Source organism: Plecotus auritus, assembly GCF_963455305.1.
Source record: "Plecotus auritus genome assembly, chromosome: 1".
NCBI lineage: Eukaryota > Metazoa > Chordata > Mammalia > Chiroptera > Vespertilionidae > Plecotus > Plecotus auritus.
This window is the reverse complement of record NC_137770.1, coordinates 105106860-105178948: the sequence shown is the minus strand read 5'-3', so window position 1 is coordinate 105178948 and position 72089 is coordinate 105106860. Positions and strand designations below refer to the sequence as shown.

The following is a 72089-nucleotide window of genomic DNA, read 5'->3' as shown; positions in this document are numbered from 1 at the left end:
TGATGATAACAACTGTCATTAAGTTGAAAGGCTAAACTAGTATTTCAAAATTCTCCTCAATGTGTGATTTGGTATGCTTTTGATGGTCTTGGAAAACAAATACTCAACACTTCCCAGTGTAATGAACTGTTTTCAAAAAAAGCAACAGATTTAATTACACAGAATTTAAAAACAGACTGTAGCTTATGTAACTAAATTTAATGACCTAAAATATTTTCTCCTAAATCATGCTGCACATATTTTATGAATCTGTTAAGGTTTATTCCAGGATGGTACTGTACGTATTTATATGTACATAATCATAGTCAAATCTTTCATCATCTAGAAGATCAAATATAGCTAATATTGCTTGAAAAATAGGTACTACAAAGGGTTTTAGAATTAAGAAACATTTAAACCACATTTAAATTCAAAGATTGCCACAGTCTTTTCACAGCAAGGGTTCAGAAATCTGGAGAAGGGGCTGCGACATAAATGGACACACTAGACAAGAAATGTAAATTTGGAAGGCATTGGGAGAGCCAGACGGATACCTACTCTCTAGTGGAGTGGTTCTCTGAATGTCTGGACCCTCGGCTTTTTATTTACACACTAGAGGCCCGATGCACGAAGATTCGTGCAAGAATAGGCCTTTCTTCTCCTGGCTGCTGGCACCAGTTTCCCTCTGGCACCCAGGACCCAGGCCTTTACTCTGGCCACTGCCTCCCACCTTCACTCCCAGGCGGGGAGCTGCCTCCCGCCTTTGCCCGGGGCCCACTGTCGCCATCTTTGTCACGTTAATTTGCATATTCCCTCCTCATTGGCTGTGGGCACCATCTTTGTCATGAAGTGATGGTCAATTTGCATATTCCATCTTTATTACATAGGCTTTTGCCCTTTAGCAAAGCAAACACACATATCAAAGGTAAGGTTTGGTAAACAATAAAGGATTATCAGGTTAGGGGAATTGCCTTCAGCTGTTCAGCCAGCAGCAGGTAATAATATGCAGATTTTCAGCCCTGCTGAATATCAAAGTCCATCAGCCTTCTGACGGACTTCTCGAATTTATTATGCTAACTACTGTTGGTCTTTGCCTCAGGCAAAAGATTACTTAACAGAACTTTCATCTTGAAGCATCAAGAAGTTTGGAGTAAAAAAAAAAGTACTGTCTCTGTTCAGAGCAATCAATATAATATCAAATAATTTCAGTTTTCAAACATGATTTTATTAAATATTTAAAGGCTTGAATTAAAGTCCTTGGCAATATAGTGATGCTAGAATATTTGTAGCAAATTATAAATACAAGTTGAAAACTCAAAATAATGACAGCTATTTTTAATTGCTTCTTCTCTGTTACATAAACAAATATAGAATGACTACACAGCTGAAAAACTATAAATATGAAACAAACATTAGAGAAATAACTGACTCATAAGATAGAAACACCCAAATTATTTCACTGGTGTAAAAATGAACTAAAATTTTATGTAGTGGGTCCCCTGGGAAGGCACATGACATTAATTATTGTCAGCTAAACCCAAGGTGACAGGCAAAGCCGTGTCTTGGATACACATTTACCAAAAAGGCAGATGTGTTATCAGCACTGACTCTTACCTTTGCCCAGGTGCCGGGTAGTGGGTTTTTGATGTGTAAATCCAGTCAAGCACCAGGAATGCTCGGGCCTACTCAAGAATGCAAATAATCTCCTTTGTCTTGACTTTTGGCGAAACTTCCTGGTATGTGGAGGTATAAAATAAACTCGCTGGATTGGCTCTGGGTCCCTGTCCCTCCATCAGAAAAGGACAGTGGTCCCACCCGGTCCCAGCTTTTTCCTTCCATTTTGTGTCTTGTCTCTTTCTTTCTTTTATTTCTCAATCCCCAGTCCTCTACTCAGGAACTGGACCCGCTCTCTAGCTGCGCTGGATGTGGAAAAGAGAGAAAATAGTTACATCTGGCACCTAACGTGGTCCCACTGAGTACAGAGGCAAGAAGCAAGGGGGTCGCTCCAAGAAGTGTGCGTACCACAGATTAAAGAAGTAAGGTAAGGAGCGGATTGTTGCAAGTTGTATTAGCTGGTTGTAAAGTATGGGTAACTCAGGGTCTCAGGAAAGAGATCTCTACTCTCAAATGCTTAAAACTATGCTCAAAGCTCCAGGATGTTCTGTTAAGCATAGTCAGATTCTTGATTTCTTACGTTTTTTTTTTTGTTTTTTTTTAAAAATATATTTTATTGATATTTTACAGAGAGGAAGGGAGAAGGATAGAGAGCTAGAAACATCGATGAGAGAGAAACATCGATCAGCTGCCTCCTGCACACCTCCCACTGGGGATGTGCCCGCAACCAAGGTACATGCCCTTGACCGGAATCGAACCCGGGACCCTTCAGTCCGCAGGCCAACGCTCTATCCACTGAGCCAAACCGGTTTTGGCTCTTACGTTTTATTAATGAAACGTGCCCCTGGTTTCCCGAAGAGGGAACCGTCGACATTCAAATGTGGGAAAAGATCAGAAAGCAGTTGCATGACCGATACACAGCAGAAGGTCCAGAGAAGATTCCTATTCCTACTTTAATTCATGATGGCCTTGATCCAGCACAGGAGAGTTTAAGAATGTCTAAGTGGGATGTGGCCACGGCGTTACAGCCTACAGTGGAGGGGTGCGATCTCTAATAACACCTCCCCACTCTGCGCCTCCTCCGCCTCCACGTGTCGCTCCTGCGACCACAGTCAAAAGCCCACCTGATAAAGATTTATCTCGTAATTATGAGCAGAAGCTAGAGTTTGAGGCAGAGCGAGACAAACATCACTGTGAGTGGGATAAGAAAGGTTTTGCTCGCAGCTGCCCAGCCTTTATGGCTGGATGCAGGCGCTTGGCCGAAAGTGACTTCATATTTCATTTTTTTGGAGGCTCAAACTCCTTGTGTTAGGCTGAACCAAGTAGAAAGGATTAAAGGAATTTCTCAGCAACTGCCAATGATTCTTTATCTTAAAAAATCTTTTTCTTTTCTTAAAAAATAAAAATAAAATTAAAATAAAATAAAAATAGTAGATGCCAGACCATTACTATATTTTCCCCCAAACCAAGAAGGAGGTGGGGGAATGGAGACACGTGGCAATCCAATATGGACACCACTCCCTGAAAAAGCCATTTTAAAAGGTCTCATCTTCACCATGCCTTTCTCCGGCTAGTGACTTAAAACTTTTACAAATTCATAAATGCATCAGGGATTTCTGTGCACGTGTAAAGGGAAAAGCCAGTTTAAAAACAAATGCGCGCAACTGTCCAATATTTGGACATTTTAGATAGAGTTTTTGAGCTGAGCTTAACTCTTTGCTATGTACAGAATAAAAACCCAAGACTGTTTTTAGCCTAAGAAAAATGGTGGATATGACCCGGAAAAAATACAGGCTGGCTTCCCAAGGCAATCTCTAAAGGAAAAAAAGTGGCTCTTTTAAAAGTTAGCGGCTGTGCCAGGCCTATCGGCTGGAAATCTAAAAAACTTTGAAGTTTACTAAATCAAATGATAAAAACATATCTAAATATACTGAAATGATATAATACTGAAATGTTGATCTGAGTATGCCTGGTATGAAGTCTAGAGGACAGAATTTAATATATTAATTGAATATGCCTTGTATTTTATTTGAAATGTATCCTTAAAAATGTAAACGTATTATTGATTTGAGAAATGCTAAGTATTTAATTTGCTACCTAAAATTTGAAGCTCTGAAAGTTTAAGGTTCAGATTGCATTGGGAGAAATTATATAATTGTGGTAACTAAATGTCTAGAGCAGGGGTGGGCAAACTTTTTGACTCAAGGGCCACAATGGGTTCTTAAACTGGACCGGAGGGCCGGAACAAAAGCATGGATGGAGTGTTTGTGTGAACTAATATAAATTCAAAGTAAAGGAGCGGAGGGGAGAGCAAGAGAACCCTCCGCTCTTTCGGCTCCGCGGGCTGGATAGAACAGCCGAACAGGCCAGATCCGGCCCGCGGGCCGTAGTTTGCCCACGGCTGGTCTAGAGCATAGCAATTTATTTTGAGAAAATAATTTTTGTGTTTTCTCTGATAATTAGGAATTCAAAATATGTTACTTATTGGTCTGATTTTAAAAAGAGGATTAATTCTGTGAACCAGTTTAAATTTAATTGATATTCTTTAAGATAATTTAAGTTTATAATCTTTAAATTTTATATATATATATATATATATATATATATATATATATATATATATATATATTTGATCTTTCCAAGTATATTTCAAGACTTTGTGAATAACTTTCGGACATTTCATGGGCCCTGAAATGTTTTCAAAAGCCTGTTCTTTCTTAAATATTTTTTAATTAAACTGATTGATACTTGAAATCACATGGAAAGCTTTATCAAATAAAAATTAATCAATATATTTTACTTTTATACATATATTAAATATTATGAAGGTTTTGGCCTCTAAGGAGGGCAAAATATTTCTTAAAATCCAGTAGCAAAATTTTAAGATGGAATTTAAAGTAACAAAAAGCCCATAGCAGCCTGCATTTTATTTTATTTATTTATTTTTTTAAATATATTTTATTGATATTTCACAGAGAGGAAGGGAGAGGGATAGAGAGCTAGAAACATTGATGAGAGAGAAACATCGATCAGCTGCCTCCTGCACGCCTCCCACTGGAGATGTGCCCGCAACCAAGGTACATGACCTTGACCGGAATCGAACCCGGGACCTTTCAGTCCGCAGGCCGACGCTCTATCCACTGAGCCAAACCGGTTTCGGCAGCAGCCTGCATTTTAAATAGCTTGGTTGTGGGGCAGCGTTTGTGCTTTGTGAATCAGACCTATAAGTTTACTAAATTTGCTTGCTTTGCTTTTTTAATTAAAGATACCTACTTAAATTACTTTATAAATTAGCTTTTTAAAATATAATCAAGGTCTCATATAAATTAAGTTACATTAGAAGCCAAAGTTTTTATAAGTAATTGAATCCAAATAAAATCTAAGAACAGTTTAGACAGCCACCATTTACTGCCTGATATGGCAGCCGCCATGTTGGCCACATGGCTTGCTGCTCCCATGGGGGGCGCCATCTTGAAATAACAAAGGCCAACCCCATTCCTTTGAATAAGCCCATGTCTTTGTAAGCAATTTAAATAAGTCTTCTAAGAAAGTTACTGAGACCTCCCATGGTCCCTCTATATGCAAATAAGCCAAAGGGGATACTTTTAAGAATATAATTATAAATTTAACAAAAGGGAGAAATTTTAAAATTTTGAAATCTCTTCCACTAATATTTACAATGTAAACTGAAGATTGTTAAAGTATTAAATCTGACAGTAAAATAGTAGTCAACCTTAATGTAAAGTTACTTGTAATATAGCTAGCTACTCGGCTGTAGGCTTGAGCTCCAAGCTGCAGCCCTATAAGCTGTTTGTTGTAAAGTAAGACAAAGTTGCCAAAACCGGTTTGGCTCAGTGGATAGAGCGCCGGCCTGCGGACTGGAGGGTCCCGGGTTCGATTCCGGTCAAGGGCATGTGCCTTAGTTGCGGGCACATCCCCAGTGGTGGGTATGCAGGAGGCAGCTGATCGATGTTTCTCTCTCATCGATGCTTCTAGCTCTCTATCCCTCTTCCTTCCTCTCTGTAAAATATCAATAAAATATATTAAAAAAATAAATAAATAAAATAAAGTAAGACAAAGTTTTTTAAATAAAACACTCTATAGCCTGAAAATTACTATGGAAGGAAATAAAAGAGGTTTCCTTCAAGTGTCGTAAGGATTGTAATTGAAAGTTTATATATTTGGCCTCTTAAAGTAAATAATTTGTGTTATTTGCTTCTCTGACAAAATTATGTTAAGTTAAAGATTAATAGCAGAAGTTTAATTATTGTCACTTACTGTTCATAACCTAGGACAAATAAAGTTAGAGTAACAAATAAATTAACCTTATTTCAGACTAACTTAAATTGGCTAATTGAAATAAGTGAATATTCATAAAAACTTAATTGTACTGGACAAAAACTGTTCCTGAAGTATTAACAAAAATTTTTATTGATGGTTCATCTCATAGTAAAATTGCTAAACATGCTATGAATCCAAAGCAGTCATATTTCTGTGCAAAAATTAAAAATAAAACGTTATCAAGACTGCATTAAAAATTTTACAAAGGCCTCATAATAATAAAATTAAAAAAGGGAGTTAGTAAAATAATATCCTGTAAGTAAATTACATCAAGAAAATTTTTTCCTTTAAAAATTGTTTTTCATTTATAATGCTGATAACAAGACACCCATAAAATCTTATGGTGTCAAAATAAGCCAAAGGAAAATCGTTTGGACAAAAATCAAAAGGATCCCAAGTCTAATTTATAGAAAAGATTTCTTTATTAACCTTTGGTCGAGAAGATGTATATTTCCAGAAAATCCCATGTGGATTCCTGAAACAACAGATCCCAGAGAGGAATTGATAGGACTGCTCCAGCCACAGAAAAAGCAGTGGCCCCCAAGAACAGAGGTGAAATAGTACAGAAATAAAGGTGGTGAAGACACCTTGCCATACTAGCAGTCAGCAGCTGTGCATTGCTGCAGATTGCCCAGGACCAAGGGCAAAGAAGGTCGGTGCGCGCACTTCCAGACAATGTGTGCGCACCCTTCTGCATAAGTCAAAATGTTTGATGTTTTGTGTTCTACCAGGACCCCTGACTTGGGGGGCTTGCCTTATTTCTAACACAGGGAATGGTATTAGCTGCCACATTAAAAGAGATGTTATACCTCAGGCATTAACCATTTTTACAGTTGGATCCAGTTCTGGAAAGGCTGGATCTACTGCAGCAGGGGAGAAAAGGTCCTTCAACCCCCTTATATTCAGTAGAAATACAAGCTCTTATTTATGCCTTAACAGATTTTGCTACAGAGCCCATCAACCTATAGTGAGAGTGCTTATGTGGTAAGTATGGCCAAAATTATTGAAACAGCTACTATAGGGCACACTAATTCAGAGGAACTTTTTCAATTATTTTTCAGCTTTCAAAATGTTATTTGAGAATGACAATTTCCATGTTTTATTAGAAGCAATGTCTTTAGTGTGTTATCCACCTCTCTGTGTCAACTTTAGGGGTAAATCCCCCAGGACTTAAACCTAATCAAATCTGGCAAATGGATGTCACTCAATAGTGGAGAGAGCCAATCGCATTCTTAAAATGCAATTACTAAAACAAAAAGGGGGAGACGGATCTTATGTGTCACCACAAAACAAACTCAGTCATGCTCTTTGTACTTTAAAATTTTTGAATTGTGATGCAGAGGGTTGTACAGCAGCCGAAAGCCATCGGGCCTCCTGTACAATAGTCTCCACTGAGTTAGCTAGGTGGAAGGAAGCACAAACCAGACAAGAGTTTTATCAGATTCAGTAATAATGTGGGGAAGAGTTTGTGTTTTATATCTTTCCAAAAGGAGCAGTGCAGCCAATTTGGGTGCCAGAACGTTACATACGTCACAACAATGGACCCAGAGAAGCTCCTGTGTTCCTTCACCCAAAAGGACTGAGAGTTGCCCCGATGACAGCAAAGTGGAAGAAGAAGAAAACTGAAAGCTATGCAAGGGACTGAGGTGCCAACATGGGATCATCTGAAGAAGTTAACAACTGAAGCACAGCAGATAGTGGAAAAGCAAGAAGTGGATGCTACTTCTTCAACCATGTTCCTGCTTATGCTAGCATCTGTTAGCTGCCAGTCTTCTGCACAGTCTTGCACAGCCAAGTCTGAAGACTCTGAGTAAATATAAACCAGCAGCAAAAGAAACATGTTAACATGTCTGTAGTTTTGATTTCTCTCTTATTGCATTGTTGCATTGTGTTGCATTGGCATTGTTTTGTTATTATTTAATAGCCAGAGTTTTGCTCTTGATGTTCAAGTTTTAAAATGATAACATGTATGTAGTTTGGTTTTTGCATTGGCATTGTTTGCAATTGTTTTAATATTAGAGTTTTGTTCTTGATGTTTAAATTTTACTTTTATTATAGTAGCTTAAAAACAAAAAAAGGGTGAGATGTAGAGGGCCCCCTGGGAAGGCACATGGGCATTTCTTTAATTATTGTCAGCTGAACCCAAGGTGACAGGCAAAGCCGTGTCTTGGATACACATTTACCAAAAAGGCAGATGTGTTATCAGCACTGACTCTTACCTTTGCCCAGGTGCCGGGTAGTGGGTTTTTGATGTGTAAATCCAGTCAAGCACCAGGAATGCTCGGGCCTACTCAAGAATGCAAATAATCTCCTTTGTCTTGACTTTTGGCGAAACTTCCTGGTATGTGGGGGTATAAAATAAACTCACTGGATTGGCTCTGGGTCCCTGTCCCTCCATCAGAAGAGGACAGTGGTCCCACCCAGTCCAGCTTTTTCCTTCCATTTTGTGTCTTGTCTCTTTCTTTCTTTTATTTCTCAATCCCCAGTCCTCTACTCAGGAACTGGACCTGCTCTCTAGCCGCGCTGGACACGGAAAAGAGAGAAAATAGTTACAATTTTATTCATGGATAAGATATCCTGATAATAACATAGGCTTAAAGTTCAAAAGATAATTTCTATACATTCTCTTATAAATCCCTTATAAAATTTTCAAGATGCTTTTTGGCCTAAAATGCTTGATTCTTATCTAGGCCAGATAAATATTTTGGGAAACTGGGAGAAAAATTGTATTTCATGTTTGTTTGAGGTATCTCAATACAGTTGGAAAAAGAAAATATTTTCCTCATTCTTATTTGGGCATTTGTATTAATTCACACATGGCATCAATTTAAACTTTGAATTGGCATGTATAAAATCCTCTATGAGGGAATCACAGTCCAGAAATAAATGCTGGCACCTTTTTATTTCTGAGGCAGAGCACAAAAAATTTGCAGTACCCTGTTTCCTTAGGGGCGAAATAGGCACTGATTCCAGTTCGGTGTTTGCACTTTTACTCAAAGCCCAACTCAACACATGTTGACAAGTGTTGTCAATAGCATTTGAAAGCTCTTGACAAGAAAGCAAACTAAATGCATAATATACATAATTCCTATAAAGTTAAAGCCCTAACTGGTTTGGCTCAGTGGATAGAGGATCAGCCTGCAGACTGAAAGGTCCCAGGTTCGATTCTGGTCAAGGGCATGTACCTTGGTTGCGGGCACATTCCCAGTAGGAGGTGTGCAGGAGGCAGCCGATCCATGTTTCTCTCTCATCGATATTTCTAACTATCTTTCTCCCTTCCTCTCTGTAAAAAATCAATGAAATATATACATTTTTAAAAAGTTAAAAATATATATGAGGATCAGAAAGCTAGAATCACAAAGAACTCAATTATTTCCAGTAATGACAAACTGATTAATACACACCAACTCTCTCACTGAAAACTAGAAAAGCTAGGCAAAACAAAAACCTGAATGCTAACCAGGCAGTAAAAAATTACAGGACTGTGGAGAAGTAAACTTACACAGGTAATTCTAGCATTTGGGGTGCTTTTCCCAGAGGATCATCTGCTGATGAGGCAATTCCAAAATTCAGACTTGAGCAGAGCTTTCAAAAGAATCACAAGAAAGGGAACCAAAGCTGGAGTCAGGAGTTCAGGGCCTACGAAGGAGAAAGGTCCTGGCTTTGGATGGGTCACACCCTGAATAAAGGTGAACCAGAATCTGGAACTGAATGCAACTGCAAAATCTCAAGGCCTTTCTAGATCCAAGCAATCCAGGATCATGAGTACTCCTACTTGCCTTCCCCAAGCAAAACCAAATCATCCTCCCTGAAATAATCTCAATTTTTCACATACAATGCCAACATATAAAATAACAACTAGGTGTACTAGGAAAGAAATCAACATAATGAAACTGAGGAACCAGATAATCCAGTTGTCAAAGACTTTAAAATAAATATATTTTACACAAGAAAATCAGACAACATTGAGAATTTTGTCAGAAACTTAGAAAAAAGGGAATCAAGAAAAATAGCGGCCAATTGGGAGACCTGTCATGCACCTGGCCCCAGGGCCAGACTGGAAATACAACTAAATTGGAGAACATTCATCTAGAATTACCAACTTAGGTCCAGCTGAGGAGAAGATTTATATCGAGGAAGGACAGAAAACAACTGAAGACTGGTAGGAAGGGCAAGGTCACAAGAGGAGCTGACTCAACTTCCAGGGGTGACAGGCTGAGAGTGAGGAGGGAGCTCCAGATACAGGCAGGACTGTTCCCTCAGAAAATAGAGGCCCAGAACCCAGGTTGGGCTCCACAGCCTGAAGCACCAGAGCTGAGACTCGTGGCCCACATAACATCCAACCATGAAAGGAATCAGGGCTGCTGGCTACAGCAGAGTCTGGAGACTAGACTGGAGGCGGTTGGAGAGAAAGCTGCAATTTCATTTTTTGTGTTAGTTTGTTTAAATCCAGAGCATGGGAGTTTTCATTTGCAGCTACTCATCACAGGCTTTGGTGCAGGGATGGAGGCAAGGACTTGAGGTGCCTAAGGAGGGGATGGAGTGGGGAGCATTGTGGGAACAGGTAGAAAAGCAGCAGCCAGGAGTATTAGGTCTTGGCCCCAAATCAAAAGGGCCATTTTTACTGAGAGGAGCTAGTTGCTCCCAGCAGCCAGAGGGCAGGTAAAGGAAAAAAACACACCCTAGGTCCGTGGTCGGCAAACTGCGGCTCGCGAGCCACATGCGGCTCTTTGGCCCCTTGAGTGTGGCTCTTCCACAAAATACCACGGCCTGGGCGAATCTATTTTGAAGAAGTGGCATTAGAAGTTTAAGTTTAAAAAATTAGGCTCTTAAAAGAAATTTCAATCGTACTATTGATATTTGGCTCTGTTGACTAATGAGTTTGCCAACCACTGCCCTAGTTGATACAGCCTGCCTCACCCACAGGTTCCCTGCATGCCACACCTTGCATTTTGAGCTTTTCAGAGGAAACAAAAGCATAGGTCAAGCTTAAGGGTTTGAAGGGTCTCAAGGAAACCTCAGTGACTGGATTGGGGGATAGGATATCCGCCACAATATCCTGGGAACCAGACTGATATTTTGCCTGCACAGGAGAACTGATAAAAACTTCAGGTTTCCAGCCCACCCCACTGGTCTCAAAACAAGGATCTCTGTCCAGCCAAGAGCAGAATAGCTATGGGACAGGGAATCACACCCACCATATTCTCTGAAGCCTATACAGCACCCTCCCACACACCTAAAGCTCATTCAGAAACAGACTATTGAGTGATTAAGATAGACAGCTGGCTACCAGGCAAAGGCAGACAGAGGTAGAGCCTGGGGAACCAGGGAAAGATTCCTGACCCAGCCCTGGGCACCATGCTGCTAACAAACCTACTTTAGAGGGCAGATTGGCCACTCCTGCTTGCAGCCAAGGCCTGTGGAGACAGACACAAGCAGTGGATCAGTGAATTGCTTGAAGCATCACACAGGTTGTCAAAACCCAAAAGACAGTGCTTGACAGTGGTTAGCACCTAAGCACCAAACAGAAAGCCAGAATTGGCAGATAGAACAATCAAACACATGGAGGCTAAATAGCATGCTATTAAACAAAAAATGGGTTACCAAAGAGATCAAAGAAGAAAAAAAAAACACCCTGGCAACAAATGAAAACAAACACATAACAATGCAAAATCTCTTGGACCAGCAAAAGCAGTCCCGAGAGGGAAGTTCATAGTACTACAAGCCTACATCAAAAGACCAAGAAAAATTAATAATAAACTATTTAACCCCACAACTTAAATAATTAGAAAGAGAACAACAAGAAAAGCTCAGAGTAAGTAGAAGGAAGGAAATAAAGATCAGAGTGGAAATAAATGACATAAAGACTGAAAAAAAAAAACAATACAAAAGATCAATAAAACCAAGAGCCGGTTCTTTGAAAACATAAACAAGATTGATGAACCTCTAGCCAGAATCGTCAAGAAGCAAATAGAGAAGACCCAAGTAAACAAAATCAGAAATGAAAGAGGTGAAGTAAGAAGTGACCCCACAGAAATACAAAGGTCCATAAAAAAATACTATGAACAACTATATTCCAAAAAACCGGACAACCTGGATTAAAAGCACATACTCCTAGAAAAATACAATCTTTCAAAACTCAGTCAGGGAGAATCAGAAAACCTGAATAGGCTGATAACTACTGATGAAATTAAAGCGGTAATAATAAAAAAATACCAGCAAATAAAAGCCTTGGTCTGGATGTCTTCACAGGCGAGTTTTACCAAACACATTCAAAGAAGAACTAATACCTATCCTTCTCAAACTATTGCAAAAAATTCAAGAGGAAGGCATACTTCCAAGCTCTTTCTATGAAGCCAGTATTACCCTAATCACAAAACCAGATAAAGACACTACAAAGAAAGAGAATTACAGGCCAATATCCATAGTGAACATAGATGCTAAAATCCTCAATGAAATATTAGCAAATTGGATCCAGCACTACATTAAGAAGATCATACACCATGACCAAGTGGGATTTATTCCAAGGAAGCAAGGCTGGTACAATATTTGCAAATCAACAAATGTGATACATCACATAAACAAATTGAATGACAAGTCATATGATCATCTCAATTGATGCAGAAAAAGCACTCAACAAAATCTAACAACCTTTTTCAAGAAAAACTCTCAGCAAAATGGGATCATACCTCAACATAATAAAAGGCATCCAAATTGCAAAAGAGGAAGTAAAACTGTCATTATTAGGAGATGACATGATATTGTACATAGAAAACCCTAAAGACTCAATCAAAAAACTACTAGATTTACTACATGAATTCAGCAATGTAAGAGGATACAGAATTTACACCCCAAAATTGATGGTATTTTTATACACCAATAATGAACTCTGAGAAAGAGAAACTAAACAAATAATCCCATTTACCACTGCAACAAAAAAATTAAGATACTTAGCAATAAACTTAACCAAGGAGGTAAAAGACTTGTACTCAGAAAACTACAGGATGCTGAAAAAAGTGATAGAGGAAGATATAAACAAGTGGAAGAATATACCATGTTTATGGATTGGTATAATCAACATCATTAAAATGTCCATACTACCCAAAGCAATCTATAGATTCAATGCATTGGTATTAAAATACTAATGGCATATTTCACAGATCTAGAATAAACACTCTAAAAATTCATATGGAACAAAAAAGACCCCATATAGCCACAGCAATCTTGAGAAAGAAGAACAAAGTTGGAGAAATCACAATACTAGATAACAAGTTATACTACAAAGCAAGTGTACTCAAAACAGCCTGGTACTGCAATAAGAACAGGTCTATGGGTCAATGGAACAGAACAGAGAACCCAGAAATAGACCCAAATTTGACAAAGGAGGCAAGAGAGTACAATAGGGTAAAGATAGTCTCTTCAATAAATGGTGTTGGGGAAAAAAAAAATTGAAACTAGACCACCAACTTACAGCATACACAAAAATAAACTCAAAATGGATAAAATACTTAAATGTAAGTCGTGAAAGCATTAAAATCTTAGAATAAGTCATAGGCAGCAAAATTTAAGATATATCTCACAGTAATATGTTTACCAATACTCTTTGTCAGCTAAGCTCTTTATTTCACCTTCAGTTTTGAATGATAACCATGCTGGATAGAGTAGTCTTGTGTTCAGTCCCTTGGTTTTCATTACCTTGTATACTTTATTCCATTCCCTTTTGGCCTGAAGTGTTTCTATTGAGAAGTCAGCTGACAGTGTAATGGAAGCTCCCTTTTAGGTAACTTTCTGTCTCTCTCTTGCAGCCTTTAAGATTCTTTCCTTGTCTTTAATGTTTGAAATTTTAATTAATAAGTGCCTAGGTGTGGGTATTTTGGGTTTCATCTTGGTTGGTACTCTATGTGTTTCCTGTACTTCAATGACTTTTTCCTTCACCAGGTTAGGGAAAATATTTGCCATAATTTCTCCAAATTTTTTATTCCTTGCTTGGATTCTTCTTCTTCTGGTACCCCTATAATCCAAATGTTGTTATATTTCATGTTGTTCCAAAGCTCCCTTAGATTCTCCTCCTGCTTCTTATTTATTTTTTACCATTTACTGCTCTGCATGACTTTTTTTCTCCCTGGTCTTTTAATTTGCTGTTTGGTCCTCATCTTCTTCTAGTCTACTGTTGAATGCTTCTAGTGTATTCTTTATTTCAGCTATGTAATTCATTTCCAATTGATTTTTATTTATTTTCAATCTCTTTTCATGTTGGTATAGCCCTATTTGAGGCCCTTATAATTCTCATGAAGTTGCTTGTAATTCTGATTTGAGCACCCTTATTGCAATTACTCAGAATTCTTTATCTCACAAATTGCTTGCTTCCATTTTATTTAGTTCCTTTTTTGGCAGTTCCTCCTTTTCTTTCATTTGGGGGTTCTTTGTCTCCCCATTTTTGCTTTCCCTTTGTTTTTGTTTCTATGTATTAGATCAATCTGCTATACCTCTCAGAATTTTTGGGTGGTTTTATGTAGTCGGTGTTTTTTGAGACCCAGTGGTGCAGTGTGTTAGATCTCCTGCACTGGATGCTCTAGGAGAGCCCCTTACTTGAGTTATTTGTGTTCACCTGTTATAGTTGGTTATGGTAGATGGAATCTCCTCTCAGGCCAGCTGATTATGTGGCTCACCCCTGACCACACTGTGCGAACTATTGTGGAGGTGCTGACTGAACAGAACAAAATACAACACAACACAACACAAAACAAAAGAAACAAAACAAAAACATACACAAGACCCCCACAGCACCAACAAAAGGAACCACCAGAGAAGAAAAAATTAGGAAAGAGGAAAAAGAGCAAGAATGATAAAGAAAAAGAATGAAAGAAAAAATATGAGGATAAAATAAAACAAACAAACCAATACAAAAACACAAACAAACAAAAAAGGCAGGGATGGAGAAAAAGGAATACATAGGTGCAATGCAGAAATAAGGAAAATAAGGATGAAGAATTAGGGAAATAGGGGAAGAAAAATGGTTTAAAATAAAGAAAGAAGAAAAGAAAAACACTTTGAAAAGGAAAATAGAGAAACCAGATAGATCAAAAATAAGAAAATAAAAGAGCCCTAACCAGTGTGGCTCAGTGGATAGAGCATCGACCTGCAGACTCAAGGGTCCTAGGTTCGATTCCAGTCAAGGGCATGTACCTTGGTTGCAGGCACATCCCCAGTAGGGGGTGTAGAGGAGGCAGCTGATTGATGTTTCTCTCATCGATGTTTCTAACTCTCTCTCCCTCTCCCTTCCTCTCTGTAAAAAATCAATAAAATATATTTTTTTAAAAAGAAAATCAAAAGAATATGGGAAAGCAGGAGAAAAGAAAAAGAGTGAAAGAAAAAAAAGATTGAGTAGGAAAAGGGAAGGGGAAGATTTGATAAATGAACAAAACATTAGAGACTAGAACCAATAAAGCAATTAGATTAAGAAGATAAATAAAAAAAGAAAAACAATAAAAAATGAAGAGGAAAAAGAAAGAAAAAGGTGTTATATTGGTATATGCTGCCTTCAGCATATTACTAAATTCACACATATATCTTGAATATATTTCTAGACTGTTTTATTGGTCCTCCTCAAACCAGTAGCATTAAATTACTTATCTTATATTTAAATGGTATTTACTAAAATTAATTTTTTTTTCTCCTAGCTATTCTTAATCTTCCAGATATACTTCTGGTGACTTTCAAATTTCTTCTAAAAATGCTTATAGGATTTTGACTGCATCAATTCATAAATATATGTAGGCAGAACTATTACTATTATACTAAGCCTTTTTATTCAATAATAAAAATGAGTTTTCTAGCAATTCAAACCTTTCTCTTGATTTATGGTATCTATTACATGTAGTAAGCATGGGTATATGTTTACTGAATAAATGACTCCGCTGCACCAGTCTTTGGAATTAAGTATCATATTAGAGAAGTCTGAAAATTTTATGTCAGTGGAGTAGCCCTGGCCAATGTGGCTCAGTTGGCTGGGCGTCATCCTATGTACTGAAAGGATGCTGGTTTGATTCCCAGGCATGTACGGGCTTGATCCCTGGTAGGGGGCATGCAGGTGAACAATCCCATACTTTGATTCTCTTTCTCTCCCCTTTCTCTCTAAAACAATCAAACAAACAAACAAACAAATAAATAAATAAAGTAATCCCACTTCTAGGAATATAGCCCAAGAAATCAGAAACACCAATCAGAAAGGATATATGCATCTCTATGTTCACAGCAGCACAATTTACAATAGCTAAGATCTGGAAACAGCCCTAGTGCCCATCTAGTAGGTGACTGGATAAAAAAGCCATGGTACATTTACGCCATGGAATACTATGCAGGAGTAAAAAAGAAGAATCTCTTACCCTTTGAGACAGCATGGAGGGACCTGGAGAGTATGCTAAGTGAAATAAGTCAGTCAGAGAAAGACAAGTATCACATGATCTCACTCATATGTGGAATCTAATTAACAAAATAAACTGATGAACAGAATGGATCCAGAGACACGGAAGCATGGAACAGAATGCAGAATCTTGGAGGGAAGGTGGGAGAGGGTGGGTGGGTGAGAGGTAATCAACCAAAGACCTTGTATGCATATATGCATAAACCATGGACACAAACAATAGAGCACTAAAGGCCTGGAGCAGGGGTGGGGATGGACTGGAGGGGATCAATGGGGGAAGGAGGGAGACATATGTAACACTTTTATTTATTTATTTTTTTAATATATTTTATTGATATTTTACAGAGAGGAAGGGAGAGGGATAGAGAGCTAGAAACATCGATGAGAGAGAAACACTGATCAGCTGCCTCCTGCACACCTCCTACTGGGGATGTGCCCGCAACCAAGGTACATGCCCTTGACCGGAATCGAACCCGGGACCCTTCAGTCCGCAGGCCGACGCTCTATCCACGGAGCCAAACCGGTTTCGGCGACATTTGTAACACTTTTAACAATAAAGATTTAAAAAAATAAAAACAGGAGACCCACAAAAAATATATTTGGAATGTGACACAATGAACTTATGAGAAAACATTAAATTTGGTTGTAGTCCATATTCACTAGAATTAAAACTTGGTATTAAAAGAACATTAAAATCTTAAAATTTATCATAATTAAATTTGATTTTGAAAAGTAATGTAGACCTATATTATCAAAATAGTCTAAAAATTACAAAAAAGAAAATGCTGGGAGAAACCAAGATGGCGGCATAGGTAAACACCTGCACTTGCTGCCTCGACAACCACTTCAAAACTACATCTGAAAGACAAAACGGACATCATCAAGAACCACAGTAAGGCTGGCTGAGTGGAAAATCTACAACTAGAAGGAAAGAGAAAAGCACACTGAGACTCAGAGGAGGTGTGGAAGTAAAGGCAGAGGTACGGAGGCGTACGCGCAGTGAGGGCTGGCAACTGAGTACGCGGCTGTCTTTTTCCTTTTTAAAAAAATATATTTTTATTGATTTTTTACAAAGAGGAAGGGAAAGGGATAGAGAGTCAGAAACATCGATGGGAGAGAAACATCGATCAGCTGCCTCCTGCACACCTCCTACTGGGAATGTGCCTGCAACCAAGTTACATGCCTTTGATTAGAATCGAACCTGGGACCTTTCAGTCTGCAGGCCGATGCTCCAACCACTGAGCCAAACCTGTTAGGGCGCGGCTGTCTTTTTCAAGCGGGAGGGAGACAAAAGCTCCCTACTGCTTATAACTCCAGTTCAAGGTGAGACTCTGGGGACCCAGACTCATACAGGGAGAAACTGGACTGTCTGGCAGCAGGCAGAACTCGAGGGCGGCTTTCTCTCACAGGTGCTTGCAGTGACTACCAAGGGACACTGAGAACCGGGGGCCTCTTAGGACAGGGCTGACGGGAAGCCATTGCTGTTTGATCCGTCCTGAGACTCCGCTCCACCCGACCTGTGCACAGAGGCTTTTGCATATGAATGGCCTGGTCCTTTGAATCTAAACTTACCTAACAAACTGCAGCTGAGTTAGTGAGACCCAGAACATCCAAAAAAAGGCCCAAGGCCCCACAGCAGCTTGCATTGCTTCACAGCTGGGTCTCATCTGGGCACCTCCAAAACCCAAACAAAGAAGAGGAATCTGCAGATCTCTCCATAGCTCCTGCTGGGTGGCCTCAGGCAGAGGCTAAATTAGCATCTCCTTGGAGATCCAAGAGCCAGTGTACACAGGGGTCACAGTAGGACCATCCAGATTACAACTCCTTAGATCCATAAGGGACGCACTCAGGGGGCAGACTCAGTGAGCACCAAAGCACCACTGAAGCAAGTCTTGCCTCATAAGGGTGTCTCCGGCACAGAAGTTCTCCCATCGTAGACACAGCTTATCCTCACAGCCAATTGGCCTGGAGGTCAATTCCTCCCAGTGATGCCAACAACAATCAAGGCTTAACTACAATAAGACTGTGCACACAGCCCACAAAGGGGTGCACCAAGAGTGTCCACCTAGGGTAACTGGGGAGGCTGAGCCACTGGGCCCTAAAGGACACCTAGCACACAAAGCCACTCTTGGTGTGGTCCTCTTTGGATTCCTATCAACTCAGGGAAGCAGCCAAAATGTGGAGACAAAGAAACAGGTCACAAATGAAAGAAATGGAGGAAAGCAAACTACGGGATATAGACTTCAAAAGCATGGTTATAAGGTTTTTCAAGAATTTTCTAGAAAAGGCCAATAAATTTAGTGAGACCCTCGAGGATATGAAAAAGGACCAACTAGAAATTAAGCATACACTGACTGAAATAAAAAATAATATACAGAGATCCAACAGCAGACTAGAGGATCACAAGAATCAAGTTAAAGAGTTGAAATACAAAGAAGCAAAAAACACCCAACCGGAAAAGCAAAAAGAAAAAAGAATCCAAAAAAATGAAGATAGTGTAAGGAGCCTCGGGGACAACTTCAAGCATACCAACATCTGAATTATGGGGGTGCCAAAAGAGAGCGAGCAAGATATTGAAAACCTATTTGAAGAAATAATGACAGAAAACTTCCCCCACCTGGTGAAAGAAATAGACTTACAAGTCCAGGAAGCGCACAGAACCCCAAACAAAAGGAATCCAAAGAGGACCACACCAAGACACATCATAATTAAAATGCCAAGAGCAAAAGACAAAGAGAGAATCTTAAAAGCAGCAAGAGGAAAACAGTTAATTACCTACAAGGGAGTACCCATACGATTGTCAGCTGATTTCTCAACAGAAACTATGCAGGCCAGACGGGAGTGGCAAGAAATTTTCAAAGTGATGAATAGCAAGAACCTACAACCAAGATTACTCTACCCAGCAAAGCTATCATTCAGAATTGAAGGTCAGATAAAGAGCTTCACAGACAAGAAAAAGCTAAAGGAGTTCATCACCGCCAAACCAGTATTATATGAAATGCTGAAAGGTATTCTTTAAGAAGAGGAAGAAGAAAAAGGTAAAGATAAAATTTATGAACAACAAATACATATCTATCAAGTGAATCTAAAAATCAAGTGAATAAAAAAATCTGATGAACAGATTAATCTGGTGAATATAATAGAATCAGGGGCATAGAAAGGGAGTGGACTGACAATCCTTGGGGGGAAAGGGGTATGGGGGTGTGGGAAGAGACTAGACAAAAATCATACACCTATGGATCAGGACAGTGGGGTGGGGAGTAAGTGCATGGGGTGGGCTGGGAACCAGGTGGAGGGGAGCTATGGGGGGAAAAAAGAGGAACAACTGTAATCTGAACAATAAAGATTTTTTTAAAATAAAATTAAATGTATCTAATCAGAAAAAAAAAGAATTTTGCAACTGTCCCAATAAAATGATAGTCAAGGAAAAAAAAAGAAAAGAAAATGCTAACACATATACACACTTTATGTACTTACTAGAGGCCCGCTGCATGAAAATTCATGCTCTGGAGGGGAGGTCCCTCAGCCCAGCCTGCCCCTTCTCACAGTCTGGGAGCCCTCAGGGGAGTGAGGTGACCCGGTGATCAGGGGAAGGTGATGCCCCATCACACCTCTGCTGCTGCCACTGCCGGCAGTGCAAGCTTCGGCCAGCCCTGGTTACCTGAGCCTCAGGTGGTCCTGGGTGGCTGGCCAGGCGCCATTTGAGGCTTGCTTGTGCCTCGAGCTGGCCCTGGGTGGCTGAGGGGACTGGGGAACTCTGGAGGCAGGTGTGCGGAGCTGAGAGGACTGGGCACTGCCATCTTGTGGCTGTGGGCACCGCCATCTTTGAGGGTGTGGCAGTCAATTAGCATATTCCCTCCTTATTTGCTGTGGGCGCCACCATATTTGAGGGTGAGGCAGTCAATTAGCATATTCCATCCTTCTTGGCTGTGGGCGCCGCCATCTTTACAATGGTGTGAGGGTTACTTAGCATATTCCCTTTATTAGATAGGATATAATGATGTTAGACATAATACCAATCCAAAGAGACAATGTCCAAATAATGAACAAAAATTCATCTCATTTAGAAACTCTTATTAAATATTTATGCTTTTAAAAATTTAATTCTTAATACAGATTTCTAGCCCAACAAAATAAACCTAATTAAAGACAAATGAAAAATGGCTTTTAAAGACACCATTTCTATAAAAGAATACTAATACTTATTTGTTGTTTCAGATGTTGGCTATGCACAGAACTTACTTGCTTCATAACAATTCTGTTGGAGTTTCCCAAAATATCCCAAGCAGAGCTCATTATAGTTTCTGACTGAAAATTTACAAGGGAAACTAATTTGAAAACTACACACTCTAAATCTGAATTTTGAATAGCCAAGAATAGTCACATACCACGAACACAAAAAGAAATGGCTAAAGAACCCAGTACTACATGCCAGACTCTTGATGTAACACTATGTAACTCATCCAATCTTCACAAGCTGTAAGGTAGGCACCATTAGCATCACCATCCTATATAATAAAACCCTAATATGCAAATCGACTGAATGGCAGAACAACCGGTCGCTATGACGTGCCATGACCACCAGGGGCAGATGCTCAATGAAGGAGCTGCCCCCTAGTGGTCAGAGCACTCCTACAGGGGGAGTGCTGTTCAGCCAGAAGCCGGGCTCACGGCTGACGAGTGCAGCAGTGGTGGCAGGAGCCTCTCCTGCCTCCGCAGCAGCACTAAGGACCCTGAGAGGGATGTCCGCCTACTGGCTTAGGCCCGCTCCCTGCGAGAGGGCGCAGGCTGGGCTGAGGGACCACCCTTTCCCCCCCAGTGCATGAATGTCGTGCACCAGGCCTCTAGTTTACAGATGAAACTGGGGGCCCAGAGAGACTGAGTAATTTACCAGGAAGCCAGTCTAGCTCAAGTCCATGTTTTCAAGCACTACACTTTTTACTTCTTAAAATGAAAGTTACTCCACAGGAAATGTAATGGAATTATATTTTAATACACATCTATTTCCTAAAGGAAGAAAGAGTTCTCAAAAGAGAACTGAAGAAATACTACAAGTATTATATATTAACAGAAACAGGGTTTTCTTTTTTTAAAATAGGAAAAGTAACTAAATATTTAAAATACAATGTACTGATATGGCATAGAATACCCTGAACATAGTGACTGAAGTGTCTGTATCCATCTTTTAAAAACATGAACATTTTTCAAAATCATTACCAACCTGTTTTAATTTATATAAGAGCACTTTGCTTAAAGAATACAAAAGTATATATTAAGGAGTACTACCAAAATTTGAAGCTTTATTTCACACATTGAATGTATATGTACATACCAGGGACTGCCATGGATATAAACAATGGTATGATTCTAAAACTAATTATTACCATTCGCTCTGTACAATTCATCTATTAAAGTACATTCCAATCTTCTTTCAGCTGCTCCTCCTTGTGGCTGCTGTTTTAATAAACTGCCACTGTGTAGCAGCTTGAAAATGTCCCAGAACTTCAGACCAGGGAAAGGGCCCAGCAAGAAGATGGAAGATCAAGAAGAGACACCACATGAAAGTTGAGCTCTATGAAAATTCCACACCAGTTCTCCCAGGCAGTCCAAAGATCATTTTATAGAATAAAACCAGTTTGTGAAGCAAAGCAGTACCCATTATGCCTGTGTACTAACTGTTCTTTTCCCATTGGTGTTTGTGGAATTTTCTGGACTGCCTTTTATGGATTCCAACAAGTTTTTAATTCTCTCACTTGGAGGCTTCTTCCTTTTCTTCTTGTCATGAGACATACTCTTTGTTATGGAAGGTAGCAGCAAGGCTGCCAGCCCCCATGGCTGATTACTTGATGGGGAAGGGTGATCTTTATCTTCCTGATGTAAAATCCAGGCACTTTCTCTGGCCAGATCTACAAATTTTTGCAGCTGGCTTTGACTTACATTTTTACTGATGTTGAGAGAAGTTTCAAAAGGATTCTGAATGTGCAATGGAGAAGGTTCAGGTTTGTTCTGTTCCCTTCCCTATAGATTATTACAAGGAAGAAAAAAATATATACATACATGAAGGGCTCAGATATAAGAACAGTCTGGTTTAATAAAAATGTCAAAAAAAGGTAAACCCTGGCCGGTGTGGCTCACTTGATTAGAGTGTCGACCCATACACCAAAAGATTGCAGGTTTGATTCCCAGTCAGGGCACATACCCAGGTTGTGGGTTCCATTCCCAGTCAGGGGTCATGGGGGAGGCAACCCTGATTGATGTTACTCTCTTTTTTTAAAAATATATTTTTATTGATTTCAGAGAGGACAGGAGAGGGAGAGAGATAGAAACATCAATGATGAGAAAGAATCATTGATCAGCTGCCTCCTGCACACCCCCTACTGGGGATCAAGCCTGCAACCCAGGCATGTGCCCTTGACCGGAATTGAACCTGAGACCCTTCAGTCCACAGGCCGACGCTCTATCTACTGAGCCAAACCAGCTAGGGCCTCCGTTCCTCTCTTAAAATCAATAATAAAAATAAAAAAACATGTAAAATACCAGAATTAACTTTAAAGAGTAAACGATTTCTTTCCTAAGAGGATTAGGTATACATGTATGTTATGCATTTGAGTATATGTGTGTGTGTGTATTTCTAAATGATTTCTTTTCCATTGTAGTTTTATGAGTGTTCTTTAGAGGAAAATTAATTGGCTGATGAGCTATGGATGACGCTGCTCAGGTGACAATATCTGAACTAAGTCAATCAATAATAAGTATTTTTAAAATAACAAATCTTTTACTTAACAGGACAGATCTGAGGAGGAAAAAGAATGAAAAAGAAAAATGGCAGAATATAAGGTAAAGATACATTTATGTTTGAAAGAGTTGCTAAAAACATATCCATTATATTGAGAACAGAACACACAAAATTAGAAACCTTAAATTAAATTAGTAATTAATGTTTCCTGTATATAAAGTCAGAAAGGAAGAAAAGTAACGAAAGATTATTAATTATTCATTTCAAAACATTGTAAGTTTCCTATTTCATCATTCCTAAAGAGTCGACAAAATATGACATCTCATAGAAAGAAGAAAAAAAAAAAGCTGAAGCTATGACTCAGAAACATTAGCTGATATTATCTTCTTCTCTTTCAAATGATATCACACATTACTTAAAAATTACAAAACAAATGATCTAGAGCAGCCGGGGGCAAACTACGGCCCGCGGGCCGGATCCGGCTGTTCTATCCGGTTCTCTTGCTCTCCCCTCCGCTCCTTTACTTTGAATTTATATTAGTTCACACAAACACTCCATCCATGCTTTTGTTCCGGCCCTCTGGTCCAGTTTAAGAACCCATTGTGGCCCTCGAGTCAAAAAGTTTGCCCACCCCTGGTCTAGAGTCTCCAATGTGAGCGAGCACCTGTTTATTCCCTAACTTTTCTCATGTCACTGCTCAACAGGGCTCCTGCCTGTCCATCATCACTGAGCCCTAGAGGTAAGAGCACAAAAAGGATAAAGAATTTCATCTGTTCAGTAACCTTTTTCTAATCTGAAATCTAATAACAAATCAGATCCCCACCCTTTTTAAAAACAAAATTTCCATCAGCAAGACAAAGGTTAGGGAAGAATGAACAAAGTTGAGCTGAAGAAACAGCAAATAAAAGATATCCGAGTATGTGTTTTATGAAACCACTTTAACAAGGGTTGTAACCAAATGTCCAAAATGATATACAGAATAAACCCAAACAGAGAACTATCTCAAGTTCCCCTACCATTTTATAAACAAATTTTGCCTAGGGGTCTACTCTAATTTTCTTTTTTCAGAAAAGTGTTTATCATTCCAACTATTCAGATGAACCAAAATCATAAATTCACTTGCCAAAATAAATTATATCCTAAAGGCTCAAATTGAGGGAATCACTAAAATCTATCTTTAAGATCAGATATCCAATTTGTTCTCTAGGAACACAAATCCAGTTTTAAAATAACTGTATATAAAATGCTTTCCAGAAAACTTTTCAGAATTATATTACACATTGTGAAAGATACAGTATTAGATATTGAAAGAGCTGGCTACTGCTCTTCCAAAAAAACTAGACGACTGATCTTAGTCAAGTTATGTAGCTCCTCCAGGCACCAATTTCCTTATTAATATTTATTACTATAGAGTTGAAATGTAATATAAGATTTGTTAGTATGCTTTGAAAACTAAATTAACTAATTGAATATTAGTATAGTAAGAGACCAGATACCTAATCAAATATTGAAATATTATTTACCTGTCGAATATTTATGGAATTTTTATTGAAAGCGAAATTTCCAAAAAATTCAAAAAATTCCTTCAGTAGTAATTCTGCAAGAAAAGAAAATAAGAGAAAAGTCTGTTTCAATTCAAAATAGCACACAGACAAAAAAAAAAAGAAAAAGAAAACACTTACCTAATGTTTCTGTGTTTTTTGAAGGTTTAATTCTATTCAAGTCACAAATAAATGTACAGTTGTGGCCTTCTATTATACATTTATCTTCTGCATCTTACATAAATAAAAACAAAAAATGTTTCACATTATATTTCAAAGATATTTTCTACTTCAGAAAATAAATCTGTAATTAAATAAAAGTTATAGATGAATGTTTCCTATTATTACTCAGTGTTATATACATTTACAGTTAATGGGATTTAAAAGATTTAGACTTCTACTGCAGTGAAAAAAACATTAGATTTACATATCCTATTAGAATTGCCTATCAACAACCAAGAATTCTTAATCTATCTTTTGAAATAATCAGTTTTCTAGTTATAAATGAAAATCTAGACAGTGCCCATCTTTCACTAACTCAAATTTTGGCACTATCTTTGATCAATAATATTTCATTTTTATCTCCATTTCAATTCTTATCACCTTTCTATGCATTGTTTTCAACAATACATCCACGACACAACTGATACTCTAAGAGTTTTGAAAAACAAACAAGTAATTTCTACAATGCAATACTTTAAAAGAGATTGGAATTTAGTACAACAAATTTAACAGCACACTGCATGTAAACATTCCCCTTTTCTAAAAGTATATATACCTTTACAGGTAATCATTTCCCTAATTATAAATAAACTAAAAGCCTGGTGCACGAAATTTGTGCACAGGGATGTGTGTCCCTCAGCCCAGCCTGCACCCTCTCCAATCTGGGACCCTTGGGGAATGTCTGACTGCCCATTTAGGCCCGATCCTGGTAGGGCCTAAATGGGAAGTCGGACATCCCTCTCACAATCCAGGACTGCTGGCTCCCAACTGCTCACCTGCCTGCCTTCCTGATTGCCCCTAACCGCTTCTGTCTGCCAGCCTGATCACACCCTAACCACTCCCCTGCCAGCCTGATTAATGGCTAACTGCTCCCCTGCCAGCCTGTTTGCCCCTAACTGCCCTCCCCTGCAGGCCTGGTCACCACTAATTGCCCTCCCCTGCAGGGCTGGTCACCCCTAACTGCCCTCCCCTGCAGGGCTGGTCACCCCTAACTGCCCTCTCCTGCAGGCCTGGTCCCCCCGAACTGCTCTCCCCGGCAGGCCTGAGTACCCCTCAACTGCCTTTCCCTGCAGGCCCAGTTGCCCCCAACTTCCCTCCTCTGCCAGCCTGGTCACCCCTAACTGCCCTCCCCTGCAGGCTTGATTGCCCCCAACTGCCCTCCCTTGCAGGCCTGGTCCCTCAACTGCCCTCCCCTGCTGGCCATCTTGTGGAGGCCATCTTTGTCCACATGGGGGCATCCATCTTTGACCACATGGGGGCAGACATCTTATGTGTTGAAGTGATGGTCAATTTGCATATTACTCTTTTATTAGATAGGATAGAGGCCTGCTGCACGGGTGGGGGGCCAGCTGGTTTGCCCTGAAGGGTGTCCTGGATCAAGGTGGGGGTTCCCTTGGGGCATGGGGCGGCCTGGGCGAAAGGCCTGTGGTAGTTTGCAGGCCGGCCACGCTCCCCAGCAACCCAAGCGGAGGCCCTGGTATCTGGGATTTATTTATCTTCTATAATTGAAACTTTGTAGTCTTGAGTGGAGGCCTAGGCCGGCCAGGGTGTACAGAAAGCTTGGTTTCCTCCGTTGCCGGGGAAACCCAAGCCTCCTGCTCGCTCCATGGCTGCATCCATCTTGGTTAGGTTAATTTGCATACTTGCTCCTGATTGGCTGGTGGGCGTGGCTTGTGGATGTAGCGGAGAGATGGTTAATTTGCATATTACTCTTTTATTAGATAGGTTATACAACTACCAAAAAATCCCTCACGATTCTAATCTACCTTCCTTCCAGTGTACAATATTATAGGAAAACTCCCAATTTTCAAAAATCAAATCAACGTCCACCTAACCTGAAAACATTTCTTAACTCCAAGGTTGGTGCTCCAACCTTTTGTCCCTTTAGCACTTATCTGACTGTATTTTGATTGTATATATACTGTCTACTCCCCTATATCAGTCTGGGACTACAAAGGCCACTGTCCTGTCCATGATTGCCTCTCCATCCAGTCTAATCCACAAAAAGTGTCTAACATATAGCAGGCACATAACCAATAAACTGAATGATCACTGATGTTTGATTTTGAATGCTTATCTATAATTGTCAGAGAAATTAGAAAGGGATACGATAAATCAACAGAAAAGGTAAAGTCCTATGTGCTCCACCCACAACGCCCTATGTTCCAATAACACTAATCCTCTCTGGAAGGCAGCCTATATATTAGTTAAAAGCACAGGCTAAAGATGGTGAAACAAACAAAAGAATCGACCTTTCTCCTCCTAAAACATCACTAAAATGAGAGTAAAATGATATATAAAATCTTAAAGATAGAGAACAGAAGAGATAAGAGTAATAAAAAAAATTTTAAATTGAAGGACAGAGGGATAAGTAGTAATGACTTAGGAGATCTGAAAATACTGAATCCTCAACCAGCAGTAAAGAAAGCCAAGAAGAAAACCAAATATACACAAGGCAGAGCCCCTGACAGCTCAGGGATTGGAGGACCAGTTTTGACTGGAAGTTTGATGGTTAAAGAAGTACTGAAGTCTTCCCCAGATCTCTTTTTCCCAAACAAAAATTTCAGTATGCTAATAGCCAGGCCTATTCTTCCAGGAAAAAAAAAAAAAAAAGGTTAAGAGTCATTTCTGGGGAATATGAATAGCTCAGAAGAAATGACCCAGAGACAGTAACATGTAAAGATCCCCAACATGAAACAGTCCAGCCAAACGGCCCTACAATGAACATTAATCACAGTCAACAAACCCCACCTAAGCTCAAAGATTGAAATTAACTTTCTGGTTTCTAACTCCAACATGAGCAGAAATTCAAAGATTATCAGACATCTGAGGAAGGACTCTTAACATGAGACTAAACAAAATAAAATGAAAAGCTATTTAGAAAAAAGAGGTTAGGCAAAGCAGAATAGAATATTTGCTTCTTCTAACTAATTTGAGAAAAGATTTATTTGGACAACTAGTAGGAAGTTAGAGAGCCAATTACTATTAAGTACATAAAAACTAAGCAAAAAAAAAAAAAAAAAAAAAACACAAACCAACAAGAAATTAAGTAGTATTAAGAACTATTAACTCTAAAAAAATATAAACAGTTGGGCAGGAAAGGAAATTAATTTTAGTTTACTCCATGGATCAGATATGAATAATGTTTACAAAGTCATAATAGTGTAAAGTGCATACCAAAATTATGCTATAGCTACACTCAAAATATTGGGGGGGTGTGGTGGGGGGTACAGGAGGAAAGAGTTAATTCCTCTTCTTATATAAAAGGAAGTCATAGATGGTACCTAAACCTAAAAGTCAAGAATTTTATTTTAGCAGTATCTATGATTTAAAACATCAAACAGATCAGCTTTTTGAGTTAAAAGTGATTGCCCACAGGGAGAGGCAAAGAAGCAGGAGGAGTAATAGGCTGAGAGGCTGAGTTATTGTGATGTGATGAAGTTTGCAGAACATTTTTACTCTTTATCTATGTGCATGTGTAACTTTGATAGAACTGAACTTTAAAAGCCACAGTTGTTTTCATCAGACAACATTAAGAGAGTGGAAAGGGAACCATGGTATATATATATATATATATATATATATATATATATATATACACACACACACACACATACATACAGAATATGTGACAAAGGACGCATGCAAAATATATAAAGAATTCCTACAAATAGAAAAATGACAGATAATCCAATAAAAAATAAGGCAAAAGACTTACAGAAACCTCACAAAAGATACACAAATGTCTAATAAATATATGAAAAGGTGTTCAATTTCCTTAGTCATTGGGGAAAAGAAAATCAAAGCACACCATGAACCACTACACATGCATTAAAAATAAGCTAACATAAGAAAAAAATACCAGGTATTGCAAAGATGTACAGCAATTAGAACTTGTATCTAATACATGTAGGAGTTTATACTTTAGAAAACTGTTTGGCAATGTCTCTAAAGCTGAACATACCCAAATTCTAAGTTTTAGAAATTCCACTACTATAAACAGGGGGAATACTTAGTAACATATACGATATGATTGTCTAATTGATATGCTGTACACCTGAAACTAATACAAAATAATATGAATGTAAACTGTAATTGAAAAAACAAAAATAAAGTTCTGATTTTAAAAAGAAGAGAAAAAAAGAAATTCTACTCCTAGTATATATTTGACAGAAATAAGCATCCTGTTCACAAAAAGAAATGTGCTAGAATCATCACACTAACACTACCTATAATAGTCCCAAACTTCAAATTACTCAAATGCCTAACAAAAATAGAATTTAAAAAAATTTTTGTATATTCACATAACAGAATACTACATAAGCAATGGAAACGAATACACTAATGATATGAATGAATCTCCTAAAAATAATGTTGAAGAGTAACCAACGGATGCAAAAAATTGGGGGGTGAGGCATGTATGGGAGCGGGGTGGGGGGGGGCAATGGTAAGATATGTACACATATAATACCTTAATATAAAAAAAAATTTAAAAAAAATAAAATAAATAAAAATAATGTTGAGAGGGAAAACATCATATACAAACTAACATTCTATTCTATGCCTTTTACATGAGAATAACAGATCAAATTATTCTATGCTATGAAAAGAGAAGGATGGAACACACAAGAAAATTAGAGACATATGGGGGAAAGTAATGGAGATTTAAGAAAACAGAAATTCCAGAGTAACCAAAAATAAAAGATGCCATCACGCTCATTACAAACAGCTTTTAACTTTAAATGTTCAGCCACACATTTGAAATCTCTTTACTGAACTTCTACGATGGACCCAATAGTATGTCAGGAACAAAGGTGCAGAGATGAGTCAGACAGCCTGCCCTAGAAAAGCTTGGCCCAGGCCAGCTGATAAAAGAACTACAATAATCTAACTGTTGTTACAATATAGGTGTGCACAGGGTGCTTAGAAGACACCAGAGCACTGCCTTCTGCGAGGAAGGAAGGAAAGTCTGAACAAATGATACCTTGGACTGGGTTTCCTTCTCGCTTCCCTGGCTGAATCCTGAAGAGGTTCTCCACCATTGCAGGCAAAGGGACAGAGATGTGAAAAAGAACAAATATCTGAGGACCAGCAAGGTGTTTAGAGAGCTGAAGCTCCTGATTTGCACACCAGAATGAATGCAGAAGAGCAGAAAAAAAGAAGCTAACAAGGGGCCCTAAATAAAACACTATAAACTTTGGACTTTAACTTACTTTAGGTTCTAAACAGTGGTTAACAAAGTTCCAGAAGTGCTGGAAGGTATTCTAGACATTTAAACTGCCCTCTATTAAAAACAAACAAGCAAGCAAACAAAACATATTTTTTTCCTTTTAAAAAAATACAAATAGCCTCTATCTGAATATCAAATATAAAAATTCTTTTATAGAAAATTCAACATATTACTAGGATTTCAAAAACTAAATATCTTTGCATTTATTGGCAATGTGCTAGGTACAGAGAAGCAACTGCAGAAAATAGCCTGAAAATTTCTCTTACCATGTTTAAAAATGTGAAAAACTTTAAACAACCAATTTGGTATTTTGAAGTTAAAAACTAAACAATTCCAAAACTAGTTTCATCTATTTTGATACAATAAGATGTTAAATTCAAATTTAAAGAGTTGGAATAAAAACTCAACATGTCATTTTAAATTTGTCCACAAATCATATTCTTTTCTCAAGATAATTAGCAGAACTTTAAATCTCTGTACTAGAGTGAGTTCCTGAGAATACTGTCCATATACCCACTGCACCAAAAATAACACGAAACACATAGTAAGTAACCAATATTTAGTGAATGAATAACACCAAACAATGAGATGAGCACAGACATGGATGTTGCCCTTTTTTCAATCGCAAAAGTGAGAAAAATGGCCACTACTCTACCTGAAAACTTCCTACTTTCCATTAACCTATCACACTGAGCTCTTTTTAGAGCTCAATTTCAAGCTATACATAGTGTTCACTCGAAAGAAAAGATTATTTATAATTTGAATAAATGAGGAAAAATGGCATAGAAAAGAGAATTTACAGACCCAGGTAAAAATAAATAGTGTGAAAAAGAGCTAAGATAAAATGTTATGAGAGTAATCACAGTATTGGCAGGAATATGGAACACATTAAGAGGAATGGTGGGAGAAGAGGTTGGAGAATTGTGTTGTGGCTAAACAAGCGAAAGTCTTAAAACAACAAGCTAAGTAAACTGAGGTTTATTCTATAAGGAATAAAATCCCTTTTAAAGTTACTTTAAACTGGGAAGATCTGGAGATGTACTTTAAAAAAATTGTCAGGCAGCAATATACAGGATGGGTAAACTACAGAGTGTACATACATTTTGAGTGTATCCCTAAATTAGCTTCCTTTTAGAATTGAGGATTTTAATACTTTATATCTCCTGAAGCAATCTATCAAAATTTCAATTTTTAAATATAAATTAAATAGTATAATAATTTTAAAATTTAAAATTGCCTATAAACTTTAAAAAATTTAGGATCTTAAAACATCATGAAACAATTAGAAATCTAGAAATAGCTTCAGATTTAGAAAGCCATCTATGAATCTGTAATCCACTTAAATGGCTTATCTGGGATATGCTTTTTTTTTCTAAGTTTGGTCAAACTAAGGGAGAGGCTCCAACTGTCTCATGATAGTTGTAAACAACCTTGTCAAGTGACCCAAAAACAAACAACAGAATTCTCAAAAAATTCTATAGGCCTCAGTTTTGCAAGTCATCTGCTCTCATGACCCCTCATGGGCATAAAAAACTAAAAAGCATTTAGAAAAAATTTAGATTCACAAGGCTTTAAAAAATACATAAGAAAAATTACATGACTAATAAGCACACATGCATGGTAATTATATACACTCAAAACGTTAGAAAGAAAATAGAGACTGCTTCTAGTCTTACCTGCTAGGGTTTTTAAGTAGTCTAGTGTTGGAAGAATAGGGGGTGATCTCCTCTGGAGAAAAAAGATGACCATCATTGTAAGGGAGAAATTTGTAATCCAAGCTCCGGGAATACTACTTGTTAATGAATGTGCTCGAGCCCAGCAACGGATACTAAACACCATGGCTCTCACTCGTGAGTCCAGGGCACCATATATATAAAGGAGTTCAGAACTTTTCAAGGCAATCCTTCCAAAGGAAAAAATGAAAACAATTTTCAACCCTCCAAATTATGATTCCCAAAGTAGAATAAAACACACACCTAGAAACATATCTAAATATATCTTCCTATATCTGAATGTATTCAGAACAATGAGACCAGATAATCAAAAAGTATGATGTATTTGCAATATAAAACTTAATGTAAATAGCTGAATATCAAATACATTCATTATCATTAAAACATTCTTCTAAATGTTGGCAATTACAATATACTTCTAAAACTTAGAATTTTTAAATCAAAGTTCCTAAACATGACTTAAGTGAAACACACTATATAAGGGCTCTTTAATAACTGTCAATAAAGGCAAGTAAGGGGCTTTGCACATCAGTTTCACATGGCTATCTAGTTCTTTGGTAGACAAATTAGCCTAAAAACAGAGGTAAACGTTCTACTTATCTTATCAAGTATAAATGTCTTAAAATTCAGCCAAAATTACTTAAGTCTACTACTTATAAAAACCAAAACCCACAAGGATAAAGCGTCTATTAAGAAATCAAACTTCAGAGCCTATTTTCCATAAGTTTCCTAGTCATAATGTTATAATGAAAAGATTATTAATTAGAAATATTTTTAAATATTTAAGCTCCTCCAAATCAAAACATGTCTAGTAATTTCTCAAAGAACAGACATAGGGCACTAAATAATTTAACAGTAGCCACTTCAAAATGTCTATGAAAGTACCACAATGCCATTTACTTCCTGAGTTGAAAGAGAATACAAGAAACTGCAAATTCGAAATTCACAGTGATTAAATGTTTTACTACGTAGTGTGGTGTTCCTACAAATATCACATGGATTCAAATATTTTTCTGTCAAAAATCATTTTTGTAAAAGCTCCTTGTGTTTTTATGCAACTATTGATAATATTATCTTTATTTTAGGATAAAAAGTGTTTTATCTATGTAAATGAAGCTGAAAAATAAATATCAAATAGTGTGATATCTGATATAAAGAAATAATGCAAAGATTAAAAACCTGAAGCATATTAAAACAAATTTTTCAAAACCTGTCCCAACAAGACAATGAAAATAACACTATTACAGACAAATATAAATGGCATTTTGTTCTATTTTACATACTAGAAAGAAAATATACTGTTAGAAAATGCAGAATATATTTTTATTTATTTTTACTCCATGAGCTACTTGAGAAAAATTCAGAAATACTCAGCACTGTCTTATTAGTGAACACTTGAGTTTAATTAAATGAGAATACTAGAGTTAAAGAATAAACTCAATTAAAAAGTTTTCCCTAATGAGAACAAAAACAGACCAATAAAAAGGAATTAGAGCCGAAACCGGTTTGGCTCAGTGGATAGAGCGTCGGCCTGCGGACTGAAGGGTCCCGGGTTCGATTCTGGTCAAGGGCATGTACCTTGGTTGCGGGCACATCCCCAGTAGGGGGTGTGCAGGAGGCAGCTGATCGATGTTTCTCTCTCATCGATGTTTCTAGCTCTCTATCCCTCTCCCTTCCTCTCTGTAAAATATCAATAAAATATATTTAAAAAAAAAAGGAATTAGAGTAAGAAAATTGCTAAAGAAAAACTACAAGTCTAAAGCCACTAAGACTACTTTTTGAGCCAATCAAATACCATATTTGTTTAGGGCACAAAGTTGATTATATCGAGAGGTAATTCAGAGGTCAAACTCAAGTTGCTACTCTATTTTCTAAGTATAGTGAGAAGACTATATAGAGAACACTATATACTAGAGGCCCAGTGCACAAAATTCATGCACAGGGGGTGTGTCCCTCAGCCCAGCCTGCACCCTCTCCAATCTGGGACCCCTAACAGGATCGGGCCTAAACGGGCAGTCAGACATTCCTCTCACAATCCAGGACTGCTAGCTCCCAACTGCTCGCCTGCCTGCCTTCCTGATTGCCCCTAACCGCTTCTGCCTGCCAGCCTGATCACCCCCTAACCACTCCCCTGCCAGCCTGATTAATGCCTAACTGCTCCCCTGTCAGCCTGTTTGCCCCTAACTGCCCTCCCCTGCAGGCCTGGTCCCCCCCAACTGCTCTCCCTGGCAGGCCTGCGTCCCCCCCAACTGCCCTTCCCTGCAGGCCTGGTCACCCCCAACTTCCCTCCTCTGCCAGCCTGGTCACCCCTAACTGCCCTCCCCTGCAGGCTTGATCACCCCCAACTGCCCTCCCTTACAGGCATGGTCCCTCAACTGCCCTTCCCTGCTGGCCATCTTTGTCCACATGGGGGCAGGATCTTTGACCACATGGGGGCAGCCATCTTGTGTGTTGGAGTGATGGTCAATTTGCATATTACTCTTTTATTAGATAGGAGGGTAGAGGCCTGGTGCACAGGTGGGGGCCAGCTGGTTTGCCCTGAAGGGTATTCTGGATCAGGGTGGGGGTTCCCTTGGGGCGTGGGGTGGCCTAGGCGAGGGGCCTGTGGTGGTTTGCAGGCCGGCCACACCCCCTGGCGACCCAAGTGGGGGCCCTGGGACCTGGGATTTATTTATCTTCTATAACTGAAACTTTGTAGCCTTGAACAGAGCCAAGCCTCCTGCTTGCTCCGTGGCCGCAGCCATTTTTGTTGGGATTTATTTATCTTCTATAATTGAAACTTTGTAGCTTTGAGTGGAGGCCTAGGCTGGCCAGGGTGTGCGGAAAGCTTGGCTTCCTCCATTACCAGGGAAACCCAAGCCTCCTGCTCGCTCCGTGGCCGCAGCCATCTTGGTTGGGTTAATTTTCATACTTGCTACTGGTGGGTGTGGCTTGTGAGTGTAGCAGAGTGATGGTTAATTTGCATATTGCTCTTTTATTTGATAGGATAGGTATGTTCATGCTGTCAGCAAGCTGCATAGGTAAGAACAATGAAATACAATTCTTCCAGAAGATGATGTTAGGTATGATAACATTTTAACACAATATCCTAATATTTTATTTTTGAATGCCAAAAAACTAATACATATAGCATTAGAGAAAGTATTTCCTACTTTTCAATCCAAGTGTTCAAATCTTTAAAAGATTATTATTAAAGCATCCAAAGCCACTAGACCAGTGGTTCTCAACCTTTCTAATGCCGTGACCCTTTAATACAGTTCCTCATGTTGTGGTGACCCCCAACCATAAAATTATTTTCGTTGCTACTTCATAACTGTAATTTTGCTACTGTTAATGTATCGTAATGTAAATATCTGTGTTTTCCGATGGTCTTAGGCTCTACAGCAGCGGTTCTCAACCTGTGGGTCGATGGTCTTAGGTTCTACAGCAGCAGTTCTCTAGCCGCTAGCAGGGTCGCCTAAGGCCATCGGAAAACACAGATATTTACATTACGATTCATTAACAGTAGCAAAATTACAGTTATGAAGTAGTAACGAAAATAATTTTATGGTTGGGGGTCACCACAACATGAGGAACTGTATTAAAGGGTCGCGGCATTAGAAAGGTTGAGAACCACTGCACTAGACTGTTCTGTTTAAGAAAACCTATGTTAATTCCTTATAATATTTACATTTAAGATGATAAACTCAAGAGATCATACCTATTGTTAGTAGTCAAATCACATTGAAATCCAGAGGCTTGGTGTGAGAATCTCACCAGCGGACACCGAGCATTTAATATTTTTTGTACACCTACACAACCAGGGCCAAAGTTGTCAAGGCATTCTCCTATCACAGAGAGGATCTTCTGAGTTGCAATTCTTTCTGAAGGAACATTTTTCACTTGAAATTCCATCAGAAAATTCCCTGAGGTCTGAATAATAAAAACATTTGTTAACAGGAGCTTTTTATAAAGAGGAATTTTTTACATAAACTTTTTCAAAAGAATGCTCTAAATAATTCCTGGCAAAAATAAACAAAACAAAAACAAAAAAAACACAGCCAAAAGCAGGCTTGACAGTAAATGTACAAGATCAGTAGATCAACACAAGAAAAAGACTGTATAAACAGACTTAATTATATATAGAAATTTAATACTTAATAACATAAACTGCAAGTTACTGGGGGAAAATTACTATTCAACAAATGAGTCAAGTGACCATTAAAAAAAACAAAACTATTTAAATCCCTACTTTGGCCCAAAAACCAAAGTAAACTCAAGGAGAATCAAAATTTAAATGGAAAAAGTTTAAAAGTTTTATCAATAAAGTACAATTAAGTGAATATTTTTACAATCTCATAGTAGTGAAAGATTCTCTAACCATTACACAAAATTCCAGAGCAACAAAAGAAAAAATATGATTATATAAAAATTAAAATCATCTTAAGGCAAAGCATATATTCATTACTAGATAAAAAATGAAATAAGACAAATGTCACATAAAGGGCTACTTTTCCTAATTTAGAAAGGGTTTGTACATATGAAAGGGAGGAAAACACACCAAATTCTAAAAATGGGCAAAAAGACTTGAATAAGAAATGAACACAACAAACAAAACTGGCTAAGAAACATAGTACAAGATGTTCTTGTTTTCTGGAAACTAAAGAGACTTTTCATTTATCAGTCTGGCAAAGACCAAAAGGCTGACAGATCAGCACTGGTAGTTGTAAGGAAGCATATATAGTACATACTGACAGGGGAAGTGTAAACTGGGACATATTTTTAGACAACTTCAATATCTATTGAAATTTTAAATATACTTTGATAGCTATTACAATTCAAGGACATGATCTCAAAGAAAAACTTGCATAAATGAATCAATTTACAAAGCTGTTCACTCACTGCAGCATTATCTGTGAGGCTCCCTATCCTCAACCACCCTTTCCTCTAGAACTCATTCCTAAGAGGATCCAGGCTCCAACAACATTTATCACAGAAATGTACCCCTTACTCCCAGCTGAGTGGACCAGCACTATAGAAGTGTACCATTCATTCATCCAGAAATCTCTACTAGAAATTGGAGCTGAGGCTCAGAAGCAATCATGTTGGCTGAAATATGTGACTCAGAAGTTTGAGGGCAGGTGCATTCTATACCACAATGATGAAAATGTAAAGAAAGTCAATGAGGGAAGAGGGAGAGCAGAGTGAAGGGGAGAAAGAAAGATAAAGCAAATTTGTGGGAAGAGAACACTTCATGAATTCTTGATAGTTTACACTTCCTAGTTCTAGTCCTTTCCTAAGACTCATCCACATTACTGGCCCTGGGTTCTATGATGCTTCCTCTACTACCTTTTCCCCCACTTTGTTTAAGCTAGTTTGGATTGTTTTCTGCTATGTATAATCAGAGTATTATGCTCTGGCCAATAGCTCAGTAGTTGAGCGTCGACCTATGAACCAGGAAGTCATGTTTGACTCCCAGTCAGGACACGTACCCAGGTTGTAGGCTCGATCCCCAGTGGAGGGTGTGCAGGAGGCAGCCAGTCAATGGTTCTCTCTCATCATTGATGTTTCTCTCTCTTTCTCTTCCTCTCTCTCCCTTCCTCTCTGAAATCAATAAATATATATTAAAAAAAAGAATATTACCTAGTATACCAGTAGTTGGCAATAAAGGTGGAAAAAAAAGATACCACCCTAGTTGCCTAAAAGAATAAAGGACTGCTTAAAAGTATGATACATTGATTTCCAGGAAATATTTTGCAGTTATTGAAAATGATGCAGTAGACAGAACTGCCAAAACCCTATTAACTGGGGGAGGGAAATCAAGTAATCTGTATAGATTAAGTTATAATACGTATATAAAGATTAACTTTGTGTTAAAAAAAAAGAAAAGCATTTCTAGCATCACTTGGTTGGACATCTTGCCTTGCATTGAGAGGCTGCTAGTGTGATTCCCTGTCAGGACATATGCAGGGTTGCAGGCTCAATTCCCAGTAGGGTGCGTGTAACCAATGGATGTTAAGTTCTCCCTTCCTCTCTTTCTAAATATCAATAAACCATTCTTTTTTTTTTTTTTTTAAAGGCATTTCTACATGAAAAGAAAAAAAGTTTAGAACAAAATAAACTAGTCAGAATAGTTATCTCTGCAGGTGATGGGACTATCAGAGATATTTACATTATACATTTTTGTAACTATTACTTTATGATCAGAAAAAAAGGATTTAAAAATATACAAATGTGACATGTATACAAACAATCCCCACAAATCAGTTATATTTTCTCTATTGAGTTTTGCCACCTAGATAGATTTCTATTTACTAGTAAACCTTTGTATTATATTAAAAAATGGATTTCCTTTGAAAACATTAAAATTTCAAAAATCTAGTTTAGTTCCTTTACTATAACATCTTTGTAACTTTTTTTTCCCTAGTCCATTCTGTTTTAAAATACACAAATTTATTTGGAAGGAGAAACCCAAACAAGAAGAACCAATAAATAAAATACGGAGCTCCTTAATGAAAATGCAAAGAAAGAAAAACATCTTCTATCAAGAGTAAGCAGGTTTGACTTCTCCCAAAAAGACATACAAATGGCCAGCAGATATGTGAAAAGATGCTCAACTTCACTACCTACTAGGGCAGTGGTCGGCAAACTGCGGCTCACGAGCCACATGCGGCTCACGAGCCACGGTTTGCTGCTCTGTTGACTAACGAGTTTGCCGACCACTATACTAGGGAAATGAAAATCAAAACTACAATGAGATACCACCTCTCACACCTGTAAGAATAGCTATCATCAAAAGGACAAGTAATAACAAGTGTTGGAGAGAGATTGTTGAGAAGAAAGATTTCTATTTACTAGCAAACTTACATTCCTCAGGTGGGAATGTAAACTGGTACAGCCAATATGGAAAACAGTATGGAGGTTCTTCAAAAAGTTAAGAATAGAGTTACCATATGACCCAACAACCCCTCTTCTGGGTATCTAACCAAAAACATTTATTCATAAAGATATATGCATCTGTATGTTCACTGCAGCATTATTCATGGTGACCAACACATGGAAACAACTGAAGTACCCTTCAATAGATGATTGGAGAAAGAAGTGGTACATAACATACAATGGAATATTACTCAGCAATAAGAAAAGATGAACTACTGCCATTTGTGACAACATGAGTGGATCTTGAGAATATTATGCTAAGTGAAATAAGTCTAGGAGGAAAAAGTCAAGAACCATGATTTCACTCACCTGTGGGATATAAAACTGAAAGTAACAAATGAACAAACAAGATTAACAAAAACTCACAGACACAGAAAACAGTGGTGGTTACCAGAGGGAAAGAGGGGGATAGGGGAGTAGTAAATGGTAAAGGGGGTCAAATATATGGTGATGGAAGAGATTTGATTTTGGATGATAAACGCACAATGCAATACACAGATGATGTATTAAAGAACTGTAAACTTGAAACATAATTTTACTGACCAATGTCACCCCAATAATTTTAATTTAAAAAGATTAAGCAGGTTTGGAATAAAAAGATATATTTGGGGTCAAACCATCTAAGGATGACAAAAGGAGGGCAACAGAGTAGTATCAGACTAAATGGTAGAGGAGAAATGCTGACTCAGCTGCATCTATGCAAAGGGAAACATTGATCAGTTGACTCCCATGTGTGTCCTCACCTCCAGGATCAAACCCAAAACTTTGCTAGGTAAGTGTCCTGACCAGGAAATGAACCCATGACACTCCAATTGACTGAGTCACCCAGCCAGGGCAATAAATATTTCTTACTAATTCTGTTATTCCTCATAGCACTACTTAATTTCAAATAAAATTTTTAATTATTATTGCATGTTCTTCCTAATCTCACTAGTATTATGCCACTATTTAACAATGATAAAACAGAGGTTAAGGACCTTGACCAGGGGTCCTCAAACTACGGCCCACGGGCCACATGCGGCCCGCCAAGGACATTTATCTGGCCCACTGGGTGCTGCTGCCTGTCCTGCTTAGCAGCCGACTCGTCCTGGGCCCGCAGTGCGCATAGGAATTTGTTCATAGTTTTTTTTTAAACTGTAGTCCGGCCCTCCAATGGGCTGAGGGACAGTGAACTGGCCCCCTGTTTAAAAAGTCTGAGGACCCCTGACTTTGACCATAGCAATCTATACTAATAAAAGGGTAATATGCTAATTAGACCCAATGTCTTCTGGACATCTTTCCGGACAAAGTCATGGTGGCAGGGGCCGAGGCAGAGGCGGTTAGGGGTGATCAGGCTGGTAGGGGAGAGTAGTTGGGGGCAATCAGGCCAGCAGGGGAGGGCAGTTGGGGGCAATCAGGCCGGCAGGGGAGGGCAGTTGGGGGCGATCAGGCCAGCAGGCAGAGGCGGTTAGGGGCGGGAGGCAGGCAGGTGAGCAGTTAGGAGCCAGCAGTCCCGGACTGCGAGAGGGATCGGGCCTAAACCAGCAATCAGACATCCTCCGAGGGGTCCCAGATTGGAGAGGGTGTAGGCCGGGCTGAGGCTCCCCCTCCTTATGCATGAATTTCATGCACCGGGCCTCTAGTAATTTAGATAATAGAAAATAGGACTTAGCTACCAATGTTTACCTCTATTACTTAAATCCATAGGATATAGAAACTGATTAGAAAAAGAAAAACTGAAAGAGAAAAGGCAAGTGTTAACTTAGGATTTTGTGCTAAAATAATCTTTGTAAAAAGTTAGGTGACACATTTCACATGTAAGCATCTTTCACACATTAAAAATTTTATGAAAATTTACAACTTTAGTTAGTAAACAAATAAACAAATCATCTGTTTAGTGCCTGTGCTACACAGGACAGTCCACATAGTCCTCTAAGACAATCAAGAGTCTAATATACTCTCCCTAAATGTCCTCAACTCAGACACACACAAAGTAATAAAAAGTAAAAAGGAGAGTTCATAACTGCAGAAAGTAGTCAAAAAATATGTGTTATGAATTAAAAAGTGCTTTTTTCCATTATAATTCATTTCATGTTTATATTAGTAAAGCAATTATAATGTCAAATATTCCAAAGTACACATTCTTAACAGCACTGCAAAGGTAAACCTACATACAAAATAATGCCAAACTAGGCACTATTTTTTTCATTTTTGTATCTTTATTTTTATTTTTATTTTATTAAGGTATTACAAATAGTAGTACGTATGTCTCTTTTTTTTTTTTTCTCCACTGTCCTCCCCCCAGCCTCCCCTACCCCCCGGCACTTGCCCTCGTCCCCCCACCCCCAGTGTCTTGAGTCTGTTGGTTGTGAGGCAGTATCTTTTAACATATTTTCTAAGTACTAGCTGTATTTCAGAAATCTAACACATGGAAAGTCAATGAGGGAAGAGGGAGAGCAGAGTGAAGGGGAGAAATTCTGCTATGTATAACCCAACTACAAGGTTCCAACTCCTTTCTCTGCTTCCAACAGAACATTTTGTGTTTCCTACTTGTACAATAATAAAATAATACTACCACTGCTGATGGTCGTCAACATTTGAACATTTATTATGTTTTAAGTACTGTCTTGTGTTCCACATATATTAGTGCAATCAATCCCCTCAAGCACTACAGTAATGTCCCAATTTTACAGCTAGCAAATTTGAGGCACAGAGATGGTAAGTAACTTACCAGGATCATATAGCTAGGAAGTAGAAGAATTTCTTCTGCAGTCTGGCTCCTTAGCTTTCAACTATTATAACACATTACTATGCTCCTTGATTACTCACTGAAGTCTTTTATTTAAAACTAGAGGCCCGGTGTACAAAAATTTGTGCACTCGGTGGTGGGGGAGTGGGGAGGTCCCCTCAGCCCGGCCTGTGCCCTCTTGCAGTCCAAGACCCCTCAGGGGATGTCCACCTGCCGGCTTAGGCCCGCTCCCCAGAGAGGGAGCAAGCCTAAGCTGTTAGTCAAACATCTTTAGCGCTGGCGAGGATGTCTCACAGCTGTCAGCCCAGCTTGTGGCTGAGCGGAGCTCCCCCTGTGGGAGTGCACTGACCACCAGGGGGCAGCTCCTGCGTTGAGCATCTGCCCCTGGTAGTCAGTGCGCATCATAGCTACTGGTCCTTCCCAGTCGTTCTGCCATTAGGGTCAATTTACATATTACCCTTTTATTATATAGGATAGCCTAACACAATTGAAATGTCTATGCCAGAAATTTAATATAATTTCAAATACATGTTAGTAAAAGACAACCATTCATTTCCAAGTGTTTCCTGTTCTTTCAATTCAGTAAGTATATACTGAGCATATTAAGTATGCCAGATACTATGTGGGATTAAAAAGTTAACAGACATGGTTCCTGTCCTATATCAAGGTTATGATATAGTAAGACATATGTCAACCACTAACTAAACATAACATGGGATTTACAGACAGAAACACAAGCAAGATACTACAACAAAGAAGACTGGAGGAAAAAAAAGGCAAGGATGGTTTCAAGATGATAGTGTCAGAACTAGGCCTTGAAAGTGGTAAGAAATGACAGTCAGGGAATGGAGGAAAAGAGCAATCCTCTCTGAAAGAGTGTTTGGTTACTACTCATATTCTAAAAGTCTGAAAATGATAATTAAGTTATTTAAGTGGAAAACTAGGTGTGAAAATATGTCATGATAAATGATTAGTAAAATTAAGAGGTAGATCATTTCAATACTATGCTAAAGAGATGAACCATACTAGGTTTGTGAGAAGACCCAACCTGTGTTTTAAGACCTCTAGTACAGACTGCAGGTTGGAATACCAAGGGATGACACAAGAAATGAGGGAGAGAGCAGGGTGCTGTGGCGATAATCTAAGTGGGAGTTTCTAAGGGACTACGTGACTATAGTTTTGAGGATCTAAATGGAGTGAACATAAAAAGTAAACTTAGAAGCAGAATTAAGAAAGATGGCCTGGCCCTAGCTGGTTTGGGTCAGTGGATAGAGGACCAAAGGGTCTCAGGCTCAATTCCGGTCAAGGGCATGTATCTTGGTTGCAGGTTCAATCCCTGGCCCAGTAGGGGAGTGTGTGGGAGGCAACCAATCGATGTGTCTCTCACATCAATGTCTCTCTCTCTCTCTCTCCTTTCCCTCCCCACCCTCTTTCCCTTCCACTCTCTAAAAATCAATGGCAATCCCTAGCAGGTTTGGCTCAGTTAATAGAGCATTAGCCTGTGGACTGAAAGGCTCCAGGTTCGATTCCTGTCAAGGGCACATGCCTGGGTGTGGGCCCAATCCCCAGTAGGGGGCATGCAGGAGGCAGCCAATCAATGACTCCCTCTCATGTTTCTCTCTCCCTCTCCCTTCCTCTATGAAATCAATAAAAATACATTAAAGAAAAGAAAATCAATGGAAAAAATATCCTCGGGTGAGGATTAACAAAAGAAAAAAGAACAAATGTCAAGAAAGCTAAAATACTGCTAATTAACATATATAAGAACATTTATAAAAATATGTAGAAGATATTTGCAAGAGATAAAAATAAGTTTTGTTTTCAAAATGTTAAGTCTGAAGTGTCAACTGGACATCCATATAGAGATGACTGATAGTTTGAAATACATAAAAAAAAGAGTAAAAAAAATCTAATGTTTTTTTAAAAATATATTTTCATTGATTTCAGAGAGGAAGGGAGAGGAAGAGAGAGAAACATCAATGATGACAGAGAATCATTGATTGGCTGCCTCCTGCATGCCCCCAACCAGGGATCAAGCCTGCAACCTGGGCGTGTGCCCTTAACCAGAATTGAACCTGGGGACCCTTTAGTCCAAGGCCAATGCTCTATCCACTGAGCCAAACCGGCCAGGACAAAAAAAAAAAAAAAATCTAACATTTTATAAAAACACAAGATGCCTCTGCAAAGATGTAATTAAATTAACACATCCCTTACACTGTTTGGGAGAATGGCAGAGATATTGGTTAGCTTTACTCTGTTAGACATGGAGGTTAATAAGAATATGAATGGAATACATAAATTCTAAACTATAAGAGAAAAGGGGGTAGGAAGCAGAAATAAAGCATTAATCCAACAGCAGGAGGCAAGAAAGAGAATGAAAAGTAACAAAAAAAGCATAAAATGTAGAAAATACAAATAGAAATTAATCCAAAAATTGTCATTAATAATCAACAAATACATTGAACTAAAAATTCGCAGATTTGAGTAAAAGCATAAAATTTAGTGATCTGCTATTTATGAGACATACCCAAAATGTAACTATATAAAGGATGAGAAGATATAAAATAAGACATGTGAGGCAAATAGCAAGTGGCCATCTAAACAAACAAAATTTAAGAAGAAGCACTTAGAGATAAAGAACATAATCTACATATATAAAAGTCTAATATGCAAATTGTCCCCTCGAGAGTTCGACTGACGGGGAGTTCGATTGCTCTCTATGACATGCAATGACCACCAGGGGGCAGCGCAGAACGAAGGAAGGCCCCGGCCGGCAGTTGGAAAGCCTAATCAGCCCTGATCGCAGGCCAGGCCTAGGGACCCTACCCATGCACGAATTCTGTGCACCAGGCCTCCAGTTTAATAATAAATAAACCCAATAAGAAGATATAACAAATCATATACCTATATGTATCTAACATAGCCATTGAATAAAACAAAAATCAAAGGAATTCTAAGGAGAGGTTAACAAAGCCAAACATCATGAGATTTAAAAAATATTTTAGCCCGGCCAGTGTGACTCAGTGGTTGCGCATTGACCTATGGACTAGGAGGCCACCGGGTTCGATTCCCGGTCAGGGCACATGCCCAGGTTGTGGGCTCGATCCCCAGTTGGGGGCATGCAGGGGGCAGCGGATCAATGATTCTCTCTCATCATTGATGTTTCTATCTCTCTCTCTCTCTCTCTCCTCCCTTCCTCTCTGAAACCAATAAAAATTTAAATAAATAAATAAATAAATAAATAAATAAATAAATAAATAAATAAATAAAATATTTCAAGCCTGGCCAGCATGGCTCAGTGGTTAAGTGAGGACTTAAGGACCAGCAGTCTGTTGATTCCCAGTCAGGGCATATGTCCAGGTTGCAGGCTTGATCCCCAGTGTGGGGTGTGCAGGAGACAGCGATCAATGATTCTCTCTCATCATTGATGTTTCTTTCTCTTTCTCTCTCTCTCTCTCTCTCTCTCTCTCTCTCTCTCTCTCTCTCTCTCTCTCCCCCTTCCTCTCTGAAATCAATAACAATATATTTTTTAAAAAATTAACAAATGCAGTTCAATAACTAGATCACACAGATAAGAAACTAGTTAAGATACAGATAATTTGGCCTTAGCCAGTTTGGCTCAGTGGATAGAGCATTGGCCTGCAGACTCACAAGGTCCTGGGTTCGATTCTAGTCAAGGGCACATGCCTAGTTTGTGGGCTCAATTCCCACTGTGGGGCATGCAGGAGGCAGTCAATCAATGATTCTCTCTCATCACTGATGTTTCTATCTCTCTCTGAAATCAATAAAAATATATATTTTTTAAAAATACAGATAATTTGAATATAATAAGTAATGTTAGCCTCTCTGAAAAATTTCTGAACTCTTGAACCATTTTATTACACATGTATAGAATATTCACCAAAAAATGATCACATATTAGACAAATACAAAAAAAGACTTTACAATTCCAAAGAATCAATATCAAATAGAACATATTCTTTTTTGTTTTGTTAATCCTCACCCAAGGATATTTTTTCCGTTGATTTTTTTAGAGAGAGTGAAAGGAAGGCAGGAAGATTCGGGGGGGTGGGGGGAGTGAGAAGGAGAGAGAGGGAGGGAGAGAGAAGAAACACCAATGTGAGAGAGGCACATCAATTGGTTGCCTCCTGCACATGCCCCAACTGGGGCTGGGAATAGAACCCGCAACCCAGGTATGTACTCTTGACTTTAGAAATCAACAGTTATAATTTATTTAAAAGATTTTCTTTACTTTTCTATTATATTAATTTTAGTGATCTAAAGATATTTAATTACCTTGTGAGCACTGAAATTTCCAATTTCATCTAGATCCAAAAACATATCCAAATCACATCCTAATTTCCCAAAACTGTTCACTGAAGAGCCAAAAGGTCTGACTGCACAGTCTGGAAAATATGCAGCTGCTATGTCTTCAATAAGAGAACAGGTGAGATAGCGGAGCTTTGTGTTCTCCTCTGTGAGCTGGAACTCCTTCAAGAGAGTGTTCAGCTGATCATCTATCTAGCTGGCCAAAACAAAAACAACAAAATATAGAAAATGTACAGGTCATATAAAGTAATTGTCATTTTACTTCTAGAGATTTAATGGTTTTGGAGACCTACCTTAAAAATATGAAACTTTTTTCTTCAACCTTAAAAGAGATTTTTTTAAATACCCATAAAAAAAGCACTGAGAAATACTGACACTAGCAAAATAAAAGTTAACCAGAATTAAAACTACTACTTTTCTTAGCAATGAGTACAAAATATTTTCTTAGGAAAATGAAAATAGTAAAATGCTCCAGAAGAGGTCAAAAACAATAAAAAAGATAGACATTTTTTAAAAAGTTGGGGGGACAGAAGAACTAATGTTAAAAGCAACAAACACCAGAAATAAGCAATGCTTCAAGTAATAAAGGCTCAAGATCTATGTTCCCTAAAAATCATACACACACACACATATGTGTATGTGTGTGTGTATATATATATATACATACACACACACACACACACACACACACACATATTAGTATATAGTGTGTATCGATACTAATAATAGAGGAATATGCAAATTGGCCGCGATGCCGTCAGGTAGCAACCAATCAGGATGGGGGCAGGGGCGGGGCGGGGCCTCAGCAGAGAGCTCTCAGCACACCTATGCCGGGGGGGGGGGGGGGGGGGGGGGGGGGGTCTGAAGGGCTCAGAGAGGAAGGGAGAGCAGATAGGCAGTTAGGGGGATTAGGCCAGGAGGGGAGAGCAGTTAGGGGCATCAGGCAGGCAGGTGAGCAGTTAGGAGCCAGTGGTTCCGGATTGCGAGAGGGATCCCAGTTTGGAGAGGGTGCAGGCCGGGCTGAGGGACCCCACCGGCCCCCGTGCTTCGTGCACCAGGCCTCTAATATATTCGCGTCAGTCATACATATACACACATATATATGACTGATGCTAAAATTATTACATTTTGAAGGTGCACACTAGAATTAAATACTTAAAATACAAATCATATCCTTAAATGCCCATATTTGAAAATAATTTAAGAATAAGCTGAACAAAGCATTCAACTCAAGAAAAAAATAAATAAAAGCAAAGGAAATATAAAAGGTTAGAAGTAAAATTTTCAAAATTAGAAAATCAAACCACACAATATTATTTTGATAAATAAAACCATGAACTGATTCTTTGAAGGGACTACTAAACTAGCTAAACCTCTGATAAATCTTAAGAAAAAACAAAACTAACATAAACATTATTAGAGCAGAAACAAGAGATAAAACCAGAAAAGAGAGATTTTAAAATTTGGAGAACAATGCCATGTACCAATTTGTCATTTTGTTGACAAGAGAAAGAAAGCCCAAAACTTTGGAAGAATATGGCTACTTCTGAAGAGCACAAATGGGGTATGAGATCAGGGAGTGGGGAAGAATTACTTTCATTTTTCACTCAACATATTCTGTAGTTTGAATATTTAATAAGAACTTATAAAATAATGTGTGGACGAAAGGGGCCACGTGCTCACCTGACAAGCTCAGGGGAGGCATGCATGACAGTCTTGCAAACTCAGAGACCTAAAGTAACCACAAAGGATGGTCTGAAATTAAACTTTACCTAAACGCAGTTATGGTGGGCAGTTACATCATAGGCCAGTATCTTCACTGACAAGGTCAACCTTTACCTTAACTGAGCCTGTCTTTTTGCATCTATGATAACATACCCTTGAAATGTCTGGGTAACTTGTAACTTTTTCTGGAGCCCCTGGGGCACAACCAAATGTGGTGGGCACCAGGACAGATGCCACAAATTCCTTCATTATCATGTTAATTGTTCCTGCACCCACCTAAGTATGTGTCCATCATTTTACTTTTTATCCAATCCCAGGGGTTTCCTCCGCTTTGCTTTATCCTACCTCCTTAATCTATCACCAATGAATTTCATGTAACCCACCTATGTCCCTCCTCTAATTGCAATGTTAAATACAAATGTAATCCGCTGCTTCCCGGCATATGTCGGTAGTTTGGCTCAAATAAACTCACAAAAATTCTTTACAGGTTTCAATGGGTTTTTTACGTAAACAAATGCAAACACATTTTTTAAAGTTGGGTAAGTATATCTGAAACTTACACTTTCGGCATCACAAAGTAATTCAAAGAGCTTCTTGCTTGAAGGAGGCGACTGATTACAACATGGTATACATGACTGTCCAGAAGTCTGGTCTGATGAACTCTTCAACTTTAAATTGAAGAAACGTGATCTGAATGGAATTGCAGCCTCTGTGCTCATGCTCGGAGTACGAGTTAAATTCTGCAGTGAAGCTACACTTTCCTTTTGACAGAATTCTACAACAGCATAAAGACCCTATATCAAAAACATAAAAATAGAACACATTTCAAAATGATGTGTTTATCACAGTAAAATTTTAGTTCATATTTATTACAAGGTGAGAAAATATAATTTTTAAAATTTAAAAATGATATCCTTCTTAACAGGAGCATTGGTTTTAATTATTATAAACAGATAAGAAAAGGAATATTATACAGTGATAATAGTCAAGAGAAGCTGAAAAGAATGCTAAAATACAAAATGAAAAGGCAAAACAAAGATCCCTCCCACTGGCCTTTATCCCTAAGGTAATGGGATTATTTGAAGTATTCAAATAATGAAATCCTTCAATTATAAGCAATTACAGAATTGCTTATAATTCTGTAATCCTCCTATAAGGAGTTCTATTCTCATATTTCAAACATAAATCTCTTAGAGAAATTTAGGTAAAGAAAAATGTAGAATAGCCAAAGAGAACTTAACTTTACCATATGCAAAGAGGCAAAAGAGCTAGAAATAAAAATAATAAGTTTATTGTTTTTCAAATACTTACAAAGCTTTCAAAGAAGAAATGATTATTTATAGGTCCATGTTGGGATAAGTACTTGAGAAACTTTTTTTCACTGATTTTATTTGGGCAAAGTATTAAAATAGTCCGCTGTGCCTGTTCTCGTCTTTCTTTTTGCACCTCAGAGAATCTCTTTTTGGGAGTCCTGTCTTCAGAGCCTATAAATGAGACAAAACCAATTCCAACACACATACACGTGTAAAATTTAAAGCATATTTTGATCAAGTACATAAAAATTTTACATCTAACTAAAACCAACTTTATCCTAATCTCATCTTCTTCTCTTCTAAGGATGAAACTATACTACTTCAATTTTCATTGTACCATTTTCTTGTGACTATCATTAAAACTGCCCACTTTCCACCCTGGCCAGGTAGTTCAGTTGGTTAGAGCACTATCCCAATACACCAAGGTGTGGGTTCAATCCCTGGTCAGGACACATACAAGAATCAATCAATGACTACATAAATAAGTGGAACAACAAATCAATGTTTCTCTCTCTCTGCCCTCACCTCTCTAAAAATCAATCAATAATTTTTTTTAAATGTTTCAACTGTTCACTTTCTGTTTTTATTTTTTTGATCCTCACCTGAAGGTATTTTTCCATTAATCTTTAGAGAGAGTGGGAGAGGGAAAGACAGAGAAATATTAATGTAAGAGAAACACATCCATTGGTTGCGCCTGACCAGGGCCCGGGCTGGGGAGGAGCCTGCAACCCGACCCATGCAAGGTACTGTCCTTGACCGTAATCGAACCCGGGACACTTTGGTCCACAAGCCAATGCTCTATCCACTGAGCCAAACTGGCTAGGGCTGTTTTGATTTACTATATTCAATGCCTAGTGCTAAAAAAGAGTTCCACAAAATTTTAAAAGCAAAACCAGGAAAGTAAAGTCACTCACTTAACATTTCATAAATACACACATAAAAAATCTGTGTAAGTTGTAACATTCCATAGCCTGAAATTATTATAAGCTTGAGTTTAATGAGACAATGAGGTTAGCAAATTAGTGTAGTGAACTAAGTTATTATAGTTTTTCTTTGTCCAGGGTCTGGATTAGGCTTAAACAATTAACAATTATCAACTATCATGTGCTCAGGGAAATCAAAGAATTTAAAACCTAGTTGCTGCTCATAAAGAGCTCATGATAATTTTATTAAAGAAAGAGGGTAAAATTTTTTTTTTATTAAAAACCACTCTAGAGGTTAGGGGTTTTACAATCAAAAGAAATGAAGAAAACAAGAGCTGTGATAGTCAAGAATTAAATACTACTAATCCACTGACCATAAAGATCAACAAGTGAGCCAAATGTCAAGTTAACCAAGTATAAAGAAAAAGAAAATCATTTAAGTTAAAGCCAAACACTGAATCTTAGGAATTCATTTTTTAATCCAACATATTTAACTTATAGTTGGATGGCTTAAAAGTGCTTCTTCTAAAAATCTGGAATGGTATAATCTAGAGATTATAATCCACCATGTCTAGTATCAACACCCTCAAAAAATTCCAAAGAGATTAAATAAAAAGTGTAACTGATGTATGGAAATCAAGAGGCTTTTAACATCTATATTCTTTCAAAAGATTGTTATAAAACTAAAAGATAGCCCAGCCAGCATGACCTATGACCTATGACCTATGAGCCAGGAGGTCACTGTTTGATTCCCCAGTCAGTGCACTGACCCAGGTTGTGGGTCTGGCCCCAGTGGGGTGAGGGGGGTCATGCAGGAAGCAACCAATCAGTGATTCTCTCTCTCCTTCTCCCTTCCTCTATGAAATAAATAAAAATATATTTTTTAAAAAAACTAATAAAGGAAATACTGCAAACACACTGTACTTTGATTTCAGCAAATTCCAAGACATCCTCATAGATCAATCAAAAGCTCTTAGAATTTTTCAAATTCAGGTAAAAGATTATTTTTATTCTTCCCTTTGAAGAAAGCTATGAGCACATGGACATGGAGCTACTGGTGGCCATGCTCCCCAACATCAACATCCCCAAATAGAAGACCCTGAGATAATGAAGCCACCAAACAACAGCTGAGGAAAACAATACCTCACACTGACCACATCCATCCAGTCAACCTTAAAGCAGCTGTTTTTTTCTGGAGTTTGGTTACATGGGTTGGTATTCCTCCCTTTTCTACTGAAGATAATTTAAATTAGTCTCTGTCACCTGCACCCAAGAGTCCTGAATAATATGCTACATAATTTTTATTCTTAAATCAGGTTTCTTTCCACTACTCACATGAAAGCTATGTTAAAACTAAGAATACCATGGAAATGGGAAATTAGTATATTTTAGCCCATTATAAACATTTTTCAACCATTAGAGTTTGACCAAAAATGAAATTGCCTGTTTTATGAAACAGTGTCCTCCTTGTTACTAGAAAACGTTACTAGGAATGTTCTGAAAATAAGTTCTCATACTGAGTAAAAAATGGAATTAGTCCTTTCAATTATAAAATTATATGCTTCTAAGTAAGTATAAGGTGTAGTTACCTTCTCTTTTTAAAACTGAAGAAGAAATTCAAATGAGGATTTTATTACTTGTCCCTGAATGCTTAGCCAGTTATGTTATCCTAATGATACAAAATGAAACACATTTCCTAAGAAAAACAATAAAGCTGTATTGAGTAGTCTTGGAATCAAAAGGTTTTATTCTTATATTAGCTACTGAACAGCTGGGTAATTTTGAACTAGCCACTTGGACTAGCTGTTTCCTCATCTATCAAATAAAGTAATAATAATTCCTTCCATATCTACTTTAAAGAGTTTTATTTTTCAGAGCACATGAAAATACTCTGAAATTTAAACCAGTATACAGATGTTAAATTATAATAGCTTGTTTGGCATAATCTTTAAATTTTCAGAGTTCCTTAAGAATTTTTAATACAAGCAGCTTCTAAGTCCAATCCAATCAGTATTCCAATGAAATGTCATATTAAGTAGTATTTCTCACTGTCCATATGATTCTTTCATACAGTCAGCGGAGAGCATGCCTATCATTTATTTTATGGGAAAATACTTTGCTTGTTTAGCCTGCTTCAGAACTGTTCCCAGAAATAATTTCATATCTTAAAACTACAGCTCCAGGAAATATAAGAAATCAACACATTTTGTTTACAGCTCCACTTGAGGTCTAAACTCGGCTATGTGACATTGCACAAGTCATTCAGCTCTTTGCTACATCTGTAAAACGGATCCACTGACACATTTCTTGCTAGACTGTTTTAAGGATTGTAAATATGTACACAATTCTTGGACAAGAGGGGTTCAATAATAGTGGGCTTGTCAATACACATGCACCTAAATTTAGAATGCCTGCAGGGCAATAGCCTGTTCCAGTGAATGCATATCTGTTACCAGATCTATTTTGCTCAAAACGGATAAAATAATAAAGGCAACGGCAGTAGACTTCATAGGCAGAGCCCTACATTTGGGAGCCAGGTATCGTGGTTATTCATCAAGACTTTACACTTGGCCTCCATCAGCAATTTGTATCAAAATCAGAAACAACTGTGAGTCATGAAGTAACCGACTGATATGTGGCATCTATGTTATTATTGGGAACATTATTTCGCCAGATTGTAAAATACTAGCAAGTTGTGTTCTTGACCTGAACTTCAGAGGTTTAAACAATTCCATTACGGTGCACGGGAGTCCGCAAAGAAAACAACGTCACACACCCCACCACCACGAGCAACAGGGGCAGCCCTAGGTCCTCCCAGTGATATCAGAGGAGCACAGGACGCAGCCTCACCCTATCGCCAAAGGTTCCACGGCCGACTCCACGGGCCACGCGTTCGCCCGCGATCCCAGACTCTTCCCCCTTCCCTGGCCCGCGGTCGGACCGGGTTACAGAGCAAACCGAGGGGACGGCGCCATCACCTGTCTCCGTGCTCCCCGAGGACAGCTGTTCCCTTCTGGCGTCTGCGGCTACAGTTCCTGGGCAACTCAGAAGCCTGTGGATTGGACGCAGGACTTGACTTCTCTGAGCACACATGGGTAAACGGCTCAACAGGCCCACACCGCGAGCCGCCATTGTAAGAGCAGTGGAAGCGCTAAGACGAAAGGGCAAGCAGCTTCCGCGCAGGCGCGCTGAGGCGAAAAGAACGGGAAGTCTAGAGGGTCAAACTAGGCGAAAGACGTTTGCTTATAAAAGAAGAAATTAAGTCCGGAATGAAAACGCTTGAGCTTTCAGACATGTTTTATTTCCACTCTCCCACAGTTCTGTAAAAGAAGACCCAATAGCCCGCCCGCCCCGCTCAGTTTTTGAGTGTGGCTCTGCACCAACAGGTCGCTGGTTGGACTCCAAGGTCTGGGCACATGCCAGGGTTTCAGGCTCCATCCTCAATGGTGTACTGGAGGCATCCAATGGATGATTCTCATAGATGTTTCTCTCTCTCTCTCTCCTTTCCGCTCTCTATAAAATCAATAATAATAATAATAATAATAATAATAATAATAATAATAATTATATATATATATATATATATATATATATATATATTTTTTTTTTTTTTTTTTAAAGGAGACCAAATAGTTTGAGCATGCCATGAGTCGTGAAAAGAAACAGAGCAAGGTCATGAGGAAGAGGTACTGACTTGGGAATTTATACTTTGGGTTTAAATGACAACAGTTTTTCTTTGCCAGATACTGCTCTAAGTTCTTTCACGTATTGACTCTTAATCCTTAGGGCAACCCTATAAGATAACAACTATTAATAATCTCTATTTATTTATGGGGAGATTACGGCGTGTGCAAGATAATATTTCTGAAGTCACACAGTCAGTAGGGGCAGAAATAGGCAGTAAACCTAGGTTGTGTGGTACAGGGTTCATTTTTCTTTTTTCATGTAAACAAGTTTATTGAGATTTAATCTATATACTAAATAGTACACCTCTTTAGGTATACATGCAATAGTTTTTGTTTTTAGTATAGTCACAAAATTGTGCAAAATGCACCACAATCATTTTACATATCACCTCCAAAAGAAGCTTGTGCTCTTAGCTATCACCCAGGCTCCATCACCACACTCCCTCCGGCCCTTAATAACCACTTGTCTACTTTCTGTCTCTATGGAATTGCCTGTACTATACATTTCATATAAATAGAATCATGCAATATGTTGTTTTATAGCGAGTATTTTCTTTCAAGGTTCATCCATGTTGTAGCATCTGACAGTACTTCATTCCTTTTTTATGGCCAAGTAATATTTCATCATATGGTGTTAAAAGATAAATTGAGGCATATTAAAAATGTTGAATTTATTTGAGCAAAAATTAATTTAAATCGGGGAGTATCCAATCTTGCAGATAGAAAGGAGCTCCAAAGAGCTGTACAAAATGAAAGACTTTTATAGGCAGAAGGGAGGGAAAATAAAGAAGTTATACCAGCAAAAAAGCAGGATGGTTATTGCAAAGTTACTTCACTTTAGGGCAGTGGTTGGCAAACTCATTCATCAACAGAGCCAAATATCAACAGTACAACGATTGAAATTTCTTTTGAGAGCCAAATTTTTTAAACTTAAACTTCTTCTAACGCCACTTCTTCAAAATAGACTCGCCCAAGCGGTGGTATTTTGTGGAAGAACCACACTCAAGGGTCCAAAGAGCTGCATGTAGCTCGGGAGCCACAGTTTGCCGACCACGGCTTTAGGGAATGGCAGTGATCTATCAGGCAGATTACTTAAATAGTGCTGATCAGGCGATGATTGGTTTGATTCCATTTCTAGGGGAGCTGAAACTGTAATTAAGTTAAGTTGGTTTGGTGACTTGGGGCTTAGCATAAGCAAGTCCATTTTGGACCTGTTGTCTTGTTTTCAACAATGGATATGCCACGTATGGTTATCCATTCACCCATTAATGTACATTTGTGTTGTTTACATCTTTTTGCTGTTATAAATAATGCTGCTATGAACAGTCATGTGTAAGCTTTTGTGTGAACATATGTTTTCACTGCTCTTGGGTGGAAGGGCTGGATTATATGATAACTCTATATTTAATATTTTGAGGAACTACTAGGCTAGTTTCCAAAGCAGCTGCACATTTTCATTTCCACTAGTAGTGTTCAAGGGTTCCAATTTCTGTACATTCTTACCAATGCTTGTTATTTTCTGCATTTTTAAAAATTATAGTCATCCTAATGGCTATGAAGTAGTATCTCACTTCATTGATTTGATGAATGTTGAGCTCTCCTCATGTGATTTTTGGCTATTTGTACATTTTCTTTGGATAAATGCTTTTTTTTTTCAGAGCAGATATTTTTAAATTAGATTATTTGTCTTTTTATTATTGTTTTAAAAGTTTGTTATATATTCTTATCAGGCATATGATTTGCAAATACTCTATCCCATTCTGAGGGATGAATTTCACTTTCTTGATGGTCCTTTGAAACAAAGTTAATTTTGATGATATCCACTTATCTACTTTCCCTTGTATTGCTTATGCTTTTAGTGTCATATTTAAGAAACATTGCTTAATTCAAGGTTGTGAAGATTTACACCTATTTCTAAGATTATTTTTAGAGGTTTCTTTTCCATTCTATTATTTATGAAAACACAATTTGTAATAAAAATTAAAATGTAAACCATGTCTGAGTTTCTTTGAACCACTTGAAGAACAAGCTTTAAAAATGTCTTTCAGATAGTTTGGCAATATTTGTCACAATTAAAATGCACATAAGCTTTGACCCAGCAATTCCACTTCTAGAAATGTATTGTGTAGATATACTTGCTCAATCTTGCAGCTGATTCCTTATAGCAAGAATTAATAACCTAAATAAATAAGGAGGCTCTTTATTTTTATCTGGAGCCATCTTCAAAATTTATTATTAAAATTGCTGCCCAACCAGCGTGGCTCAGTGGTTAAGTGTCTACCTATGAACCAGGAGGTCATGGTTCAATTCCTGGTCAGGGCACATGCCTGGGTTGTGGGCTTAATTCCCAGTGTAGGGCATGCAGAGGGCAGCCGATCAGTGATTCTCTCTCATCATTGATGTTTCTATCTCCCTCTCCCTTCCACTCTGAAATCAATAAAAATATTTTTTTAATTTGCTAAGTAAAACAAACAACACACACACACACACACACACACACACACACACACACACAAAACACATTTGCTTGTATGTATACAGACTATCTCTGGAAGGATATACTAAAAAACTGATAGCCTTGTTTGACTTTGGAAATGAAACTGAAAGGATGGAAGATAAATGTGGAAAGAATTACTTATACCTTTGAATTTTTAAATATTTTAAACATATAATTCTAAATTTTATTGATTTTTTAAAAATACATGTTTTTATTGATTTGAGAGAGAGAGGGAGGGAGAGGGATAGAGAGAAATATCAATCTGCTGCATTGAGCCCGCAACCCAGGCATCATTCCAGCAATTTCTTGATTCATGGGTTGGCACTCAACTACTGAGCCACACCAGCTGGGCCTAAATTTTATTTAAAATACTTCTTAATTAAAAATGTGAAATGTTTTTATTTTAATTATTTTGACTCTGTTCTCTAAATTCTCTATATTGAATATGTGTTATTTTCATATTGGGAAAATTTCAAGGAGATTATTTAACACTTTTGGAAAATGTAATGTTATTTTTCCATGTATAAGACGCCCTCCACTTTTCCAACCCAAAATTAAGAAATCAATATTTTAAACATTTTGCTGGTTTTCCTCTTAAGGTCTTCTTCTTTGTTGGCATCTTAAGGAGTTGTTCTTCCTGTTTTCTCCACTGTTTGATCCTACACTCAGTGGGAGGAGGTCCAAATTGTCTCTCTGCACCTCTATTTCCATGCTCTTTTCCATAGCTGATTACATTCAGTTGAATTTTGCAGAGTAAGACAATCGCTTACCGGTATGTATCTTTTTATTTTTTGATATCTTTATGGACTCAGAATTCTCTGGTCCCTGTTGCATCTGTGCACTCTCCACCTCCACCTTCAATTACTGCATTAGCTGTCATCAATAACAATAAGCCTGTTTGACAAGGTATGGGCAGGTACACACCAACACTGCTCCCTCCTAGGCTGACTTCTGTGTATGAGGCCCCTTGATTTTCAGTCTAACGATTTTAGAAAAAAAATAACGTCTTATATGTGGAAAAATATGGTATTCTATTGACAAAGAATTATTCTACCTTTTTTCTTTTATCGCAGGTTAAGTGAAAAGAAATACAAACTGCTGCTAAAAATGCAGTCACCATTTTTCCTTGTATGGTATCCAGCTATTAAATAAAAATTTAACTATTAGAAAAAATGTAGCCCTAGCTGGTTTGGCTCAGTGGATAGAGCGTCAGCCTGTGGACTGAAGGTCCTGGGTTTGATTCCAGTCAAGGGCACATACCTGGGTTGTAGGTTCCCTGGCTTTGGTCGGGGTGCATGCAGGAGGCAACCAATTGATGTTTCTCTCTGTCTCTCCCTCTCTCTTCCACTCTCTCTAAAAAGTAATGGAAAAATATTCTCGAGTAAGGATTAACAAAACAATAAAATGAAATGCTTTCTGATAGATCCTCCCTTCCCCCAACTGGTGGGCGGAATATGACGTAACCTGCATCTGCACCCGGACATCCCCGAGACATTGAACCACCAATCAGCGCATGTCGAGTGTCCTGGGCCCCACCCCTTCCTGTTCCTCCCTGGACCCCACCCCTTCCTGTTCCTCCCCTCAAAAGGCGTGTTCACCTCTGCATGTGTTGGTGCTCTCCCCAGTCTGCAAGACAGCACAGCTGGGTCCTCCTCCTCCTCCTCCTCCTCTAATCCTGGTTTTCTACCCTCTTTTGTAATGGATCTCACTTGTTAGTGCGGAATAAACTTCCTCTTTTAACTTGCCTGGGTCCCCGACTCCACTTCCTGCCCCTCGAACCTTACACTTTCATATATACAGTTTGCTTCAGAGGAGATGAAGTGAGTATTTAATAATCAAGGAATGCAGGGAAAGCCACTTTTCACTGTCTACCTTTTAATTTTGTACCATGTATATACAGGGATAGAAAAGGAAGTACCTTTAAACACTTTAGATCTTCCATATAACTTTGTTAATGAAGTTATTATATAAATTTTTATGTGGTTAAACACCTTTAAATATCATATAAACCTTAATAATCACACATTCTAAATTTATTATAATCCCAACTGACAATTCATATCCATATCTTTGGGGTTTTATGGTTTTGCTCCCAATATTAACTTTCAACTGTTACTTGCATCTCTATAGTTCTATATATTCATAGACTTAATAAAGTAAAAACTTATTTTAAAGTCATATTTTTTTTATTTAACCTTATGAGTAGATTGTAGAAACCATGGAATTAAGATTGGCATGATGTTTTCTAAAATAAAATTTATGAAATATGTAAATCCATAATCTGACAAGCCAGTTTAATATATTCAATGTGTTTATTGTATAATCACTTCTGGTTGTATTTATAAACACTAGATCTTCTAACTTCTCTAGAAGTTCAAGCCAAGTGGCCTTTCATGAATTAGCGCTTGGGTAACAGCATGCCGATCCCAACCATTCACTAAAATTCAGTCTTAGTTTGTTGGGATTTATAAGGTACAAGTAAAATTGCCAAAGTGCTTTCTCATGGTTATAATGTTCAAAGTGTTAAACATTCCTATGCTGTTCCTGTAGAAATGATGGTAAATTCTTTTACTAGTTCATATCTACCTATGAGATCTAAATGATATCTTTCAGTATCTAAAACAATTGCTCAGGCTCGCTCTCATATTCATATTGGCAGCGTTCATTATCCTGTTCCTGAGTCTGTCTATCTCAGATGGTTCAAGAGTCTCAGGCACAGGCTTCTGTTGTACTAATGGACAGTTTTGTCAACAAACACCAGGAGAAAGAACTAATGAATCAATCTGATCATTTCTGGCAACACTTGCCTATTTTCTGCTGCTGCTGTTTCCATTGCGGCCACACGGGGTCACTGTTGAAAACGTGGTTTTATGAATTGCAATGCATATGCTTCCAAATCTAGCAGGAAGCCACGCAGTGCCCTGGTGCCTGTACTAGTAAAAAATAGCTTACATTGATTTTGAACTTACTATAAGCCAGCAGTATGGTATTGTGCCTGATTGCACCATCTTATTTAAACCTCACAATATTCCTGTGAATGTTATTATTCTCATTTTATAGATGCAAAAACTGAAATGTAGAATGACCAAGATCACGGGGTAAGTAGTGGTTCTAACCCAGGTTTGACTGACTTTCTAGTCACTGTGATTTTAAGTCCATCCCTTCAATATGTTCATGCTTTTTTTTACCTAATAATTCCACTTTAAGGAATCTATCATATTTAGATATGTACATAAAGTGTTCACACTCAAGGATATTCAGTGCAATATAAAATAGTAGGAATACTGGAGACAATCTAAAGGCTCAAGAAGGAGGGATTAGTTCATTTATAATCCATGAACATATTAGAATACTAATAGATTGTGTTTATTCATTGATCAATATTAGCCAGTCATGATGCTAAGCATCTTGTTTGACTCAGTTAACCCCCACAAAATCCTAGGACATAGGTATTATTGTCATATTTCATTTATGACATCATCCACTAAGAAAAATGCTGCCAATTAATCTAAGATGAAATGCTTTTTTATCATCCCTTATTTTATTGGTAATGAGGCACTTCCCTGGCCCATGTGGCTCGGTTGGTTAGAACGTAGCCCGTGCACTGAAGGGTCACAGCTTCCATTCCTGGTCAGGAGTATACTAGAGACAACTAACTGATCAATGTTTCTATTTCTGACATTCATGTTTCTCTCTCTCCCTCTCCCTTCCCCTCTCTCTAAAGTCAATTTTTAAATAAAAAAAGAAACTGAGGCACAGAGAAATCAAATAATTTGCCAAGAGTTAAAAAAAAAAGCTGTAAGTAGAGGTAGAAGAGTAATTAGGATGACCAACAGTCCAAGCTTGTGTGTGTGTGTGTGTGTGTGTGTGTGTGTGTGTGTCTCAAGGAAAAATAAATATTTTATAATATATTTTTTAAAAACCTACAAAAATCCCTGAAAAAGAATAATTCAGGTACCTCAAAATACAGAAGGCTTTTGGACAGGCCTTAAATCATGAAAAATATTTCTATTAGGACCTCAGGGACCTCTTTGGTTCAATGAATTAAAGCAAACTCTGAGCTACAAAGTTGTCTTATTTGACAGTTTTGTATCTTCTTCACTCACATGCTATATGTAAACAACTAGCATTGATAACTTTTCTCTTTCCCCTGTGATTTTTTTCTAAGCAAATGTTGCTATTTTGGGAACAGGAAGTGACAGATTTAAAGTCATGTGCACGAAAGTCTTGTACACCTGTTTTTAAGCAAATATTTTGAAGTGTGAACATCAGCTTTGACTTTGTATATTTCACATTAAGTTCTACTTCTCTTTTTAGGGGGAAGCTAGGGTTTCCAAAGTTGATCTAGGGCCCTGATTCTGGCATCAGAAGTGTTTGGTGAACTTACTAAAATATAGAGAGTTCTGAGATTGATGATTGCAAAGATAGGAGAGGGGGGTTAGGGGACTGGATGAAAAAGGTGAAGGGACTAAGAAGTACAAGTTGGGCCCTGGCTGGTTAGCTCAGTTGGTTGGAGTACCATCCCAGTGCCCCAGGGTTGCGGATTCCATCCCCAGTCTGGACGCATGCAGGAGTCAGTCAGTGAGCGCATGGACAGGTGGAACGGTGAGTTAATCTCTCTCTCTCTCTCCTTTCCTAAAATCAATTAAAAAATAAAAGAAGTACAAATTGCAAATTGGCAGTTACAAAATAGTCATGGGGATGTAAAGCACAGCATAGTGAATATAGTCAATAATGTAACAACCATATATGGCGCCAGGTGGGTACTAGACTTATGGGGGAAACACTTTGTATATAATAGTCTAACCACCATACTGTATACCTGAAACTAATCCTATATAATAAAAGCCTAATATGCAAAGCAACCGAATGGTGGAACAACCAGTCGCTATGACACGCACTGACCACCAGGGGGCAGATTCTCAACACAGGAGCTGCTCCCAGCCCCAGGCCCCGATCAGTGGTGGTGGTGGTGGCAGGGGAGGGGGGGGGAGGCTGGTGAGTGGGCGGCGCCAGGCCAGCCAAGGTGGGTGTCAGCAGGGGCTCCCAATTGCCCTGCCGGTCACCCCGCAGATAGGCCCTGATTGCCGGCCAGGCCTAGGGACCCTACCCATGCACGAATTTCGTGCACCGGGCCTCTAGTATAAAATAACATTGAACATTAAAATCTTTTAAAAATAATACAAAAAATAAGAAAAAGTAAGAGAGAGAGAGCATGTTCTGGGTTGCACTGCCAGACTTATTTATTAATCAGATTATTGAGGAGTGTGCATTTTTTTACAAGCTGTTAGGTATACTAACCCTGAGAACCACTGTTGGAGATCATCACTGTGTGTATGTGTGTGTGTACACGTGCGTGTGCACGTGCATGTGCTAATGTGTTAATGCTCTTTTGCTATATTTGTTAAAATTAAAATATTTGCTATGTCTGCTAAATTTGTTGATACTAATTTTTACCCTGATTACAAAGGAGTTTACTGATTCACTTATGTGTGACTTTTAATTGTGACCCCATCTTTTCATGAGTTTTAGGCACTGAGACCCCAACAAGCTCATGAACTCAGACACATGGTCACCAGAACAGAAATACTCGTTTGTACTCTTACCACATTTAATGATAAATCATACCTTCTTTTCTTTAAAAAAGGAAAGGCAGAAAAAAAGAAGGAAGAAAAGCTCCTTTGACGAGGCAAGAGGGAAGTGAGATTGCTTTCCTGTGTTTCTTTCCGGGCAGGATCTTGTCCACTCTCGGAGCCATCTATCACTAGCTTCCTTGTCCACCACTCTGGAAATGCTGCTGCAGCCAAGCTTCGGCGAGACCGCCCTCCTGTGGGCAGAAGTGCCTGCCAGGGGGTTGCCAGCAGAGGAAACCAGCGTGGATGGGGACCGGTGGCTCTGGGAACAGTGTGCTCTCGCTCTTTGGGATGGAGCCTATGTTTTCTCCAGAGATCAGGCCACTTCTGCTTGGTCTGTGGCAACCCAGCTGGGTTAGGAAAAAAGAAGCCTGCCCAAGAAGCCTCACAGGTAAGGCCCAAAGACATTACAAATTAGGCTTACTCCTGTCTGTTTTAGTGTTCTAAAAATAAGCACTCCATGAAAGTCCCTGTGACATAAAAATAGGCACTTAAATTGACCTTTCTAGAGAGACAGTTAAGACCTCTGCAAAGTATGCAAAATATTCAACATTTCCTTCGTTGGGTATTTCCTGAAAAATGTCCTGTTTCTTATCAATTTCAGATATTTTTCCAAGAACCCCAGGGAGATTTGTAGTGGAATAATCCAATTCACATGGTAAAAATGAAACCACTACCACACAGCTTATGATGCAATAAAGTGTAAAGAGCCACTAGAGAAAACCCGAAAGTTTGGTAACTTAAAAAGAAAAACCACAGTGATATGGCTTCAACCTGCTGAACTGGTTGCCCAGGTTTCTCCACGCACTGATGAGGGCTTTCTGTTACTAACCAGAACCCTAGTCAGTTGAAAGGCCTGCCCTGAAGTTCACTGCTTGAAGACATTACATTTTATCACTCTATACTAGTATATGCCATTTGTTTCCATAAAGTCTCACTTAATATTTCTCCATTTAAACACCGGAATAAGAACCATCTTTACTAAGCATCCTGGTTTCATAAATAAGGAAATAAAGTTAAGAGGGATTAAGTATCTTTTCCAAATCACACAGCTAGTAAAAGGCAAGGAAGAAGAAAGAAAGAAAAAAAGAAAGAAAGAAAGAAAGAAAGAAAGAAAGAAAGAAAGAAAGAAAGAAAGAAAGAGGAAGGAAGAAAGAAGAAGAAAGAAGGAAAGAGAGAGAAAAAAAAGAAAGAGAAAGGAAAGGTTGTATCATCCCTGGAGCCTATTGATCCCCATAAGGAAAGGAAAGGGGAAATAGGAAAGAGGAAAAAGAAAAAAGGAAAGGAAAGGAAATTGCATCCGGATGGTATGTAACACTAACCCCATGTTCTTTCTTTCACCCCAGACTTTGCATCAGGGAAAAAGATACAAATACCATGTAATTGATTATATTTTATTACAGTGTATTTATAGGAACTATACAGAGCAACATTTCTTTTTATTGATTGATTGAGTGATTTCAGAGAGGAAGGGAGAGAGATATATATAGAAACATCAGTGATGAGAGAATCATTGCTCGGCTGGCTCCTGCACGCCCCCTTCTGGGGATGGAGCCTACAACCTGGCATGTGCCAGAGCAATATTTCTTTATATTATTTATCTCTAAAAGGAGCTGAATGTTACAGGAATGATAGGTGAAATTTGTAGATAGAAAAGCTAGCCTCTGAACTTGGTTCTGTTATTTGCTAGTGACTCTGGCTAAGTCACCCCCTTGACCACTTTCTTCACTTACAAAGTGAAGTGTTGGATTCCATCACTTCTAAGATCTTTGCTTACTTTGAGAATCTATCCACATCAATTCACAACAAAACTGAAGCATAGACTTAAGTGATAATCAATGACTTTTGACCTATAACAAGTTGCTGTGATCTACATCATCCTCTTTATGTGAGGGGTACATTCTCAGGGAGGTCCTCTCTGGCCTGAGGAAGGTCCAGTCCATAGCATCTCTCACACCCTTCTGTTTTCTCCACCTGTTCATGTCCTTCATGAAAGGGCATTGTCACGAGGTGTAGTCTTTTTATTATTATTATTATTGTTGTTGTTGTTATTGATAGTATTACAGATATAAGTTGTAGTCTTCTATGTATTTACTTGTATAGTGTCTGTCTCTCCCCAAGCTATGGGCTCCCTGAAGGCCATTGAGCTTGTCGCCTGCTGTTTTCTAGCACCTGGAATCATGACTGGCATATAAAAAAACACTCAAATATTTGTTGAGTGAATGAGTGAGGAAATTGCCTTTAAAATGAGGTGGTAGTTATTCTTTGCTTCTCACTTGCAAAGTTAATTTTAGAAGCAGTTACCAGAGATAAAGGCAGTAAAATCTTAATTTCTGGGCATTACAAAGAAAAGCATATGATGTTCACTAAAATGTTGACAGTATGTTATCTCTGATCTGAGTGTTAAAACTGGGGATAAATTTCATTATCTTTTTCCAGAATGTCTTTATTGAACGTGAATTGTTTTGCAATCAGATTTAAATTTTTTAAGAAGTCCAAACTCTGGTTTTTCTCTGGGGGCAGTTAAAGCTGTAACCTGTGCATTTGAGATGGGGGGCTTATGGAACCTGTGTGGTCATCGGGAGCTTCCCCATTTTTAATTAACTGGAGGTAAGACGGTGCATCTCTTTATTCCAGACCCCTCTGGAGGCCTGTGCCTCCATGAATCTTCGATCTCACAGGTATAGCAGGGCAGCTGGCCATGAGTTTACTTAGGTAGAATCACCCACAGGGCAGGTTTTGAGTAAACAAGAAGGTGAGAGCAGGGCTATAGGCAGAAGTGAGGAGTGTTGGCCAGTGGCTTCACAGACAGTAAGGAGCAGCAGATGGACAATGTGGGTTGTATACCTACCTGGAGCCTATTGATCCCCATAAGCATCTTTCGTTATTATTTTTTAAATCCTCACCTGAGGATATTTTTCCATTGACTTTTAGAGAGAGTGGAAGATTGAGGGAAAGACAGCGAGAAATATTGATGTGAGAGAAACACATCGATTGGTTCCCTTCTGCACGTGCCCTGATCAGGGCCCGGGCCAGGGAGGAGCCTGCAACCGAGATACGTGCCCTTGACCTGAATCAAACCTGGGACCCTTCAGTCCACAGGCTGACACTCTGTCCACAGAGCCAAACTGGCTAGGGCCCATAAGCATCTTTTAAATGAGTGACTTAGCACCTGATATATTCAAGAACATAATAATCCAATGGCTACATCATTTTGAAAGCAACAAATTTGGGTTAAAACTTTGGCACTGTATATTATCAGAGTACCTAGCACAGTTATCTCTAAAGTTCAGATTCCTCTAACGTAAAACAAGGCTAAATTTGCAACTTTCAGGGTTATTGTGTTGAATTAAGATTTTACTGCCTTTATCTCTGGTAACTGCTTCTAAAATTAACTTTGCAAGTGACAATAACTAACAAGTAAATGTTTTTCAAAAGTATTTTAGTACAGTATAAACACATGTAATAATTGATTTGCCTTTTCCCCTAATGTCAAAGGTTGTTAAAAACTTTGATAGTATAAAAAGTAAAATGGAAATGAAGTACCTTTAATCCTCCCCCTTCTATAAATAAAAAAACTGCAAGGCTCTATGAATTTAAGTAATTTGCCCACGGTCACATGGACAGAAAGTGTCAAAGCAGAGGTTTTAATTCAAAAAGTGCTCTTAACTTGCCCTGGATTTCCCACGCACATTCCCTTTCTGAACTCCAGCTATCAGGGACCCAGGCCTCCATCTAGAGGACGTGAGTTCCACAGGTGATTCCTATGAAGCTAAGAGGAAACACTGATCCTAAACCCAGCCAGTATCTGCATGTCAGTTCAGATCTCTCACCCTTCATTGTCAGAGATTTTTCTACCTGGGTAGAAATAAGAGAAATATGAATTATTAATGAATATCAGAAAAGATAAGGTAGAGTACAAAGGCAAAATTAATAACCTAAAATGTGTCATAAGTACCTGAAAATATAACATTTACCTATAGACAGTAGTGGGCTGATAAACATTTGACAACCAGCTCTCTAAAAACTCTTCCCTGACTTGTAGCATTTGCTGATTTCTGAGGTGTAAATACTCCCATCACAGCCTATGTTAAGTTACCAGGGTGAGGCCCCTGATGCAGGAGCCTCATATTATGGCCTCATATTGGAAAGTGATGTACAGGAGCATGTCATATAGTACTAGAGGCCCGATGCACAAATCGTGCAAGATTAGGCCTTCGCAGCCTTGGCTGCCTGGATCCCTTCTTCGCAGCCCAGGCGGCTGCCTCGATCCTGAGGCTGCAGCCCCAGCTTCATCCCGGAAGGATGTCCAGAAGGACACCCGGTCTAATTAGCATATTATGCTTTTATTATTATAGATTTCCACCACACAGATAGAAGAGACATGAGTGACCTCAAGAGCCTAGAAAACAATAAAATTTTATTACACAATCAGAAAGTAGTAAGTGGTTAATATTTAATACTTTTATTTTAAATATACATTTTATTTACTTGAAATTTTATATAATTTCATTTTTAATAATGACCATGTTTAAAAAGCAGCACTCACAGATCCTGAAAGTTGAACACTGGCTCTGTGAGCAGGAAAACATGGGCTCCATCCAGCATGCTACAGCCTGCAGGCTCTGGGCAGAGGACCCCTGTTGTGGGGAGAGCGTTGGCATGGACCTCAAGTCTGTGCTGCATTCTTAAGAACATCTTAGGGCCCTAGCCGGTTTGGCTCAGTGGCTAGGAGGGCATTGGCCCTTGGGCTGAAGGGTCTCGGGTTCGATTCTGATCAAGGGCATGAACCTCTGTTGCAGGCTTGATCCCATGTCAGGGTGTGTGCAGGAGGCAACCAGTCACTGTCTCTCTGACATGATGTTTCTCTCTCTGTGTCTCTTCCCCTCCCTTCCACTCTATTAAAAAAAATCAATGGGAAAATATCCTCGGGTGAGGATTAACAACAAGAGAACGTTAATGGGGGACCAAGGTTCATAAGAAGTGACCGGGTGCCTTAGGAACAGGCCTGAAGCAGTTAAGGAAATGTGCCTGGGAAATCCAAGTTAAGTTGCCAGCAGTGCCTCCACACACCCATCATCCCACCCAGAATCAAGGCGAGAGGAGGCAGGAGATCGCTCTGGGTGTCCGAAGATCCCAAGAGGATTTAAAGTTGGTTTACCTAAAGGATAGGCGAAACTAGTATTCTGTTTCTGAGGCCTTCTGGGTCCTGTGCTCCCAACTCTACCCCCTCCCCTGCCAACATCTCTGTCTCTGGTAGATGAAATTCCTTTTGAGCTTCTCCTCTCCCGGTTAGAGATAAAAGATTACAAATATAAAGACCAGGTGAAGGTATGTTCGAAATCCATTTATGTCTTGAGGAAGAGGCCAGAGGCTAGAGCCTGAAAAGGGAGGTCAGCCTCCTCTAAAAGAGAGGTCACGATGGGAAAGCTATCTAAGATGTTGCACAACTGGCCTATGGTCAGTCCAACTGTGCCTTTGCTGCGGGAGGTAGATTTGGGAAGTTGCTAATTTGGGTTTGGGGTCAGACTAACGTGGATTAGAATCTAGTTTCTTGGACACATTGCAGTAATCCCCTTATCTGAACCCTACATATACTACAGGTGTTTTTTTCCTGTACATAACATACCTATGATGAAGTTTAATTTATAAATTATGCACAGAAAGAGATTAACAACAATAACATAGTAAAATCAAACAATTATAACAATGTTCTATAGTAAAAATTATGTGAATGTGGCCTCTCTCACCAAATATCTTCTTGTACTATACTCACTCTTCTTGTGGTGATGTGAGATGATACAATGCCTACGTGATGAGATGGAGTGAGGTGAATGACACAAGAATTGTGATATAGCATTAGGCTACTATAAGGGTAACTTGAACACTGTGATACAAATACTGGGACAGTCCATTTGATAACCAAGAGGCTACTAAGTGACTAATAGGTCAGGAGCAAACACAGCATGGGACTGATGATTCATGTCCCAGGCTGAACAGAGCAGAACAGAGGGAGATTTTGCCTTTCTACTCAGAACTGTGCGCGACTTAAAACACATGAAGTGTTTATTTCTGGAATTTTCCATTTAATATTTTTGGACCACGATTGACTGCAGGTAACAACCCTCAGAGAGCAAAACTGGGGATAAGGAGGACTGCAGTACTTACTCTCTTTAAACTCAAGTAAATCCCACAGGCAAATGGAGAGACTAGTGCCCACTTCAGGGTTGTTGCCAAATGATCTAGCCAAAGGGTCTAGGAATGTGCCTGGGATGTAGTAAGTGCTCAAAACATAATGGCTATTATTGCTGTTTTTAATATGGATGGAGTGTATAATGATGCTTCAGTATTATGAAATTCATCAACCAAAGCATCTTGATACTAAGAAAAAAGTTCTGATGAACATGAATCCATGGCTTTAATACAAAAAGGAAAGAAATTTGTCCCATCCACAGGGATATGAATCTGTTGGCAATTGTTTTTAGTTCTGTAACGTAAATGCAAGGGCAAAAGCAAAACCTGCTTAACTCACTTGGCTTAAAACAAATCACATGAAGATAAGCACACCACACACCTTCTTTAGGCTGCTGAAAAAAATCTGATCAGTTTCTTCACATGTACATGTGAAAAGTACCATTTCAAAGGAGGTGAGGAAATTATTGCATTTGGAGAGCGGGCTATTCTAGTGGGTTTTTTTTCCTCCACGTATGCATTTACATTTGCTGTTACAGAGTGAGTATCAGACCGTACTTACTTTTTTAAACCAATATCTCCCCTACCCAAAACAATATGTTGGTGATCATTCCTTCACATCAAGGCAGAGCCCTTTCCATGCAGCATTTGCAGATGATGCAGAGTGTTGGGATGGGGGACCGAGGTTCATAAGAAGTGGCAGGGGTGCCTAAGGTTGCACATGGGGCCACTGATCCACTTGGAACTGGTCTAGGATGTTGGCCACCAGGCAATTCAGGCGAGTGTCACTGCTGAACCTTTCTCCCCATTGTTGGGTCTGGTCAAATAATTGAATGGTCACCCCTTTAGGCCACTTCACAAGGGATATTCCCTTTTGTTTAGACCACATTCCACTTGCTAAGACCATTATCTTTCCCCTTAGGACTCGCCCAGAGAATTCTCCACCCAGAGAATTCTTCACCCAGAGAATTCTCTGCCCAGAAAAAGCCTGCCTAGAGTCCTTTAAAATCTCTGACTCCCCGCCCCTGGGTGCTGGTGCCATTTGGGGGCTCAGCCCATTTGGTATCCAGATGACCTAATTCTATATAATAAAAGCCTATTATGCAAATTGTCCCCTCGGGTGGGCAGTCGACCGGGAGTTCGACGTGCTGCTGACCACCAGGGGGCGGCGCGGAACATGGCAGGCATCGGCAACACAGTGCTGGCAGTGGGCAGCAGTGGAGGTGCTGCTGGCCGCAATGGGCCCCAATGAGAGCGGGACCGTGGTGGGATGGTGGAGCAGGTGAGCCAAGGCAAGTGTGAGCAGATGGCCCCGCAGAAAGTGACCAGCAGCTGTGGCCGGGGGCAGGACCACCACCCTGCTCCCAGGCACTGAGGGAGAAAGGGCAAATAGCAATATTAAAATATTTCTTCTAATTATTTTCTTTTCAATGTGCACGAATTCATGCATGGGGCCACTAGTAAATTTATAGTCCCTTACCATTTTGCCCCTGTGCATTCCTCTTTTGGTGACCCTAACATCCCTTACATTTTCAAGTGTGAAAAGTGACAGCTCTTGAATAGACCCAAGCACAGAGCCTTGCACAGTTCTGAGCCCTGTGGTCATTTGGAAGCCCAGGCTTAAGAAATGCTGTAGCAGGACTTTCCACTGGGGAGGTGAAGAGAGAAGCACAGAGCAGTGATTTCTGTTTTCAAAGTGTGGCTCAGGGACCTCAAATATGAGAAAGGCACAGTACAAAGCTATTTATAAAAATAAAAACTACATATCATACAAAATAGTGCAACTGAGGCACTTTGAGAGACCTAAGTCGTAACTTTTTGCACATGAGAACAGAAGGCCTTTGATTCACAGACAGCCTCCATTTATGCGAAGTCTTCAGATAAACAACAGCCACAGCTGAGAATATTTAGGAACTTCCCTTCCCCTCCCACAGCTACTGGGGGATTTCTCTCCCATCCCCCACATGAGGACTCCATTTCCACCACAGCCACATGTCCCACCTTCGGTTGCTGTTCCCACTTTGTACAGTGATGGCCACAGTTGGTGAACACAGTGGTGTCCTGAAAGTGAGAAGGCAAAAGGAAGGAGGAGGTCAGAGGAAACTGTCCCTTTCATCCTGGTCTGTACTCCTCCCCAGAGTCCTAGGGAGGGTCCAAAGGGGAGAGGACTGCAGGAGCTGAAGGCACACTGACTGTGCCCTGAGTGCATTATAGATACTCCTTTATTCCTTAAGGCAGCCAGGTGGGGCCTGAGGCTCCAAAGCCTTTTGCTTCTGCAATCTCATCTGGTGTGCCTCAGGGTGCTGCTGGGGCAGAGGAGAATTTAATGATGCACCATGTGGCCTGTCTCCACAGGTCTGGGGGACATCTACCTGGAGATGCTGAGTGAGGCGAGCAAGGTCAGCAGCTGCAGGGGGCCCCGTTTCAGGTAACAGAGTAGCCTAGCCAAAGCCAGCCAGGGGCTGGGGCATGAGGTGGGGCTGATGGTTCCCCAGATGGGAGGCAGCCCTGAATCTGCTCCTCCACTGGGCATCTCATCTCTGGGCTGACTTACTGCCTTTTTAATATCCAAGCTAAATGATCAAAACAAATTAAAGCTTTGTAATTTTGAAAGATTTAATATGAAAAAGTTCAATTATAATCAAAATCCACTGACACTATTATAAGAAAGTTAACTTATGTCAATCAAAGAAAAAGAAGAGCTACTGGGTTTTTAAACTACAATTTCAGCTGTTTAAAAATTTTAAATTATAATTATGGTTTTAAATTTATTACCTCTGTCTTTACAGTTTCTCACCTGAAGGTTATTATCAGAAGTTTGAAGAGATCTTATTCAAACATCTTAATTGGTAAATATGTATAGTTGTTACAACAAACCATATAGAAAAAAAACTTATGCTCATGAAATCAGGCTCAAGTTCCTCTTAACTTTAAAATATTTTATTGCCCTCGCCAGTTTGGCTCAGTGGACAGAGCGTCGGCCTGCAGACTGAAGGGTTCCAGGTTCTATTCCAGTCAAGGGCATGTACCTTGGTTGCAGGCTCCTTCCCGGCCCAGGCCCTGGTCGGGGTTTGTGCTGGAGGCAACCAATCAGTGTTTCTTTCTCTCTCCCTCTCTCCTCCACTCATCCTAAAAATCAATGGAAAAATATCCTCGGGTAAGGATTTAAAAAAAAAGCACACAAACTAATAAAAATGTCTTATTTAAATCTTTATTCAAACTCAGTATTTAATTATCTTCCTCAAATACTTTGCATTTTATTGTTATAATTTAAGAAAATTGAGCACATTTTTTCACCAACCCACAATATGTATACCCTAATTTATTCTAACTTATCTCAGGATTCTCTAAAACATTGTATTTTACAAATATGAAAAATATTGGAAAGCAATGTCCTATGTTATATTTATTAACATAGTGTCCCATTTGAGGTTCCATAGGCCAATGCACTGTCCAGACAACCTGCCATTCATTCCATGAGTAAATAAATCCTGATTTCCAAACTACAGATTACAAACCCATTATTGTCCCTACCTGTAGGTGGAGAAAGCCTCTTCAAGAAAACTGGCACTAGTTACAACTTATTTTAAAGTGCATTTTGTTTCCTGGGAACAGCTTCAAGAGAGCTGTTTTGTAATGTACTTTACAATGACTTCTTGAGTAACTCATTCTGCTGGGCACTCTGGCTCAGGTGGCTTCTAGGTGGCCAGTTTAAACCTCACTTTGCTAGCTCTCTTAAAAGAACAGGATCGCTTTTGTAAGCCCATGTCAACAGAACTGATCAAGAAAAATGCAAGCAGTCTGCAAACTTTTTCTTTCTTTTTAGTTCTCTCTTTTCAACCTCTTCTGAGCCATCAGATCCAATCTTAGAGTTTAAAAATGTTTTTGAGTAACACCTCTTAATTCATCCTGCCAGATGAAATCTGCTATTGCATAAGTCCTCAACAGCCAGCGAGAACCCTGCTGGAGCAACAGTCTCACCAGCCTCCTAAAATGCAGCCCTCTCAGGGCGACCTCTATGTAGGAAGTCAGGCTAATACTTAGTTCCCAGAAGATTAGGTGTGGTTTAGTGATCTCATTCAGTGGGTGGGGGAAGGGATGGTCCCATGTTTCTATTTTTAAAATGCTTCTAATAAGATCATCCTTTGTTGCTCAAATACAACCAAGTGATGATGGAGAGACTTGTCTCACGTTACCATTAGAGATAGCGACCTGGCCAACCTGGTTTACAGAGAAAAAGGTGTTCAAACTTCACTTTCAGTCAAGACTGGGATCATCCATTCTTGAGACAGGGCCATATTCCACGGAGTCCTGGTCCAGACCAGC

General features: G+C 38.9%; 1 protein-coding gene across 1 annotated transcript; it reads right to left on the bottom strand.

Annotated features, from left to right (window-relative positions):
* Nucleotides 1-20314: 20314 nt before the first annotated feature.
* MTPAP (mitochondrial poly(A) polymerase) lies at nucleotides 20315-52932 on the bottom strand. The gene is made up of 9 exons (XM_080662287.1): nucleotides 52734-52932; nucleotides 48831-49003; nucleotides 48080-48313; nucleotides 45762-45986; nucleotides 35520-35731; nucleotides 31763-31989; nucleotides 24776-24868; nucleotides 24617-24690; nucleotides 20315-22375 (listed from the first exon to the last, which is right to left on the bottom strand). Exons 1-9 carry the CDS (start codon nucleotides 52885-52887, stop codon nucleotides 22016-22018), a joined length of 1752 nt encoding a protein of 583 aa, XP_080518413.1. The 5' UTR covers nucleotides 52888-52932; the 3' UTR covers nucleotides 20315-22015.
* Between the last annotated feature and the right edge of the window lie 19157 nt (nucleotides 52933-72089).

Bases quoted from the DNA above. Each gene is read 5' to 3' on its own strand.
- MTPAP (XM_080662287.1), bottom strand. From the start codon at position 52,887: ATGGCGGCTCGCGGTGTGGGCCTGTTGAGCCGTTTACCCATGTGTGCT. The intron at 48,314-48,830 runs GTAAGTATTTGA...TTTTTGATATAG, and splicing joins ATTTCTTCTTTGAAAGCTTT to GGTCTTTATGCTGTTGTAGA. The intron at 24,691-24,775 runs GTAAGTGTTTTC...CTTTTCTTGCAG, and splicing joins AAAAAACACAGAAACATTAG to AATTACTACTGAAGGAATTT.